This window comes from Bos taurus, chromosome 2, assembly GCF_002263795.3.
Source record: "Bos taurus isolate L1 Dominette 01449 registration number 42190680 breed Hereford chromosome 2, ARS-UCD2.0, whole genome shotgun sequence".
NCBI lineage: Eukaryota > Metazoa > Chordata > Mammalia > Artiodactyla > Bovidae > Bos > Bos taurus.
In genome coordinates, this window is record NC_037329.1 from 130,664,374 (window position 1) to 130,734,820 (window position 70,447).

The 70,447-nt window shown below is 53.7% G+C and overlaps 2 protein-coding genes and 1 non-coding gene across 5 annotated transcripts in view; 1 reads left to right on the forward strand and 2 right to left on the reverse strand.

The window, feature by feature from the left end:
• Positions 1 to 19,187: 19,187 nt before the first annotated feature.
• WNT4 (Wnt family member 4) lies at positions 19,188 to 47,304 on the forward strand. Of its 3 annotated transcripts, none has more exons than XM_024982757.2 (5): positions 19,188 to 19,320; positions 33,795 to 34,030; positions 43,334 to 43,465; positions 43,584 to 43,726; positions 44,455 to 47,304. In XM_024982757.2, the coding sequence occupies exons 1-5, from the start codon at positions 19,244 to 19,246 to the stop codon at positions 44,821 to 44,823; spliced, it is 957 nt and encodes a 318-aa protein (XP_024838525.1). In that variant the 5' UTR covers positions 19,188 to 19,243; the 3' UTR covers positions 44,824 to 47,304. The 3 variants fall into 3 exon arrangements, with proteins under 3 accessions (XP_024838525.1, XP_024838523.1, XP_024838518.1); XM_024982755.2 differs by having other exon boundaries at positions 19,189 to 19,320; positions 43,376 to 43,465; positions 44,356 to 47,304; XM_024982750.2 differs by having other exon boundaries at positions 19,190 to 19,320; positions 44,356 to 47,304.
• Positions 47,305 to 63,500: 16,196 nt separating this feature from the next.
• Positions 63,501 to 63,607, reverse strand: LOC112443703 (U6 spliceosomal RNA). The gene has a single exon (XR_003032112.1). It is a non-coding gene; the product is annotated as a U6 spliceosomal RNA (small nuclear RNA).
• Positions 63,608 to 69,264: 5,657 nt separating this feature from the next.
• Positions 69,265 to 70,447, reverse strand: part of CDC42 (cell division cycle 42) — a gene marked incomplete at its 5' end in the record, with an annotated part of 20,964 nt that continues 19,781 nt past the window's right edge. Inside the window, 1 exon segment of the mRNA NM_001046332.1 lies at positions 69,265 to 70,447. This exon segment is cut by the window's right edge and continues 328 nt beyond it.

Sequence of the window (70,447 nt, forward strand, 5' to 3'; positions counted from 1 at the left end):
CTTGCCACCAGGAGCCCAAAACGGCTGAACAAACTTCAAGCTTCACATGGGGCCTGCCCCTGATGAGTTCAAGGCCAGAGCATTTATCCAAAGTCAAAACCACAACAGGAAGACACAGAAACGGGCTTCTGAGGAGGCCCGGCCTGGCTCACGGGCTCTGCTCAGGTTTCCCGAATGCCGCATGGAGTTAGAAAGAGGGCAGCTAGAAATGTCCCCTCTAAAATCTCTGCCCTGCCCACGTGTGCCACCTTGCCTGAAATCTCACCACGAGAAGCTGGGGATGTGGGTTAAGCATTGCTCTGCACTCTGACTCCTGGAAGAAGCCGTGCATTTAGCCCCTGAGAGTGGAGGGGGTGGGGGGCAGGGGGGGTTACCATGCAAGAGGAGAGGCTCCAGGGTTTAGTTGTGCTGACTCGTGTCTCAGATTTTCCGTGATTATTCTGATGTCAGATCATTTGTTCCCGTTTCCCATGGGAACTAGCTTGTGACTTGTTTGGACGGTAGGGTCTTCCTGGGGCTTCCCAAGTGCCACAGTGGTAAAGCATCTGCCTACCGATGCAGGAGGCACAAGAGATGCAGTTTCGATCCCTGGGTCAGGAAGATTCCCCTGGGGAAGGAAAAGTATTCTTGCTTGGAGAATCCCGGGGGGCTGGGGGTGGGGCAGTTCCATAGGACAAGGGGCCCTGGGCGGGGCTCCTGGAGCCCACATTCTCTTAACTCTGCCTCTGCCACTGGGGTTAGTCTCTCTTCCTGTCCCTGAGCCTCAGTTTGCTCACGGTGGGGGCCGTGACCTGAATCAAGTGCGGGGGCCCCAGGCGGACTCTCCTCTGACCAGGGGGAGGGACGTGGGCTCCGGAATGCAGGTGGTGGTGGCCCTGAGCAGAGGGAAGGACCCTGGGAGCGAAGTGTCGGGAAGCGCGGACTGCCCAGCACCACAGCACCTGCTGCCCAGCCGCCCACTTCCTGCCCCCTTCCTGCCCACAGGCCCCTGGGGAGCTTGACCCAGAGCAGAGCTGAGCCCACATTCCCACCAGGGTGGCCGCCAAAGCCAAGCCCCAGGACACGGCGGCCTCCTGCGGGGATAATGAGAGGTTTAGGCAAAGCTGCCGGGGCCATTACACGACCTTGACCGGCAGTGGACAGAGGGACCAGCCCAGAGGCCTGGGTACTACTGTTTATGCGAGAAGGAGCGCGGACGGGACTGGGGCTGGAATCGTCCGCCATCTTCTATTCACTCTGTGGCCATGACCAGATCTTTGGCCTCGGAGCCTCAGTTGCATCATCTGTAGAGTGGGTCTGAAGTGAAGTGAAGTCGCTCAGTTGTGTCTGACTCTTTGCGACCCCATGGACTGTAGCCTACCAGGCTCCGCTGTCCATGGGATTTTCCAGGCAAGAGTGCTGGAGTGGGTTGCCATTTCCTTCTCCAGGGGATCTTCCCCACCCAGGGATCGAACCCAGGCCTCCTGCATTGCACGCAGATGCTTTACCGTCTGAGCCACCAGGGAAGCCTAGAGTGGGTCTAGTCCCCCTTACGCACTAGAGTGGGTCTAGTCCCCCTTAAAGCCCATGCAAGTCTCCCAAGAAGCCAGGCACCTGCTCTGCTTGCCTGGGCACCCAGCACGCAGGGCGCCTTATTTTTTGGCTGGCTGTGTCGCTCCAGGCGGCTTTCTCCAGTTGCGCCAAGCGGGGCTGCCCCTAGTTGCGGTGCTCGGGCGTCTCACTGCAGCGCTTCGCTTGCGGAGCTCAGGTCCCAGGCTCTCAGGCTTCAGTAGTTGCAGCTCGCAGACGGTCAAGTGCCAACTCAGTAGCTGTGGTCCCTCGGCCCAGGTGCCCTGTGGGATGTGGAATCCTCCTGGCCCAGGGATTGAACTCACATCCCCTGCATTGGTAGGCGGATTCTTAACCACTGGCTCACCAGGGAAGTCCAGCAGGAGTTTTAGAAAAGAAACATTCCCTTCTTTTTATAAATAGACGTTGAATTGTGCCCATGATCCTGGTTCTTAACATTTAACCCCAGGGACTAAGCTTCCTCCACAAGAGAAACTGGACTTCGTTCAAAAATACATCACCACCATCAGCCTCATTTCTGCCAGCAAGGCTCTGCACATTTGTCACCGAGTAAGGCCCTCTCCAGGCACCATCATCAATAGTGGCTACCATTCATGGCCCACCTACTATGCGGCAGGCACTTCCGTCACTGTCCCATCATTTTCAGAATGACCCTTCCTCAAGCCAAGGAAAAGCCCATTTTACAGATGTGACAGCCCATTTTATATCTGTTGGATCATAGAAAAAGCAAGCGAATTCAAGAAAAACATCTATTTCTGCTTCATTGACTACACTAAAGCCTTTGTGTGGATCACAACAAACTGTGGAAAATTCTTAAAGAGATGGGAATACCAGACCACCTGACCTGCCTCCTGAGAAATCAGTAAGCAGGTCAAGAAGCAACAGTTAGACCCAAACGTGGAACAACAGACCGGTTCCAAATTGGGAAAGGAGTCCATTAAGGGTGTATATTGTCACCCTGTGTATTTAACTTACATGCAGAGTACATCATGAGAAATGCCAAGCTGGATGAATCACAAGCTGGAATCAAGACAGCCAGGAGAAGTATCAATAACCTCAGATATGCCGATGACATCACCCTTATGGCAGAAAGTGAAGAGGAACTTAAGAGCCTCTTAATGAAGGTGAAAGAGGAGAGTGAAAAAGTTGGCTTAAAATTCAACATTCAAAAAACTAAGATCATGGCATCTGGTCCCATCACTTTATGGCGTATAGATGGGGAAACAATGGAAACAAAGACTTTATTTTCTTGGGCTCCAAAATCACTGCAGATGGTGACTGCAGCCATGAAATTTAAAAACGCTCGCTCCTTGGAAGGAAAGCTATGACAAACCTAGATAGCGAATTAAAAAGCAGAGACATCACTTTGTCAACACAGGTCTGCAAAGTTGGAGCTATGGTTTTTCCAGTAGTCATGTATGGATGTGAGAGTTGGACCATAAAGAAGGCTGAGCAAAAAGAATTGATGCTTTTGAACTGTGGTGTTGGAGAAGACTATTGAGAGTCCTTTGGACTGCAAGAAGATCCAATCAGTCCATCCCAAAGGAGATCAGTCCTGAATATTCACTGAAAGGACTGATGCTGAAACTGAAACTCCAATACTTTGGCCACCTGATGTGAAGAGCTGACTCATTTGAAAAGACCCTGATGCTGGGAAAGATTGAAGGCAGAAGGAGAAGGGGACAATTGAGGATGAGATGTTGGATGGCATCACCAACCCGATGAACAGGAGTTCGAGCAAGTTCCAGGAGATGGTGAAGGACAGGGCAGCCTGGCGAGCTGCAGTCCGTGTCGTCACAAAGAGTCGGATACGACTGAGCGGCTGAACGACAGATGTGAAAACCGAGGCTCAGAGATGTGAACTTTCTTCTCAGGGACCACAAGGAGATGGAAAGGAACTCAAATCCCACTCAAAATCCACCTGCAAAGCCCAGGCCTCTACTGCTAGGCTACCCTGGCTTCCAGGTGGAGGGAAGCCTCCTCTCTCTGATTGCTGCAGCAGGAGCTGGGGAAACTCCTCAGGAGATTGCAAGGCCTGAGTGTTTCCCCTAACAAATCAGCGTGTGACAGTTTCACTAAAAGTCAATTTCCCTCCATCAAGGACTACCCCTTACATATTTTTTTTTCCTTAAAAAAAAAAAGACCTATGTTTCAAGGTGGATCCCGAGCCCACTCTGAAGCCTGGAGGGGCTGAGAATAGAGCTGTCATGGGGGGCACATTTCTAGAGTGATCACATTTGCCAAATCCAAAATGGACACATGAAGCCTGCTGAGGACGGGGGTCCCCCTTCATTCAGGGCCATTGTGGCTCTTGGGGTCCTGGGGCCACTATAGCCAACTTCCTGGGATGCTTCAGCCCTCTCTGGGAAAATGTAGTTATGCCTCCAGGCTGTGATTCAGTTGACATGTGTGGGCCAGTCATGGTAATCAAGGCCATGTGGTCGCTCCAGCCCCCTGGACACGCTGGCTGGGCCTGGGAGCAGGTCGGGGAAGGCTTATTGGACGAGGGAGGGTGGACAGAGAGGATTGGGGCAGGTAGAGAGAAGGGCACGTCTCCTCCAAAGGGGCACCCTAGCCCGAAGGACAAGATCAGTCTTCACGGCCAAGCAGACCTAAGTCTGAATCCTTAGACGGACAGATCCTTAGATGGATGGATCCTTAAATGGATGGATCCTTAGACGGATGGATCCTTAGATGGATGGCTGAGGGGAGGATGGACCAGATAGACACATGGGTGGGTGGATGGGTCCGTGAGTGAACGGACGGACAGAGGAAGGGCTAGAGAAATAAAAGAAGGAAGGAAGAAGGATCAATCAGTTCATCTCAAGGCTGCAGTCCCTCTTGCTGTCCCATCGCTTCCCCGCTCCAGAATCCATCCAGTGAGATACACGGGTTATGTCATGGCAGCAAACAACTCCAAAACCTTAGTGACTCCAAACAACGAAGGTTTAGCTCCTGTTCACACTACATGCTTGTGGGCCCGTGGGAGCTCTGCTCCTTGCGGTCCTCACGCGGGTCGCAAGCCATTACCGTCCTGCTGGCCGCTGGGGGCTGGCCCATCTCATTGGCCAAAGCCTGTCACATCATTATGCCTCACTTTAAAGGAATGGGCGGGGCATTCCCACCACAGATCTAGAAAGAGGGAACCCTGGGGGTTTGTGAATAGCCCTAAGGCCACCACACGTGCCGTGCCCTGCTCCAGCTGCCTAGGAACACTGTCCCCAGGGTTAGTGGGATGGTGACCAGGTAGGGCAGGGGAAAGAGAACAAGGGCCCTGGCGGCACCTCCCTGAGCATCTTCATTCCCCAGCCCCTCGGCCCTGCCTACTGCAGGGGGAGACTTCAGAATCAGCTGTGAGCCCATGCCTGCTTTAGAGGCTGGAGTATAAATCCTTCCTGGTCCAGTTTCAAACGAATGTCCTGGGACCTTCATTCCCAATTATGCCCTTGTGGGGGCCATGGGGCTCCTGGGAGAGGAGTACAGGGCATCCAAGGTGAAGTTTCAATATTTTGGCTGCCTGATTCAAAGAGCCGACTCATTGGAAAAGACCCTGATGCTGGGAAAGATAGAAGGTGGGAGGAGAAGGGCACGACAGAGGACAAGATGGTTGGATGGCATCACTGACTCAATGGACATGAGTTTTAGCAAGCTCCCAGGGATGGTGAAGGACAGGGAAACTTGGCGTGCTGCCAGGTCACAAAGAGTCAGACACAACTTAGTTGGACACAGTCAGACACGACTGAACAACCACCACAAGCTGAAATGTTCCCTGAAAATGAAAGTCAAAGTCACTCAGTCGTGTCCGACCCTTTGTGACCCCATGGACTATACAGTCCACGAAATTCTCCAGGCCAGAATGCTGGAGTGGGTTGCCGTTCCCTTCTCCGGGGGATCTTCCCAATCCAGGTATCAAACCCAGGTCTCCCACATTGCAGGCGGATTCTTTACCAGCTGAGCCATCAGGGAAGCCCAAGAATACTGGAGTGGGTAGCCTTTCCCTTCTCCAGCAGATCATCCCAACCCAGGAACTGAACCGGGGTCTCCTGCATTGCAGGCAGATTCTTTACCAACTGAGCTACTAGGGAAGCCCTCATGTTCCTGGAGGTTATCTAGTCCAACACTTTCATTCACAGAGAGAAACTGAGGCTGAGGGAAGGTGAGCTGGATTCTCACGGCCCAGCATGTAAAGAGCAAAGCTAGGTCTCCAGACACTCTCTCCAGAGTTCTTTCCTGCCTCCACCTGCAGGCAGGCATCTTCAAAATGGGATGCAAGGAGCAAGGGTGAAATGCCTGCCCTTCCCCAGGTCGGAGTCCCGCTGCTGAACTTGCACGCAAACAGGGAGTTCAGGCCTGGGAGGCCCTTGAGCCCCTTCCCATCTGCAAGGGAAGGACACTGGACTTGAAGCTGGACAGCCCTGGGTTCCAGGCCCTGTGGCCATATCTCAAATGAAGGTCCTTGGGCGGGTCCCTTTACCTCCCTGAACCTTCTTTTCCTACTTTGTGAAATGAGGAACAGCCCTGCCTAACTCCCCGAGCTCTCAGAAGTATGGAAATGTTTCTTTCATCGTGACATGTCACACAGATGTGTACAAGGCATTGCTTTCACCCTCGCCCTCTCCCCAAATGGCCCGTCATTCCTGGACCCCCAGCTGTCAGCACAAGTCCTGCCCAGAATAGTGTTCAGGCAAAGTTTGCGTGAACTGAATCGATTTGTTCTTGGTTCGTTTCAGCAGGTACCTGCCGACTCCAGGGCCAGCACTCTGGGTGACTGGATGACAAAGCCCCTCGGTCCTGGGAGGAGTCCAAACACACCCGCTAAAGATGCAGGAGAACAGGAGGTCCCAGGTCATCTCAGATGCTGGAGACTTATCTGTGCGTCACTTATTCACTGATTCATAGCCCCTCTCCCCCTCCAGGCTCTGAGCTCCATGGACACGCAGACCCTCTACATCTCTAGCACCTTGCATGTGGTTTATCTTCACTGCGACCAAATAGAGAGGACCTTATGGATCCCAGATCTGTTCCTCCTGGCGGTCCCTTCTCTTGCGCCCCAGGTTCCTCATCTGTAAGATGGGAGTTTGGGGAAACAAACTCAGGAAACATAGACCTTAGTCTGCAAAGTTCCTGCATATCACAAGCCTGCAGTGGGCACGGCTGTTGGCATCACCGCTATGATTTTCACCAAGGGCTTTCCTATGGTAGAGATGAGAGCGATCGCCCCGGGGCTTGGAGGGCGGGGGGGTGCTCCAGCCCCGCCCACGGTTGGCCCTGAGAGACCAGAGGGCAGTCTGCTGCTGCACTCACAAGTCCATTTCCACCTCCCAGACCGTGGTTCTTCTCATCTTTTCAGTGAGACGACTGAGGGTCAGCTCAGTGAGAGAATTCTCCTAGGTCACGTAGTGCCTAAAGAGATCTGGCCCTGGGAGAGGGCATTTCTGAGGGTCTGCAGGATCGCCACCAGGAGCAACACTTGCCTTTGCCACATTTTCTCACCCCGTCTTAACAGGGAGGAAACACAGAGGCCCACAGCCAGTGAGCAGCGCCTCCCGCCCCGGCGGAGGGCCTCAGCCTCAGCCCTCCACCCGCCCCCTAGGGCACTCGGATCCGAGCCGGGCCCTGGCCACCCTCTGCTGCTCCCGGAAGTGCCCTGTGTCTGCACCTTGATCTCCGCACCCACGATGCCAGGAAACCCCAGTGGGGCGGCCGAGCTGCCGGGTATTTATAGCGGACATGCAGCAAAGCTGCCACCCCCATCTGTTTACCCAACAACGCTCTGCTAGCTGGACACTTTCAGCCCCGCCGGCCACAGACAGACCCTCACCGCCGCCTCATCTATTTTTTGCTCCCCACTTAATTTTGCATCATCCCAGCTTCCAAAATAAACTTCCCCCAAACCAGCCGGGCTCACTCTGGCCCAGAATCCCTCATGGAGAGCCCCCTGCCTCCCCAGCCCCCACATCAGCCCTCAGGGCAGAGCCAACCAGACCCAGCCCGGCCCCTCGGCTGCCTCTCTGGCCTTGATTTAGAAGCAGCTGCTCCTGCCCCGGCGGGTTTCCGACGCTCCAGTGCCGGGGTGTCTGCATTTGCAGGGGATGCTGACTGGGCATCTGCGTGCAGGGATCCTGGCTAGAGGTCATGGGGGCTGCCCCGGCCCCCCTCAACTGCCCCCTTGCAGACTCACACACATACACACACGCGGGTGCCCACAGGCACACGCTCACACACACATAGCATGTCCTGCAAGCTGCCGTTGCCTCCAGGGCATCCCTCACATGTTGGGGGGGGATCTCCTCTTTCAGCTCTCACCCTGACCCGCGCTGACCACTTCCACATTCCTCACGGGACCCACTCCTCCACCTCTGCCCACGCACCACGCTGAGCTGCTTCCATTCTTCAGGCACGTCATGCCCTCTCCCCTCCAGACTTCTGCATCCGCTATCCCCTCAGTCGAGAATAGTCATCCTCTCACCCTTGGCTGAGCTAACCCTCCTCACCCTTCAAGCCTGAACTTAGACATCGTCTCGGCCAGGAGGAGAGCAGCGCAGGGAAGCACACACAGGCAAACCAGCTCTCTCATCCCCCGGAGAGAAAGTTCCTTCACCTCAGGATCCAAGAGAGTCATTTCATCCAAGCCCTGTGGCAGAAACCAGAGATGCCCCAGTCATTACAGAGTTACCATCCAGGGAGTTTTCTGGTGGTCCAGTGGTTCGGACTCCACACTTTGACTGCCATGGCCTGGGTTCAATTCCTAGTCGAGGAAGTAAAGCCCCACAAGCTGCACAGTGGTGGTGAAGTCACTCAGTCATGTCTGACCCTTTGCAACCACGTGGACTGTATGTAACCCACCGGGCTCCTCCATCCATGGGATTTTCCAGACAAGAGAACTGGAGTGGGTTGTCATTTCCTTCTCCATGAGATCTTCCTGACCCAGGGATCGAACCCAGGTCTATTGCATTGCAGAAAGACTCTACCATCTGTGCCACCAAGGAATCCTAAGCTGAATAGGAAAGCCAAAAAAAAAGACTACAGAATTACAGTTCCAAGTTTATGAAACTTAAGCTGTGGGTTTTTCAGGCAAACAATTTAAAAGATCATTTACTTCTTCTGAGTTTTTTTTTTTTTTTTTTCTTGCATGCCATGAGAATAGAAAATGAACTGATGTTTGTCTGGTATATCTATTCTCATTTAAAGGGCTTCCCTGGTAGCTCAGCTGGTAAAGAATCTGCCTGCCATGCAGGAGACCCTGGTTTGATTCCTGGGTCTGAAAGATCCACTGGAGAAGGGATAAGCTACCCACTCCAGTATTCTTGGGCTTCCCTGGTGGCTCAGATGGTAAAGAATCTGCCTGCAGGAGACCTGGGTTTCCCATTTAAAAGAAAGATAGGGACTTCGCTGGTGGTCCAGTGGTTGAGAATCCACCTTGCAATGCAGGGGATGTGGGTTTGTAAAGTAAATAAATAAAAGATATTCATTGGCCCATTTTTTTTGAATGAAGAAACTGAGCCTTGGGGACGTGCACTTCATTTATTCATTCAGCACTTATTGACTGAGCTCTCACCATGCGCCAGGCATACAGTGGCACTGGGAACATGGCAGGCGTGCTCCCCATCCTCTTGGAGATCATAATCCGCTGTGAGACACATTACACAGATAATCTTACACAAATCTATTTAATAACCATTGTGATTAGATGGATAGGGCTTCAAAGGAAAAGTCCAAAGGGCTGAGAGAAAATATGTAACCAGGAGACCAAGGAAGCCTTCTCGGACATGACATGTAAGCCGAGACCTGAAAGGAATGAGCCCAGTAAAAGCCAAGTTGAGGAGCATTCCAGCTACCAAAATGGCACACGCAAAGGCCTGGAGGGGAGACGGAGGGACAAAATTGATGGTTTGCTGGAAGCCACACAGCCAGCGAGGGACAGGCCTAGGTCAGATCCCAAGGTGAGTCAGCCCCAGGGCCTTTGCTAATGTCTCCCCGAGCACGAGGGCAGATTGCTGCTGAAGGAAAACAGCACAGGGGCTGCCTCCACTACCACCTCCTTGTCCAGAACGTCAGATTTCGGAGAGAAACAGGACAAACAGATTACTATCATTTCTACTACTAGAGACATTTCTCAGGTGGCTCGCTGGTAAAGAATCCTGCGATGCAGGAATCTCAGGTTCCATCCCTGGACTGGGAAGATCCCTTGGAGGAGAAAATGGCACCCCATTCGCAGTATTCTTACCTAGAAAATTCCACGGACAGAGGAGCCTGGCAGGCTACCGTCAATAGGGGTGCAAAGAACCAGACACGACTGAGCGACTGCACACACACACCTTTTACTAGAGAAGGTTTGAGAAAATTAAGTCCTTGGTGAAGACATCTTAGCCATCCATTTCAGTCCTAGTAAAAACAAGCCAGGAAAAGTCAACGTTCAAGAGCAACTTGGCACCCCATGAAATCATCCTTAGCTGTCGGTGACACCCCCTGTTACTGTGACCCTAACAGAATGGCTCTTCTAACTTACCTTGGATAATTCTCTACAAATCAGACCTCTTTTTTTCTAAGACTCTAGGATTACAGGTGTCAAAGGACTCGTTGGTAATGTGAATTGAGAAAAAGTCAAGTTCATATTGCCCACCCCCAAGTTCCCTTCAGGCCAATGAACTGCTTTGAAATTCCACAAAGTGGAAGGGAGGGGTCAGACACGGCTGTCCCACCCCGGAAGGGGTTGTTTCTTGGGTTGAGTTCTTGCTCATGCCATCTTCCAGAGTCTAACAGAAGGCTCAGCCACAAGAAGAGTCTTCACCCCAGCCCTGCTTCTGGAAAGAAACAGCAAGCTCCCTGCTGACTCAGTAAGGTGGGGTTGGGGCCCGAAGGAGCAGACCAGAGGATGAAGGTGATGAGGAATCAGCTTCCATCAGTCCAAATGGGAAGAGCAGACCAGAACAAGAGCCCTGTTGGGGACCGGAAATACAATCTAAGGCTGGGTGGGTGGACAGGATCTAAGGTCTGCCAGCCAGAGAGTGCAAGCGGACCCCAGACTGATGGGCAAAGGAAAACATCCCCTGTCCTGACCTCTGAGGACCCCTCCTGCAGGTGAGTGGAGAAGGTATGCACAGCTTCTCCTGGGCAGGGGCAAAGGGCACAGCAAACTTAGAACCGCTCCAGGGTGAAACAACTACCGCTTCAGGCATAGGATTTAGATTCCTGGAATCACATGGTATTTGGGGTTTGTTTTTCTCCTCAGCTTTCAAGAAGACACTTGAGAGCAGAGATTAAGAAATTCCAGGGTTCCAAGTAGAGAAAATGAGCTTGACCTAAAGCAGGAGAGACCGCAGTTAGATGTGAGATAGGAATGGCTGACCATCCGAGTGACAGCATCCTGGAATGAACTCCCGACGGCAGTTCTTCACCCCTGAGAGAGGAATGTAGAAAGACCTGCCCAGACTCGTGAGGCCCAATCAGAGGGGCCCAGCTTTCCTGAGTCTGACGACCCCTCCTTCAGAGCCGAAGATTCCATAGTGGGTGTGCTCGTCATTTAATTGATGGAGGCATAGCGAGAAGCTACCATGAATGTTTTAATGCTTTTCCATGACTTTACATTTCATTCATCACAGAATCATCTCTAAAGGATCCACCTGCAATACAGGAGCCACAGGAGATGCGGATTCAATCCCTACATCAGGAAGATCCCCTGGAGGAGGAAATGGCAACCCACTCCAGTATTCTTGCCTGGAGATTTCTATGGACAGAAGAGCTGGGCAGCAGACAGTCCTTAGGGTCACAAAGAGTCAGACACGACTGAAGCAACTTAGCACACACCATGAATGTTTTAATGCTCTTCCGTGACTTTGCATTTCATTCATCACAAACTTATCTATAAGCATTGAACAGTTTATCAAACAGCCCAGCACCGTCTATGAAGTCTTCTGGCTTCCTTCCCTCCAAAAAGACAAACGAACCAACCAAAAACTTGAGTTGAATCTCTTAGCACATGAACTGACAGGATATACAGCCAACACAGAATGGGGACCCTCTACAGGTCAATCAGCCTGATGTCTGTAACAATCAGGGCCATAAAACAAAACCAGGAAACTCAGGTGGGAAACAAAGCGGTGGGCTCTGGACTAAGGAAAATTAAGAAATGTAGCAACTAAATATTGTAGGTAGAACTTCACTGGTGGAGTACAGTGGCTAAGTACTCCATGCTCCCAACACAGGGTGCCCGGATTTGATCTCTGGTCAGAAAAACTAGATCCCACATGTTGCAACTAAGACCCAGTGCAGCCAAATAAATAAATACTTCTAAAAATAAAAATACAAAAAATAAACATCACAGGTAGATATTTGACCTTGTCTTGAGATGGTGACTGCAGCCATGAAATTAAAAGACGCTTACTCCTTGGAAGGAAAGTTATGACCAACCTAGATAGCATATTCAAAAGCAGACATCACTTTGCCAACAAAGGTCCATCTAGTCAAGGCTATGGTTTTTCCTGTGGTCATGTATGGATGTGAGAGTTGGACTGTGAAGAAAGCTGAGCGCCGAAGAATTGATGCTTTTCAACTGTGGTGTTGGAGAAGACTCTTGAGAGTCCCTTGGACTGCAAGGAGGGCCAACCAGTCCATTCTGAAGGAGGTCAGCCCTGGGTGTTCTTTGGAAGGAATGATGCTAAAGCTGAAACTCCAGTACTTTGGCCATCTCATGCGAAGAGTTGACTCATTGGAAAAGACTCTGATGCTGGGAGGGATTGGGGGCAGGAGGATAAGGGGACGACAGAGGATGAGATGGCTGGATGGCATCACTGACTCAATGGACATAAGTCTGAGTGAACTCCGGGAGTTGGTGATGGACAGGGAGGCCTGGCGTGCTGCGATTCATGGGGTCGCAAAGAGTCGGACACGACTGAGCGACTGAACTGAACTGAACTGAGTCCTCACCAGATGAACCATCTGTGAAAAGACATTTTTGAAACTACTGAGGACATGTGGTTAGGATGTGAGTGTTAATTTCATTAGGGAAGATAATAGCGTGGAGATTGTGTAAGAAAGCGTCTGCGTTGTATGTTTTCCATGGTGGTGTACTGGTACATGTTTAACAACCAACTCCCAGGGGTGGGGTGAAGGGAGCTGTGGTTTGTAGCGTCTGTCCATTTCCGTGGTGTAAAGACTCCCAGCCCAGCTGATTTCAAGCAACCAGCTTGACATCATGGAATGCCAAGCCCAGAAGAGGCCACACCATCAGCCAGCCCTCCGCAGCCAGGACCAGCTGGCCCCGATGCTCCACTGGTTTTAGGGATCTATGCTGAAGTTATGTGCAGCCTACACGACGAGATATCTGGACTGTGTGTCCAAACAATGCCCTAAAGAAAAAGAGAAACAGACACAGAAAAGAGGGGAAATGAAGCAAATGGAACAAAATGTTAACAATGACTGCATCTGGGTGATGGATACATGGGAGTTTATTAAACTACGACTTTCTTCTACCATGTATATTTGAATATCATCAAAATAAAACATGTAAAACGAAAGCATCATCTGATATGTATAAGCGAGAGAGCTTTATTCCAAGGCTAGTAGGTATGCACACTGATTCCTGGACTCCTACCCTAACTCCACAGCCCCCAGGGGTCTGAAGATAAAGAATGGGAACCACAGGCATTGACATCACATGCCTAAATCCATCTATCAATCCATCAACAGGTCATAACCAAGATGTCTCCATGGACCCTCGGCCAGGCTGAGGGTGGAAGGAGAGCCCCCAGAAGAGAGGAGCAACAGGGGGTCTGATTGGAAGTCCAATCTGTACCATCTGCTGACAGTGGGCAACTCATCCCAACTCTCTGAGCTCCTGTTTCCTCGTTGGCAAAACAAGGGTAGGAATGGCCCACGGTGAGAATTAAATTGCAATTCATAGGCCCAGCTCCTGACACACAGTAGGATGCTCAGGAAATCCTGGCTTCCTCCCTTCCCCCAGGGCTCTGCGGGGCTGCTGCAGGGACACGTGCGAGCCGTTAAAGATGTGTAGAGGTCACTTTCTTTGCCAGAGAATGTGGGTGCCCTATTGCCAAATCTTCCCATTTTTCAAGAGAAGCTGGGGATCCCGCTTCTTATGTGAAATCTCCCGATCTTGAAATGCTGTCAACAAATTCATATATTTAAAAACACTGGGCGGGCCAAGCAAAACACACCTGCAGACCACTGGAGTGTGACTGCTGATTTAAACCATAGAACAAGTGAAGAGCTAACCTGCATCGACGCTGAGCCCTGTGTGTAGAAGAAGGTTTTACACAGAGAACAGCACTGATTGCTCACAGTCTCCCTTACGATCCCCACTGCACAGATGAGGACACTGAGGCTCGGATTGGCCAAGAGATCTGGCAGGGCTGGAAGCAAATATAGATCTTCTTGAGAACTCAAAGTTCTACTCTATCTCCCTCTCCAGATTCCTAGAAGAGTCTTTTGGGAACAAATGGCAGACCTAGAGAGAGGCAGGGCACTGCCTGTGGCCACCAAACACACTGGGCTGGCAGAGACCCAGCAGGTTTCCTGTGGCCTTCTGGAACAGACCCCAGAGTGCACTGCCCTGGAGAAGGTGACTGTGAGATCCAGCCAGCCAAGCCTGCGATGGTGGCAGAGGAAAGGCACCTTCCACGTTTTATCTCCTTCAACAATGTATGGATAGGCTTAAGAATGTTCTAGACCACAAGCCTAAGCCCTCGGTTTCTCCATCTCAAAAATCTGGGAAGTTGGACAGGAGAGCCCGCTCACCAGCTGAGCACATGCTCTGTTACTCGGTGTGTCTAAGACTGGGCTGGAGACGCAGCCAACCACATTGCTTTGAGTTTGTCATGAGTTGGTGATAATTTAGACACACAGCCTGTGATTCTTTCTGATTAAAAACCTGGCCATGTTTCCCATCCTTGGTGAATTTTCATTGTTGTAGCAGTAAAGGAGAACTCACTATAGAAAGGGGAGCCGCTCCAGGAGAAAAGGGAACCCTCCTACACTCTCGGTGGGATTGTAAATCGGTCCAGCCACTATGGAAGACAGGATGGAGGTTCCTTTAAAAACTAAAACTAGAGCTACCATATGATCCGGCAATCCCACTCCTGGGCATGTATCTGGAGAAAACTATAATTCGAAAAGATACTCCAGTGTTCATAGCAACACTGTGTATAATAGCCAAGACATGGGGGCAACCTAAGTGCCCATCAATAGATGAATGGATGAAGAATGGTACATACATACAGTGGAATACTACTCAGCCATAAAAAAGAATGAGCTTGTGCCATTTGCTGCAACGTGGATGGACCTAGAGATTATCATGCTCAAGTGAAGGAAGTCAGAGAGAGGAAGACAAATACCATAAGAGATGACTCTGTGCAGAACCTAAAATAAGCCACAAATGAACTCATTTACAAAGTAGAAACAGACTCCCGGACTCAGAGAACAAACTTACAGTCACCAAAGGGGAAAGAGGGTGGAGGCGGGATGAGTCGGCAGTTTGGGTTTAGCAGACACACACTACTGTGTGCAAAGCAGAGACAACAAGGTCCTAACGCACAGCACAGGCAACTACACTCAACACGCTACAACAACCATCGTCAGAAAACGTGGAAGAAGACCACGCGCAACTACACACATCTGAGTCCCTTTGTCGTGCTGCAGGAACTCACACAACATTTTAAATCAACTGTGCTTCAATCAAAAGAAGAAAAGAGGACACTCCAAGAGCTAAGGAATTGTTTCCTTCAACCAAGGATCAGGAAACAACTAATACTTGCTCAGACTCCATCTGTGTGGGGCGCTCAACACAGTAGGCACAGAGAGGAGAGACGGAGGGGAGACCCCACCTCAGTCCGGGGAGGTTTCTAGTAACCGCCAGGAGGAGCCTAGACAAACCCCATAACCTTCCTCTTCTGGGCCCGGATTTAATCCTTACATGCGGAGGACTCTTGTCTACTAAACAGTGTAGTGGGTGACTCAGCACCCAGAACATCTGCGTGCAAACCTTGGCTGTGCTACTTACCTGCAGCGTGAGTTTAAGCAAGCACTCTGTGCCTCAGTTTCTCAGTATGTAAAATGGAGTAACAACAGTACCAGTGCCAGAGGTTCATGGATCTATCTCACAGCACATTAGAGCAGCACCTGGGTTTCACCACCTCTAAATGGGAATAACAACAGCATCTATGTACTCCCTGGGCTGCCTTAGTGGTTCAGACGGTAAAGAATCCATCTGCAATGCAGGTGACCTGGGTTTGATCCTGGGGTCAGGAAGACTCCCCTGAAGAAGGGAATGGCCACCCACTCCAGTATTTTTGCCTGGAGAATTTCACGGACAGAGGAGCTTGGCGGGTTACAATCCATGGGGTCACAAAGAGTCAGATACGACTCAACAGCTAACACACACACACACACACACACACACACACACACACACACACTTCCCAGGGCCGTGGCCAGGATGAAATAAGTTCACGTAAGCAAATCATCTGGACCCGTGGCTGGCACATAGAAAGCCAGTCGCGACACAGTTGCCATCACTGTATGTGATTAGAGATGAGAGAGCTATTGAAGACTGAACTGTTGATTCACTCCTATTTATATCTTCACAACTGAATCTTGAGAGGTAGAAGAGCATTTTCTCAAAGAGACTTTCGCATGAAGACTTCCCACTGACCCAGAGTGGAGGGCTCCTCCCCCGCCCTTATCGCGGCTGGGTGGGCCTTTCTGGCTGGGCCTCTCCCTCCCTCTGTCCTCCTGCCCAGCTCACAGGACTCACACCACCGCTCCATGTGTGTCTCCAACAGCCCCAGAAGATGGGCCGGGTAACACTGTTCCACTTGACGGTCCAGGGGCCCCCCAGATGTCAGGGCCATGTGCCTCAGGGCAGGAGCCCAAACCCCAGAGCCCAGGCCCTGGGCAGCAGCAGCAGGCACCAAGGCTATGGCTCTGCCGTCCCAGGACCACCACTTCCTTCGGCAAGTCACGCCTCTAACCCTCATGGCCTCATCTGTCAAAGGAGAGAAAAGACCTTCCCAGGTCTCTTGTGCAGAGAAGGCAATGGCACCCCACTCCAGTACTCTTGCCTGGAAAATCCCATGGATGGAGGAGCCTGGAAGGCTGCAGTCCATGGGGTCGCACAGAGTCGGACACGACTGAAGCGACTTAGCAGCAGCAGCAGCAGGTCTCTTGTGAGGACTGAATGCGTGACAATCCTGAGAACAACACCTAGCACGTGCGGGCTCAATACTTTAGCAAAAGGAGAGATGCTACTTTGCCTGGCAGAGTCCTGCTTTATGCCTGACTCCTGGCAAATCTTCCAGTTGGAGACCCTGGTCACTCTCAAAAATGTCTCGGTTTGGAAAAACATTATATGGACACTCTAAAATAATTGCCTGTAGCTGTTTAAATTATTATTATTATTACTATTATTGTTTTCCACCCTACCACACTGAGACTGTAAGAATCATATACGTTGACTCAGAACAGTTTAGTAATTCAGTACCTCCCTTGGGTGAACGTGAGCCCTGCCCTGGGGACTTCAAACTCTAGTCCTCCAGCTAAGCTCTCACCACAGGGAGACGAGACCCTGGGGCCAAGGTGATGTGCCACCTGAAGTCTGTGCCCCCTCTAGATCACTCTGGATGCCCAGGTGGCCCCAAGCCCAATACCAGGAGGACCTGGGAGGGTCTCTTCTGCAGATCCAAGCTTGGAGGTCAGATGGCGCCACTGACATGCCCAGCTCGGCGGCGGAGGGGTGGCCGGGGGCGGCTCTCTCGGGAGCAGGGCAGTGTGCGCCTAGCTGGCATGTGCGGGCTGAGGTGTCCACACACGTGTACACAGGGGCCCCTGCCCCACCAAGCTCCAGTGCGGGCTCTGAGGAGTCCGAGGAGTCTGCATTCAGAGCTGGCCTTCCAGGTTGCTATGAAAGTGTGCTTGTCAAGGTAGGAGAATAGAACATATTTTAGTTCACATTTTGTTAGCTTGATTTATAACTTGCAAATATTTAGACATATGGTATGTGAGCCTCCATCTGCACTCTCCCTGGGCCCCGCAAATCCCTGCCACCTCCTGCCCACTCTCAACGCCAAATGTTTACTGAGCCCCTCCTCCGCGCTGAGCCCAGGGCACGCCATGGGGTGAAGGGCGCCCTCCCGGCACCCAAATGTGACCATCTATGTGGGAGCACACCTGGTGCTCCTAAACCAGTGAAGAGCCCGGTGGGGGTAGGGGTGGCGTGGACCTGGTCTATGGCTCTGCCCCAACCCTAGTGAGGCAGGCGGCTTCTCAGTCTCCCTGTTTAGACAACAGATTCCATTCGCCCTAAGAGGCCCTGGTACCCAGGCTGAAGCAGGGTGAGGTAGGGCACAATTAGGTCCGGGACCTGGGGAGGGCGTGACCTGGCGATGGGCCGCGAACTCTCGGGTTACCAAGGTGTGGAACTGAGCACTTTGCACTAGCAGGTCATCTCGTCCATTCATTCCACAAACACTGCAGCCACCCACGCTGTGCCAGCTAGGGGCTGATCTGCCGGACCTGGGAGGATCAAACAGGCACGCAGAAAACCGAAAGGCAAGGCAAAGACTGGCGAGGGTGCTCAAAAGAGACCTCCTCTAATCTCCTTCCATCCTCGCAACCCTCCAGTCTCCTGTCCATTTCTCAGATGAGAAAACGGAGGACCGGAGAGGTAAGGGGCTAGGTCAACACCCTGCCGCTTAGGGCGTGCCCAGATCTTGTGGCCAGCCAGAAGCGAGGTTTCAGATTCCGGCAGTCTCCGGCCACTGTCCCAAGCTGCCCGAAGCATGGGGAGGCCCCGTCCAGCTCCCGGAAGGCTGAAGGGAGGTGAGGGCAGGGAGGGGCCGGGCCAGAGGACGCGCCGGCCGGGAGGCAGGGAGGGGCCTGGCGGCGGGTGTCGGGGGACGGGAGTAGGGGGAGTCGGGTGGCACCCACCTCCCGGGTGCGCAGCCTGGGTGCTCGGCCCGGGCGCCCGGAGCGCCAGCGGCTTAGGTGCGCGCGAGCGACAGCCGCGCTCGGGCCGGGGTAGGGCTCCCAAGCTCCGGCAGAGGGGTGCGGCGGGGGGCGGCGCTGCAGTGCCCGCAGCGGCGGGCTGGGGGAGCTGTGCCCGTCTGTCCCCCAGGCTTGGTCGGGGACCTGGCAGCCGGGACGCCGCTCCCTCGCCCGGCCAAGCCAGGCGACGCGCAGCCAGGCGTGCCTAGAGCGGGCTCCGGCCCCAAGGACTCCCGGGCACCCGGCCGGGGAGGGCCCGGGAGAAGCCAGTCCCGCGGGCCAGGGCGTCCACGGGCGCCGCCGCTCTGGCCCGCCCCCGGGGGTTGGGGTGGGGGGGGTGTCCCGGGCCGCTGGGCCCGCCCAGGTAACCCCATCCTCGGCCCGCCCCCGGCCCGCCCCCCCCGGCCGCCCGCCTCCGTCGCCGCCGCCGCTGCCGCCGCATCCCGGCTCTGGGGCGGCGCTGACAGTCTGGTCCGCGCCGGGCAGCGGGCGCAGCAGCGGGCAGGGCTGCCGGCAGGCACGGAGGCAGAGCCTCGCCGCGCGCGCCCCGGCCCGCGCCCGGCGCCGCGCCCCAGCCCGCCTGCGGGGCGCCCACCTGCCGCCCGGACGGGAGGTCCCCCCACACCCGCCCCCGCGGCCGCAGCCGCTGCCCGGGGCCGGCGCCCGCGGCGGCACCATGAGTCCCCGCTGGTGCCTGCGTTCACTGCGCCTCCTGGTCTTCGCCGTCTTCTCGGCCGCCGCGAGCAACTGGCTGTAAGTCTGGACCCGGCGGGGCCGGGTGGGTGCCGGGGCGGGGCGGGCCCCGGGGGCCGCGGCCGGTGCCAGGCGGCGCGGGGGGCAGCGGGCGCGGGGGCGCCCGGCAGGTGTCTTGGCCGCGGGACGCGAGGCTCGACCGCCCTGTGCGCCACCGCCGCCGCCACTGCCCCGGCCTCCCTCTGAACACCCCTCTGCCCGCGTCCGGCTCCCAGCTCAGGGGCGGCAGGGGTGGTGGCGACCGCCCGCACCCCGAGGCGGCGTGGGGAGCCCGGGAGCGCAAGGGGCGCGAGCGCGGGACGGCGGCAGGGGCGGGGTGCCGGGTGCTGGGCGCAGCCCGGGCTGGGCTGACAGGTCGCCGAGCAAGCGCATGACGGGCGAGGACCCTGGCTGCTAATAGCAGGTTAATCCCCGCCGAAGTCCAGGAGTGAGCTCCCCGCGCCTAGCTGCCCGCGCGGCGCTGCCGTTTGGGCCGGAGGCGTGCAGGGACCTGTCCTGCTTGGGGGCCCAGGAGCCGGGATAGAAGCAGGGAAGAGACCGGCCGGCTGGCCTCCGGCAGCTGGCGCTGGCCGGCCTCGGTTCTCCCTGGAGCAGGAAGAAACTCCGTCCAGAGCTTTAAGAGGCAGCAGCCCCCGGCTCCCTAAGTCTCACCTAAGAAGAGGGGGCAGTGACCGCTTGTGACCTGTTTCTCCCTTATTGGGCTGGGGCTGAAGGTTTGCTGGGGGCAGTGGGGGATTCTAAACGGATGAGCTTCCATGAGTGGGTAGCAAGGAAGCAAGAGGGCCCTGGACCCGTTCTTCATCCCCCTTAGTGATGGTTTTCACCCCTGCCCCAGGCTTCACCCTGGTCCCCATTGCTTCTGCCCAGAACTCTGCCCCCATCGGCCGCTGTGGCCAGTGGGGAGCCAAGCTCCAATATTGATCTGAAAAGCATGAGGTGGGAAGGGGGATAGCCAACAGTGTAGCTGGGGTTTCCATGGAGACAGCGGGAGAGGAAAAAATTCTCTCTGCATCAAGACCAAAGAACAAATATCTCCCATGAAATTGCCCCGAGTGTCCAATGGCTGTTGCTATGAGGTCATTGCGGCCGCTGGGGCCCTGCAGGCTGGAAGGAGTGCGTTTGCTGGGGTCAGAGCCACCCAGGGCTTGGGGGACGGAGGTGATGTGGAATTCTCCCAGCTGTTCTGAGAGCGAGAGTGAGCGACTCCAAGGCAGCCCAAAGTGGCTGTGGAGGTTTTGTTTTTCTTGGAGACTTAATTTGATTAACACTTCAGGGGCAGTGGCAAAGTGTACAGAGACCAGGGTACCACCACCTCCTCCTGCTACCCCTCGGCAGGCCACCCCCCTCCCCGCTCCGAGTGGGGCCTGGGGGTCACAGAGCCAAGGAGAGGGGCTGAGTGGGACTTGGGGAAGTTCATGGTCCCTGGAAAGCATGGGTTCAGAGCCAGGGTCTCCAAAGCCAGCAGGAGCAAGAACTGGTATGACTGGCCCAGGGCTGAGGGCTACAAAAAGGCAGAGGAGGAAGCGACAATTCAAGGGTCTGACCCAGGCCTTCCGGGAAGAGCGAGACATCCACAGTGGAGTTCTTCAAGAGCATCTAGTGTTTGGGCTCATTTTACAGATGAGGACACCGAGGCCCCAGGAGGGGCAGCTACTTGCTCATCTCAGAGCAGAGAACTGATCCCAGATGCTCTGACTTCCAGGCAGTGACATACCTCCTTCCCTGAAGCCGTCCCAAACTTAAGCCAGAGTGGCCCAGGTAGTGTCACTACCCACCTTCAGCCACATCCAAGCCCCAAATCCCAACCAGGGAGGCTGCTCCAGCTTTGGGTCATGCAAACCGTGGGGAATTCCAAGTGGGGTGGGGTGAAGAGGGGCGGCCTAGAAGGAGAAGAGAGGTTGGCAAACCTGTTCTCTGCAGCCGCGATGGTTCAGGTTGCCATGCAGCAGGTCTCCAGATGACCCAGCTCGCTCCTGCTCCAGCCCGGGCTTCAAGCCAAGGGTCTCTGTTCGGCCCAAGGCAGGAGAAACAAGGGGCTTCCCAGGACCCCCGCCAATCCAGAAAGGCTGTGATGGAGAAGAGATCTCTGGGCATATTCCAAGACTGGGTCCATCCCCAGATGAGGGACTGGGCCAGCTCTGGGGGAAATAGATGTCACAGCCGGGCCTCCAAGGAGCTTGGAGGAAGACAAGGTAAAAGCAGACCACGGATGCATGAGACCGTGAACATGCGGTAGCTGTCGGAGGAGGGAGATGAGTGTGAGCTGGAGCGGTCACGGAGGGGACTTGGCCTGAAGGTTGTAGAATCCTGACAGTAATCATTAGAATAGATCCTCTGAATCTGAATCCCATTTTACAGATAAGAAAATTGAGGATCACGGAGGTGATGGCCCGAGTCACCTGGCTGGTAAATGGCAGAGGCGTCTAACCCAAAAGCTGCCTGTAGAAGGAAAAGTTTCTGGCAGGCAGATGTCCGTCCAGGCATGATGGCTGGCACTGTGTCTTTTCCAGCCATGCTGGAGGTCTGGCCCCAAGAGGATGGCTGGCAGCACTCTCAGAGGGGCAAGGCCGGGGTGTCCACTCCCCTTCCAGTACCTGGAATCAGGCTTCCGGCCAGGGCCGGCTGGCTGTCCGGTTGCAAGAGCTGATGCTGTCTGTTGTCTCCGTAGGGCGGGTGGCCTGGCGGAGAGGCCAGGTGTCCCGCTGCGTGCAGCTGTTGGGCAGGATGGAGCTTGGAGCTGGGAGGGCTCTGTAGCCTGAGGCCTGGGCAAGCCCAGAGAAGCTAGAAGCTGTTGATTAGACTTGTGTCTGGCACCAGGAGTGAGTTGACAGCTTGTGGCAGCTCCCACCACTGAGGGAGGGAGAGAGGGAGGGATGGATGAAACAGTCCATCAGTGGAAAGCCTGGATCTTCCACAGACCTGGGCTTGTAAAAGTCTCTGCGTGTTTCCCCCGGCACGGGGGCCATGCTGGAAGTCAGGAGACTTGGTCCTCAGAGCTGGGTGGCCTGGGATGGCCTCTTTCTCCCTCTGGGCCACAATCCTCAGCAGATTGTTCTGAACCCCAGATAGAAGTACTGGAAGAGTTAGACAGATAAACTAAGATAGAATAGATAAACTAATATTTTATCATGGTGGATTTCCTGAAGAAAGGCGATGATGTGCTGAGCTGGGGCCCCCTTGGAGGCCCAGTAGGCACAGCCAGGGGGCCTGTGCTACATTCACAGGTCGTCCAGCAGAGTGGCAAGGGCAGATGGCATACAGTTCCATCCCAGGTCTGCCCCTGACCAGAGGGGTGACCTCGGACAAGGTACTTACCCTCTCTGAGCCTCGGGTTCTTCATCTGTAAAATGGGAGAGACACGTGAGGGTGCTGAGGCTACAGAGAGAGCCCACAAGCAGAGTAACGCCTGGCGTGCTGGGCCCGTGCAGCCAGAGCCAGCCAAGACATGCAATGCCGGCCCCGCAGCTAAAGGCATGGTCTGTCTGCCCCAGGAAGTGTCCCCCTAGTCTCTGGCTGAAACCCCCGCTCCCTTCTAAAGAGCAAAAGCGCACCCCCGTGGGTCCCCTCCTACGGCCCTGGGCGTTGAATTACAATCGCTGGCACGCCCGTGGCTCTTTACAGTTTGCACTGGGATTTCTCTCCGTTGGTACTTGGTGCCTGTGCTGTGCGTTGTTGAATGTTTAGCAGCATCCCTGGCCTCTCTACCCATCAGACACCTGTAGCGCCCTGCCGCCCAAGCCCCCCCCCAACCCCCGCCAGCCAGGGAACCACCAGAAATGTCCCCAGACGTTGTCAAATGTCCCTGGAGGGCAGAATCACCCCTGGTTGAGACTCAATGGCTTACGAAGCATTTTCACACCCATTTCCTTATAAGAACCATATAACCTCTGCCCCTTCCCCTTCAGAGGAGGGAGTCCATATTCAACCCCACTTCAAAGGCCCAGAGGTGCAGTGACTTCCCCAAGGGACATCCTGCATGGCAGAGGCAGTACTTGACCTGCTCTCAGATGTCCAGACCTCGTGGGTTTCCATCCTCTCCTTAGAGAACTGTTTCCCGTCACATGTTGCTGTTTAGCCTTCCAGTCGTGTCCCACTCTTTGCGACCCCCCATGGACTGTATGTAGCCCACCAGGCTCCTCTGTCCGCGGAATTCTCCAGGCAAGGATACGGGAGTGGGCTGCCATTTCCAAATAATGCGGCTCCTCTGCAAGGTGAGAAACCTCCGGAGGCCAAGGCTGTGGCATGAACACCTCCCAGCAGCCTCAGTGCCTGGCACATGCCAGGCCTGTAGTAGCTTCTCAGTCAACATTTCACGAACAAAGGAAGGACAGGCCTGTTCGCTCCTGAGGCTTGTAAGTTGCTGTCACATCAGGCCCCATCAGATTGGGCCCTCCCGCTTTGAGTGGGAGGGAAGCTCTGCCTTACTGCCCCGAGCCACGGGTGATGCTCAGATGTGCCAAAGTGGGTGTCAGGATGCGTGGCTGTCACCCAGCAGATGCGCGGCTCTGGCCCACAGCTCTGGGCCAGGGCACCCACTCAGAGCCAAGCTGAGAGCACTTTCTCCCCTTACCCTCCTCTCGGGGCCCCGGGACCAGGCCTGCCTGAGGGGTTTGTTCAAGCAGCAATCATGGCCCAGCTGTCTGCCGTGGCTTGACTTTCTTCCCTCAACCCTGGATTAGCAATTGAGCAACTCAGCATCTGACAAGACAGTGCTCCCCAAACCTGTTGAAACTCGCCCAGCTTGGGCCCTGTGGGTGCCTTGGGAGAGCTGAGCATTTGCACCAAGCCTCATCCTCTCGTCCCCCGCTCTGGGAAGAAGGGCTTGGTCTGAGCCAACAGGGCATGGAGTTGGCCAGGGAGCCACCGATGACGGGGGTGTGGAGGGTGACAGTTGCCCACCCCATCACCCCCACTACAAACAAGCCTGCAAGAACCACTCAGCGGACTCAGCTGGGAGGCGGGGCTGTGACCCCATGGTTGCTGTCCAGATTTCCACAGGAGTTGCCAGGTTTTATCTCTGAGTCCTGAGCTGCATCTTCTGTGATCCAGCCAAAGCCGGGAGAAGGCTCGCTCCCTGCCGTGACCCCCAGCTCCCCCTCTCCCCCTCCCAACCCCTCTCTGCCTCCCCCGTCTCCTGGCAAACTCGAAACCAAACTCTGTTAGTTCCCTGGCCAAGTCAGAACCCCCGCAGCAGAGGGGACCTGGTCTGAGAAAAGAGGCGAAGGGCGGGGGGTGGCGGGGAGTATAAGGAGGGAAGGAACCACCCCGACAGCTCTCGGCTCACAAGAGAACTTGGAGAGGCCCCTTAGAAGCATCATGACACCGCCGATGAGACCAGAGGGGCCTCTTTGCCGCTGTGACTCCGAACAGTCCTCTGGGACCGTTTCTCACTGTGTTCACACACAAGTCACTGCAGAACTGGATCTCAGGAACTCCTCTCCAAGGACTGGAGACTGCAGGGTACTCTCCTTGAGTCAGGGATGCCCAGCTGTCCTGGCACCCCAGGGCTGAGAGGATGGAATCTCAGCCATCAGAGTCAGAGGTTCTTGGAAGTGCTCAAGTCAGCCTCCTCCAGGGACACCGAGCCTCCAAGCAGGAGGGCGAGTGCCTGGCGAGCCCTGTTTGATGACAGCGAGCACTTCCTCGTCCAGACAGCTTCTCCATCAGGTGCCGTGCTAGGCACCTGGGGGTCACAGGGCACAGCAGTGGTACAGCTGGAACCCAACTCGAGGTCTCTGACTGCTTTCCAGACCTTTCCCTGCGGCAGGTAAAGCAGGCCTGCAGCCCACCCCCCTTGCCCGGCATCCCTGCTGAGGTGACAGGCGACAAGGGAGGAGCCCAGGTTTTCCCGCCAGCCCTGTTGGGGTGCGAGTGTGGGCTTAGCCACTGGCTCCCCCAGGCCTGGGCCTTGAGCAAGGGTGTACCAAGGCCGAGGAACTCGCTAGAAACCCAGAGACACAGGGCATGAGCCTCCCTCCAGGGAGCCCACACTGCCCCCTGGACAGCTCAAGCGGCTTCCCCATCTCTCCTGGCATCCCTCCCCCAGGACCCCCCAGCCCAGCTGGGGAGAACCACTCAACAGTGTGATGGCTCCAAGGCAGGCAAGGCACTCCAGGGAGGAGGCTCGGATGGGTCTTTGCAAGGGAGACGCTCTCTGCTGGCAAATTCGGGGGTGAGCCACGGTCAGGAAGTGCCTTAAATTCAACGCCCACTGGGCCCACAGCCACACCTTCCCCTAGAGAGAGAAGGAAACTTCTCCCCGCCTGGCGCAGCTCGGGAACCAGCCAGGTTCAGGTCTGAGCTGCTATTTGCTGGCCCTGAGTCAGCCACCAGCTCCCCCGGGAACAAATCCTGTGAGATGGGAAATAAGAAATGGGGAGGGGGGCGGGATGCCAGGAATGGCAGGTAGGGAAGTGGGGGAAACATGGGGGTGGGAGTAAGACGTCGAAACGGAGGAAGAGACAGACAATTCTGGGACTGTAACACTGCAACGATAACCCATCTTTTTTTCATTGAGGTAGAGATGAAGAAACATGCAAAATACTTCAATGCTGATTCGTCACACATGTTCAGCTAGACCACCCTGTTCTGTGTGCTTGCTCTGACCCCTTGCTCAATAGATGTTTCTTGAATACATTTAAAAAAATAAAGAGAGAGAAGATCGGGGTGCTGAAGCTTCTGAGGATGGGGAGTAAAGGGAGCCAGGGATCCCAGGAGATGGGGGGGCGCAGACAGCACCCTAAGGCACAGGAGCAGGGACTTGGGCTGCAGGGAGGCTGTCATTCCGCTCGCAACTGAGGCAAAGCGCTTGGGGCAAAGAGAGCTTGACGTGGGCACTGAGAGCTCTATGGAGCTAAACTCCGTCTGGGGAAAGAGTGGCATGGAGGTAGCGCCCACCACCCCACGGCCCCTGCGGGCATCTCCAGGGCCAGCCCCTCCTCACTGGCTACCCCTGAAGGGCTTTCAGGCCAATGGCCGCAACTCCTTCCGCCACCTGAGAAGCTGCAGAGGTCACAGACCCAGACACTGTCCAGGCGGCCACGTAACCTCCAAGGCATCATCCTCTCCAGCACCCCTCGCCCCTGAAAGACGCCTTCACGGTCAGGCAGGAAAGACACAGGGTCTCTAGAAAGACCCATCAATGGAAGAATAAGACTGCCTTCCTCAGACCGGTGCCCACTGATGCCAAACCACCAAGTCCTTTGTGCCCTGGGCCGTCGCTGGAGCCTGATGAGCCAGCCCAAGTTTAGAAGCCGAAGGACCTGTTTTCAAGTCTTGACCACCCCTGAATGGCTGCACAGCCTTGAACATGCACCTCTCTGAACCTTGGTTTCCTCATCTGTAAAACGGAAGGGATGATACCCACCTGGAGAATCCTGCATGAATTTACCCGGTGGCTCAGTGGTAAAGAATCCACCTGCAACGCAGGAGCCACAGGAGACGCAGGCTTGATCCCTGCATCAGGCAGATCCCCTGGAGGAGGGCATGGTAACCCTCTGCAGTGTTCTTGCCTGGAGAATCCCATGGACAGAGGAGCCTGGTGGGCTATGGTCCATGGGGTCACAAAGAGTCGGACATGACCGAAGTGAGTTAGCACACACGTGTCCATGTAAGGATATAGTGGAGCACATGACTGTTGTTTGAGGAGCAAAGTGACAAGGGGTGTAAGGTCCCTCTTCCTGTCATCTAGTCCCAAGAATGGTTCCCAGGTGCCCTGGGCACACCACTATCTCTGCCATCCTCATGCCTGGGTCCCCAGTTCCAAATCTCTTAACAGCACCATCCCCCGAGTCCTCAGACCGCCCGTTCCTAAAGGACCCACCTGACGGGCCAGAACCACTGAAGACTCCATCGGGAGACTCCGTTAACCATCCACAGTTGGGATCAAGGCTGAGGTGATCCACTGTCCCCAAAGGGCACGTGTCCTGCCCTCTGGGAGGCTCAGTTGAAAGAAGGGCTGGGAACCCAGGTGGGAGGGGGCGGACGGAGCCAAGCCAAAGAAGACAAATGAGCCGAACCAGCCTGGGGTCCCCCGGAAGAGTCCACAGCTCAAGGGACTAAGGAGAGGCTTTGGGAGGGCACGGATGCTGACGCTGCTGATGAGCATACCAATGATAAGGAATAAAGATAATATATAATCGTGTTGCCAACAGGACAGGAGTGCCTGCTGTGTGCCTGTTTAACCCACCTCAGCCTCTGGAGATCTGAATGCTTCTTCTCCCCACCCTAGAGGGGAAGACACGGAGGCTCACAGCCCCTCTCTTGCAGCCAGTAACATGGAGACAGGATGCTGACCCAGTCTGCCCATCTCTCTTGGGCAGTGCCTAGCGCTGCCTGCCACGGGAAGGGATGAGAGTCTCGGGACAGGGCTACTACGGCGACTGAGACTGCGGGTACAGAAGCCCTCCAAGGCCTGAAAACAGCTGGGGATGTGGACGGCTCCTGGGAAACCAGGGACTCCCCACCTGCCAGGAGTGCCGGGGGTGCCCAGACGGGTCGCAGACCCTCTGTCCCTCACCCGGCTGCGTCTCCCCGGGCGGGCAGCTCTCTGATCAGCAGGCACCCGGTTCCCTCGGGCTCCTCCTCCCAGTCTCTTGGCCTCCTTCCTTCCTGGTGTCGCCCGGCAGGCACAACCGCTCCTCGGGAGGCTCTAAATGCGGCCTGGGCAGCAGGGAGGCCCGAGGGAGGAGGGGGTAGAGAGAGGCCCGGGCCGACCTCCCAGCCCCCACCTGCCCCCCCGGGGGCCGGGACCCAGGGCACTGACCTGCCCGGCCTCCCAAACGCTCCAGCAATTTCCCATCCCCGGTCCTCATGACTGTGCAGATCAGAGCCGGGGCAGGAGGCAGAGAGGTGCAGATTTTCCTTTAGGAATTTTTATATATATATATATATATATATTTTTTTTTTTTTTTTAAAAAGCCAGCAAACCTGGAAAAGCTTGGGACAAGCCCAGCTAATTTTAGTTTCTAATGAAAACAGCAGGTGGCTGAGAGGATCTGATCTCCCTGGCAGGGCCAAGGGCCCTCCGGCCTCGCAGGCAGCAGGCACGGGCCGCAGGGAGGGCCTCCTGGGAGGAGCCTGGCCGACCCCGAGCCCCTGCGAGAGGAGACGGGCACGCGCTGGCTGGCAGCGGGGCGGCCTGGGGTGGGGGGGGTGGGGGGGTAACCTGATCGATGGCACGGCTGTGGCTGGAGTCCTGGGTGGCCCTGGGCAGCAGGTGGCAAATGGCTAAGACTGTGCTCAGCAGCGGCCGGAAGCAGCCTAAACAGGGGCGATGCAACCCCAACGAGGGAAGAGGCAGGGGTGGCCCCATGCTCCGTGTCTCCCCCAGGAATGGCCTGTGCACTTGACATCTGAGCCAGGCCCAGCCCCAGGTCAGAGAGCAGCACGCGTGTTTCTGGGGGAAAGGTTGAGCCACCTGAGGGTGTGGGGAGGGCATTCCTGAGGCCCCTGGGGCCAGCTTGGCCTTGCCCCCTGGGCTCTCTAAGTCCTCCGCAGGCCCAACAGCCAAGGAGCCCCCAGGTTCTTCGGTCACCCCCGCCCTCCCCTCTCCTGAGCACTTTGCAGGAGGGGAGCTGAAGGGACCTCATGAGCACAGGGCCCTCCATCTATGCTGCAAGCATTCACTGAGCACCTTCTACGGTCACAGCCTGTGCTGGACGTCGGGGAGGCCACAGGCTGGACACACACCGAGCGGGGCGTGACGCCCTGCAGCTGTCGAGCGAGGCAGATCCACAGCCGGGGTGCAGGGGAGAAAAGGGCCCAGTGTGAGCTGGGTTTGCATTCCAGCGTTGCTGCTCACTAGCTGTGTGACTCTGGGGTGTCACGCCCCCTCTCTGGGCCCCAGTTTGCTCATCTGTAAAACGAAGCCAGGCATCCTAACTGAAGAAGCAGTGCGGGCCAGGGCCCATGAGGCTTGGGGTCCTAAGCCCCCCGCCCCTTCTCCAGTCCCAGTCCCATTTCAGTTCTGACGTCCCGCCCTTTCCAGGCAAGAGAGAATTGGAGGGTTTAGGGTTGTGCTGCTCTTACCATGGAAGGGGTCAGCTGAGGGGCCAGACGAAAGCAGGGGCTGGGGGTGGTGGGCATTGGTGCCAGCCTTGGGGGGCAGGGACACTCCTCAACAGAAGAGCTTTCTCAGCTTCTTTCTGGAAGCCATCCCGGTGACTCACGGCCGTGGCAGGCCAGCAGCTCACCCCTAAATCCCTTCTACTGTTATTTCAGCCTGTGTCCCTCGTTGAGTTCTGAGCGGCGGCAGGGGTAGGCGGGGGGCGGGCGGAGGGTAGAGGGCTCCTCTGGTCCGTTTCCCCCGTCTTCAACGGCAGGGGCTCCCTCTATCAGCCTGCGTGGGATGGGGCCAGAGGCCTCTGCGGCTTAAACCCCTCCATCCTGCGGGCTCTGACCCTTTCGTCTGCAGTAGTACCCTGAAGAGACAGGCTCCAACAGGGCAGGGACTGGTCCGAGGTCGCACCGTAGGCGGGTGGCTCCGCCAGGCCTCCCCAGCTTGCTCACCCTGCCCGGAGAACCCCCACCTTGGAACAGAGGCCAAGCTTCTGCACCACCTGCCCTCCCCTTCCCCCAGCCCCTCGGCAAGACACGAGAGGGGGGCAGAGCGGAGGTGGGGGCCGGCCAGCTCTGTGCCCCCGTGTCACCGCCCCCCCACCTTCTCCTAGAAGCCAGCCCTGGCATCTGAGCAGAAAAGGATCCAACTTGTAGGCCCAACTCCTAGTCCCCCATCACCCTGCGGCCTCCCAACGTGGACCTGGCCCATGGCCAGTAGCCAGGCTCTTGGCGCCCCCTGCAGGCCAGGAGCGCCAAGTGGTGCCAGCCCCACAGCTGGGCTGGGGGTACCGTGGACCCAGATAGGGCCCCCTCCCCTTGCAGAGGCACCCTCCCGCGGACCCTCAGCCATCTTTCCACCCCCGTCTCCCTTCTGAGGAGGCCTTGCCCAGGCCTCACAGGGATGCTACCAAGCCTCTGTGCCTCCTCTGGGCAAAGACTGGGAGCCTCCTGGGAGGCAGGCAATGGGGGGAGAGTGAGGGGGGGTGCTGCCTCTCCCCAAGATCACCCATCTCCACCTCCCGAGTTGCTAGGGAAGGGCGAGAGCCTCAGCATCACGGCGCACCCAAAAATCAGCTGAGAGCAAGATGCAACAGCCATGCCACAGCAGGTTAACTTCTCCCAGCGGCCTGGGGGTCAAAATCACTACCTCCACTTCCCGGATCAGGAAAGCCAGATGCAGGGAGGCCCAGCAAGCAGGGCACCGGTGCAGCCGTGAGGAGGAGACAGCGCGCCAGAATCAGCTTCCCGGGGGACTGGGGAGGGAACACCACCTGTGGTCACCCTGGGCTTCCCCTAAAGCTGCCTCCAGGTGGGTGCCAGCCTGGCTTCACAGCTGCTGCGGGGAATGTGTTCAAAAGCCCATACACCCACCAAGCTCCGCCTGGAGTGGGGCCCAGACACCCGCGCTCTCGGCAAACCCCCGCAAATATTTTCCTGCACAGTTAGGTTTGAGAACCATCACTCTAGTCCAGCCCCCATGCCCGACAAAAAGAATCCAGCTGCTGGTGGTATGCTGCCAGTGGGGAGAGCTCGGCAACCCACAGGTAGCCCACCATCTATCTACACCTTGGCCCGTGTCCTTAGGTCCAACGAACCCAGCTCCCAGCAGCCTCTGCCCACCGGTGACATTCAAGTCCTTGAGCCACTTAAAAGAATATTGTCTCTACCAAAGGCTTTTAAGTCAGGCAAAACCAGGGTCAAGTCCTGGCTCTGCCTCTTACTTGCCGTGTGACATGGCATACAAGGCAAAGTATCTGTGCCTCAGTTTTAACCTCTGTAAAATGGGAGTTCATTGGCTTGCTGAGGATTAAATGCAATCACGTAAGTAAAGTGTTAGGCTTTACTGATTAAGGGCCGTTGCTGTTGTTGTTTAGTCGCTAAGTCGTGTCTCTTTGCGACCCCAGCATGTTAGGCTTCCCTATCCTTCACTATCTCCCAGAGCTTGCTCAAACTCAAGTCCATCGAGTCAGTGATGCCATCCAACCATCTCATCCTCTTTCGTCCCCTTCTCTTCCTTCCCTCAATCTTTCCCAGCATCAGGGTCTTTTCCAACAAGTCGGCTCTTCATATCAGGTGGCCAAAGTATTGGAGCTTCAGCTTCAGCATCAGTCCTTCCAATGAATATTCAGGGTTGATTTTCTTTAGGATTGACTGGTTTGATCTTCTTGCAGTCCAAGAGACTCTCAAGAGTCTTCTCCAGCACCACAATTCAAAAATCATCCATTCTTCGGCATTCAGCCTTCAAATTAGTTATTCTTATTGCCATTGTCATAAAAATCTCCCTTGTCTTACTAGGATTTCTGTGTGATTTTCTATCTGGGTACCGTGCATTTATTCATTCCTTCACTTGGCAAACAGATGTCACACTCACACCCCATCGTCTGAGGCCCTAGCTCAGACCATCTTTCACATACAGGATCTCTGTAATGGCCTGACAACGGTTCCTTGACTTGGCCACAACTGGTGGTCACCCCCTCACATTACAGGTGGGAAAACTGAGTCCCAGAGCGGTGACCTTCCCCCTTTATCCTTTTTCTGATAGAAATCTGTGCAGCTTCCCTTGTGAGACGCACCAGCATCTTCACCTCCACCCCGGGAAAACCACTGCTCCCGAATCAAGGAGACCTGGGTTGCTGGGTTGGTTCACTGTGGAGTGTGGTGCAGCAGGACACCTCCTCTCTTTATATTCAGAGCCCCTGATCTGTGAGGTTGGGGCTGAGCCTGAGGGTAGGTAGAGCTGGGGTCTGAGTCTCCTGTGGGAAGTTGGTGGGACGGTCCCTTTCCTTCTCTGAGCTTACCAGTAACATAAGGAGTCTGGACCAGACCATCTGTCTCATTCCTGAAGGCTGTGATTCTGTGCACTCTGCTGTATCTCCAAGAACCTGGGAGGCAGCACCTGGCAGCCCTGCCCTAAGAGGTGGCAGGTGCACCTCCCAGTGAAGAGATAGAAAGGGAGGCCTTCCAGAGTCCCCACTCAGCTCTCCTTCCACCATCAGACTGCTACTTGCGTGCCTACTATGTGCACTGGCCTTGGCCAAGGATGCTCGGCTGGGTGGGTGGGGACAGGCTGAGGGGCCGAGTTTGGAGCACAAGCCTCGGGGTCATCCAGACCCAGACGCAATGCAGGCCTGCTCTCCCTTACACATCGGGTGACTCCGATGGCCACCTCCCTGCTTTGAAATATGACCTGACACTTAGTAGGTGCTCACTCTTCCCTTGCGAGGGAAACTGCTCTTCTTCCTCACAGGGTCTTTCCCCAGCTTTGCTCCCACCCCAGTGAGCGTCCTTGTATCTTGCTCCAGGGCCCCTTGCATCCTGGCCCAGATCACAAAATCATCGTCATCAGACAGGGTAGAGCCCTCTGGAGCCCTTACGGAGGAGGACAGGCAGGGGAAAGGCCCATGGGGTTGGAGGGGTCTGAAGCTTGGCTCTGTCACTCGCTGCCTGGATCCCCTTGGGCGTGTCATCCTCTTAGCCTTTATGTTGGAGTCCATGAAATGGGCACAATAATTGTCAACTCATAGATTGGGGGTGAAGTGGGTTTGATCCCTGGCTGGGGAACTAAGGTCCTACGTCCCATGTGGTGTGGTCAAAAGATTACAAAGTCAAAACAGTCATGCTCTGTCCTCCGCTGAAATGGGTGCAATGAAGCCCCCTCTCACATGTACCTGGTCGCAGAGTGCCTTGACAGAAAGCTGTGTTATCTGGCCTGGGATCCCCTTCCAACCCTGTGAGGTGGGGCAAGTGCTGATGCCTCATCCCCGGGCGGTGAAGAATCCAGAGGCTGAGCAGGGAGCCTGGCACACTTTGTTTTCAAAGCTCACACGCCCTCATTGCCGTCCCCAGCCCCCAGTCCTCACTGCACACATTGTCCTGAGTGCCACCGCTGTGATTCTGGTCTCTGCCTGGGGGCCTGGGAAATGGCTGGCAATGAGGATCGCGGCCTTTGTTAGCCAGAAGGTGGGCTTAGGTCACGGGGGTCCCTGCCTGGGGATGAGGGAAGGAGACACAGCAGACCAGACGGCGGCTCCAAGGCTCCCAGACAGAGGGCATCTCGACATGCAGGGCTTGGAGTGGACAAGGTCTGGCGTAACATCGGGGCTGAGATGCCGGTGGCCCAGGGGCCCCCCAGGCGGGGAGGGATCCCACGGAGGCTCTGTCAGCGGCTCTCCTAGGGCTTCCTTTAACTCCAGCCGAGATCGAGGCCTTGTACAAGACAGCCCTTCCCCACTTCTGCCCTCCACCGCCCAGGCAGGAGGGCTGTCCCTGGATCCAGAGAGAAGCCAGGGGCTCATTGCTGGGACACCTGGCTCCCAGAGCCCTGGACATGGAGGGGGGTCTCCGCCTGGGCGTGGAAGGAGGAGGGGAGGCGCTCTGCCTGGCATCCCACCCCCACCCAACCCCGCTCTCCCCAGGTACCTGGCCAAGCTGTCGTCGGTGGGAAGCATCTCCGAGGAGGAGACCTGCGAGAAGCTCAAGGGCCTGATCCAGAGGCAGGTACAGATGTGCAAGCGAAACCTGGAGGTGATGGACTCGGTGCGCCGCGGCGCCCAGCTCGCCATCGAGGAGTGCCAGTACCAGTTCCGGAACCGGCGCTGGAACTGCTCCACGCTCGACTCGCTGCCGGTCTTTGGCAAGGTGGTGACGCAAGGTGAGGGCGGGGCTCGTGGGGGTGCCGTCTCCTCGGGGGGCGGGAAGGGGAGTCATGTGCTTAGGAGTGGCTTGACTGGTCCATCACTCATCACAGGAGGCCCGGGAGTGAGCAGGACGCAGCGGAGGCGGGGGTTGGAGGCAGGAGGGCCTTCATTCACTGACACTGTAGTGCAATATTCCCGGCAGCATCTTCAGTCCTGGGGTCATCATCCTGTTTCACTCAGAATCCAAGACTCAGGCAGGGGAAAGAATGGAGCTGCCTGGAGCTCCTCAGAGGGTGAACAGCAGAATCAGAAATCAGATCCGGGGCCTCCAGCCCTCCAGCCCACCCTGTTCTTACCTTAGCTCTCAGCCTGCCGTAGGCAAGACCTCCTCCTTTGTCCGTACCTTTGACAAACCCTATTGGGAACCTGACCATGCCCGGCTCGGAGACCCCGGGAGGAACACCACCTGGATCCTGTCCTCCCAGGCTCACGGTCAAGGTCAGTGCTGACAGTCCAGCTGGGGCAGTGGCCGTCACACCCATAGCACCGGCAAGGAACCAAACTGTTGAAGTGTTTTAAGTGATACAAACTCATCTGGCCCCTTGAGATAGGCTTCTGTCTTGCAAATGAAGCAACTGCAGCACCCAGAGACTAAGTCACTTGCTTACGGTCACAGAACTAAAAGCGGCTGAGCCAGGCCTTGAGCCCACAAGGTCCAGCTCCAGGTAGTATTCTGTCTTACCCACGGTGAGGGGACACAGGAGCCTCAGGAGCCCGGGGTGGACCTTGCCCCAGCCAGGGCAGGTGCTCAGGGGGAAAGCTTCCCCGAGGAGGTGGGCCCTCAGCTGACACCAGGAGTATGAGAAGGCCTTCAAGCCAGAGGAAGGTGGGCCAGGGCATAGAGGACACTCCAGGCAACTGGAAGGCTCCCCAGGAGGGCACCAGGTCAAGCTGCTGTCCTCCAGGGCGCGCTGTGAACCAGCTTCCTCTTCTACTACTTCCTGAGCGTGAAACTGACACTCCAGGCCACCGACTGTCCACGGGCCCCGTGATGTGCCCGGGCAGCAGGAGGGCGATCCTGGGCCAACCTTTGTCTTGGCACCTGTGATCCTGGAAGGCTGGGGCTGCCGGGCTTGTGGCAAACCATTTAGATGTTGTTGGAAACCGACTGCGATAGAAATTTGGAAGCCTTTCTCCCCAGAGCTGGCAGTGGCCAAAGAAGGCACGATCGTGCTTGGCCCAGCTAAAAGTTGCTGCTTCGTGGAAGCAGCAGAGCCCCAGGGTGCAGCTGGGGAGCCGAGGCCCTCCCGGGACCAGGGTGTCTGTCTGTCTGCTGAGGCCCAGATCCTAGGCTCAGCAGCAGACCCTGGGCCTGCGAGGCCCCTGGCACACAACAGGTGTTCTGGGTTTCGGGTGGGTTGGTGAATAGATGGGCAGGGTCTCACACGCCAGGCACTCTCATACCCCCGTGCCTTGCACGTGCTGTTTCCTCCACCCAGGCACCCAGCCCTCCTTCTCCGCCAGTCTTTCTCTTTCCCCCTCCTCCAGTCTTCTCAGCTCCTGCAGGCAGGGGGCTTGCTTTGTTCCTCGGGGCTCCAGAGCTCTTTGTTCATGCTGGGGGTTTTTTTCCCCCTTTTTTGGTAATTGTTTTTTTATATCATTTCGAACTTAGAGAAAATTTGCAACAATAGTACAAGGAATTCTCATACGCTCTTCTTTTTTTTTAACGACTTTTTTCTGACATGGGCCATTTTTTAAGTCTTCATTGAATTTGTTACCATATTGCTTCTGTTTTGGATCTTGGGCTGCCCTGAGGCATGTGGGATCTTAGCTCTCCGATCAAGGATCGAACCCACGACCCTTGAGTCTTAATCACTGGACCACCAGGGAAGCCCCACCATGTACTCTTTATAAAAAGGTTTCTACGTGATGGGTTTATTCAGTCAGCTTTCATCTTCCTATTTTTTTTAAACTGAGGAATAATTGACATGCATTATGTTAGTTTCAGGGTATAATATAATGATTCAATAACGTGTATATATTATAAAGTGATCACTACAGAAAGTCTAGTTAACATCCATCACTACACAGATGTAGACATTTTCTTCTTGTGGTGAGAACCTCTAAGATCTCCTTTCTTATCCACTTTTAAACGTGAAGTACAGCATTACTATCTATAGTCACCACACTGGACATCACGTCCTCACGATGCACTTATTGTTATAACTAGAAGTTGGTACTTTTGGACCCCCTTCACCCGTTTTGCCCACCTCCACCCCTGCTTCTGCCTCTGCACCACCAATTTGTTCTCTGAATGTATGAGTTCTATTTTTCCTATGAAGAATTGCCATAGGCTCTTTACCTAGATTCACCAGCTATTTACATTTTAACCCACCTGACTCATCAATTTCTCTCTCTCTCACTCTCGCACTCCCTTAATACACACACACGCACACACACACACACACACTCTTGTCTCAACCTCGTGTGCCCACATGGCTCTCAGTACACCTTTCACACTGACCTGTGCTGGCCTTCTCCCCCACCCCACCCCCACCCCCATCCCTAAACCGTGAACTCTTTCAAGGCAAGACAGATGTCTCATTTACCGGCTTCCCAGCACACGGCCGAGCCTGGCATGGAGGATACAGTCGATGGATGCCATCCAATGGCAGAGAGCAAGTCAGGGCACAGACTCAAGGGGCAGAGGAGGGGAGGCGCGGATCGGTGCAGCCTGAGGCCGGTGAGGGACCCTGCTGAGAAGTGCTTTCCTCGCCTGTGTCTGTGCCAGGAACCAGGGAGGGGGCCCAGCCCTCCCAAGCAAGCTCAGGGAGACGCCGAGACTCCAACCAGGTTTGGCTGGAACCTGCTCGGGACTAAAAGTCCAGGTGACTTGGTCAAGCGTCCAGTCTCCTTGGGGCTGAGTCAGGGCGGGCACTCACCAGGCAGCCACACCAGAGCATCACACCAGGCAGCCATACCAGGTCATCATACCGGGCCATCACACCGGGCAGCCACACCAGGCCATCACACCAGGGCAGCCACACCAGGCCATCACACCGGGCCATCACACCGGACAGCCACACCAGCCCATCACACCAGGCCATCACACCGGGCAGTCACACCACAGCATCACACCAGGCAGCCATACCAGGTCATCACACCAGGCCATCACACTGGGCAGCCACACCAGGCCATCACACCAGGCCATCACACCAGGCAGCCACACCAGGCCATCACACCGGGCAGCCACACCAGGGCATTACACCGGGCAGCCACACCAGGCCAGGGCCATCATGTTTTGGAGGAGTCTGAGCTCTTCCCACCCGTCCATCTCATCACTGTTGCATTTTCCGTTTTCTTCCCTAGTAAAATGCCCCCTGGGAAAGCCTTACTCTATCCCCACTGAACAAGAGAAGGGACTCGTCCCTCCCAGGGTGGCTAAGACGCTGGGGAAAGAGCGTGGGCGGTGTGGCCTTGGGGAGGGACGGCCCTCCGAGCCTCGGCGTCCTCACCTGCCAGTGGGCCCCTCCCCTGCGCTCACTCGTAGGGCGTCACCATCTAGGGTGGACCTCTGCCCCAGAAAAGCCACCCATCGTCATCAGATGCTGAGATTTGGGGCAGCAACTGGCCTGGGCAGGCCTCTCTCGCAGCTCCCAGGCTTTGGGGTCAGGGGGCTTGGCCGGTTCCCAGATTCATGAGCTGCCTGGCTGGGGTTATGACCTCAGACCTGGAAAGGTAATAGGTCACAGATCCCTCCAAGAGCCAGGCCATTCTTGGAGGAGAAAAGAGCCCCATTTGTGGAGGGCACTGCCTTACATCCAACCACCCTCACGACAACTGCAAGCATGTAGTGTTATTCCCACGTCATAGCTGAGAAAAGTGGTGCAGCAGGCAGAGGGTGTAACCCACCCAGAACCAGACCTGATGCAGGCAGGAGACCCTGGGCAAAGTCCATCCCCTGTCCAAGCTTCAGCGGCATATCCCTTGGAAAGGCAGCTAGGGGGCAATCCTTGCCCCCCCGTCAGGATTCAGAGATGATGTCTCCAAATGCCTGAATGACTCCCAGGGGCAGGGACGGCTCTCTTACCGCCAGCGCTGCCCGAGGCAGCGTGGCTCTAATCCTGCACCCCCTCCACCCCCGGGCAGTGGACCCCCTCTGCTCCTGGCCTACAGAGGCAAGACAGATGGTGACCCTGTGTAAGTCAGGGCCAAGCCATGTGCTCTGGGCTGAGACTATGCCAGAAGTTTGGTGAAGTTGGCAGGCGGTGGGGGGCAGCAGGAATGGGGCAGGCAGAGGTTCTTGGTGGGGCAGGCACTCGGGGCCAGATGTGGGATGGCCTCTGTGCGGTCTGGTCACTGCTGGATCCCTGCGCCTGGGGCAGCATCTGCGCATGTAACTGATAAACATTTGTGGAAGGAATGACGAATGACCAGGGCTTGAGCAGGGAAGGAAAGGCCGTGCGGTCCGGTGAAAGTTCAGGGTTACCCTGAACAGGATGGGCGGGGGTCTCCGAGCGGGGCTAGCCCGAGCAGGATGCGGAAAGGTGGGGAAGACGCCAACTCCTTGGCTCCCGGCTCCTTCCTCTGTGGAGGATGCCGGGGACCCCCCTGCCTCTTCACACCCTGCTCTGTGAGCTCCACCGCACCCTGGTCCCGAGAGAGCAGACTCCCTGAGCTCTGAGGCCCTGTCAGGCCCTGGCTGCTACCTGGACAGGACAGGTGATAAGTCACAGCCAAGTGAAGATTCAGCCCAGGCTCTCTTTCTAGTCCCCGAGTTCGAACATCAGGGCATCTTTTTTTTTTTTTTTTTAAATATTTATTTGGCTGTGCTGGGTCTTAGCTGCATCATGTGGGATCTAGTTCCCTGACCAGGGGTCAAACCCACGTTCCCTGCATGGGGAGCTCAGAGTCTTAGCCATGGAACCACCAGGGCAGTGCCGGTGCCGCTTCCTGGCGGCAGCATCAGGCTGGAGGTGGGAGCAGACGCTTCTCTGGGCTGCGACTCACTGACACCTGTGCTCTCACCTCTCCTCGGTGTTGACATCACGTTGGACCAGAGAAGGGGACCTCTCGAGACAGCATTTGGTGCCATCAGATAAGTCACAGGAGGCCTAGGGAGGGGGCACCCCGGAGACACTCCACATTCGGGGTTCCTTGAGGACAGGTTCCTCTGCGCCTCCCTGGCGCTGGCACAGGGCCTGGCTCACAGCAGGTAACTGTCTGGTGAAGGAGGAGGTGCCTCCACCCTAAGGAAGCTTTTGGCCCAATGGCCAATATGCGGACAAGCGGCCCTCAGGGTGTGACTGCCCTCCCAATATTTGTTAGGGAATGAATAAAACGGCATTACTTTCACCCAGCAGAAACATTCACGGTAGTTATTGTCTCAAGCTCCTACTCTGGGCCAGTGACTAAGCATTTCCTGTGTTTGACGTCAGTAGATTTCCAGACCCACCTGAAGAGGTCAGGACGATGTCAGCCCTGTTCTTTGGACACGAAAACCAAAATCTCACATCTCACATCTAGGAAGTGACCAAGCCGGGATGAGACTTCAGGCCTGCCTGGCTGAGCATCCATGCTCCTCCCGATAACCCCTTTCCATTTCCAGGGAGCTGGGAAAGGCCTGTCACTGCCAGCTCTGTCCTGGGAGGAGGTGAGGGATAGCATGGCCCCTGGAGCTTCCCGTATGGCTGCAGACAAGCCACACAAGACGCTTAGAAGACGAAACAGAGTGGACAGCCAGCCAGCGAGGGCACCCAGGGTCCCGGGAATCCGTGATGGTGGGTGGGAGGAAGTGTCAGGGCCTGGCCTCCCGGGGCAGCATTATCTTCCCCACGTTAGAACTGGAAAAGGGCACGACACGGCTTTGTCCAGCTCCAGCGCCTTCACTCCTTCCCTGTCCCACATTGTGCTGTAAATCCAAAGAGGCCTCCTGGAGGAGGTTTCAAGGAAAACAAACAAACAAACAGCTTTTGCCAACAAGATAGCAAAGGAAATTGGACAGGCAGGCGAGGGGCAGGGGTGGGGAGAAACCAAGGTCAGGACTCTCTCAGAGGCCAGGCTGTCCTGCCCCTCCTCCCAGGACTCCCGCTGGGCCCGCTTTGGAAACGTGAGTTATGCTCGGAATGCCAGTGCCACCAGGACACCTGCCTGGTGCCCCGGGGCATCCCCGTGCCCTCGGTCTCCTTTCCAGCCCAACCAGCCTCTTTTCCAAACCCTCCCTCCTGCTCAAACGCCCTTCCTTCCAACATCTGGGGAAACAGTGCGTGTGATGTGCTCGGGACAGCACAGGCCCCGGTTCCTGCTTGTCCACTGGCTGAGGGACCCCAGACAGCCACCCAGCCTCACTTTTCCCTCCAGGGGCAGAGCTGGAGAGAGCTGGGTGGCTCAGGTCATCATGAGCACAGGGACAGGCCCTGGCATGTGGGAGGCCCTCAGAAAGGGTAGTTATCCCTGGATCCCGAGGACAACTCTGAACTTCCCAGCTGCAGGCAGCCTTCGCACCTTGGAAAAGAGGGCAGTGAGGTGGGACCCAGAGGACGCTCAGGATTTAGACCCTTGGAGCCAGGGAAGGAGGTACAGGAAAGAGCAGGAAGGGGCTGGATGTGGAATGGAGCAAACTGCGCTATGGAAACGGCAGGAGCTGCGAGCAGCTGCTAGCACTCTCGAGAGCTCTGCCTTCCCCTCGCTGGAGGACAAAGCCAGGACTGTCCTCCCCTTGCAGCTGGCACGCGCTAACCCTCAGACCAGGGAGCAGTTATCTACCAGGCTGCTGGGGAACTCCCCTCCACAGCCCTCACCGCTGCACTGCAGTCCTTTTTCTGGGTCTCAGCGGTCTCTGCCCGGTGTCCCACTGGTGAGCAAGGCTCCAGCCAGGACACAGGGGAGAAGCTGGGAGGAGCCACAGCGCTGGAGTCAAGGGACGGGGACTCAGGACTTCTCAGAAAAGGCGGCCGCCGCTGCCATCAGCTCTCAGGACACAGGGGCTTGGTCACATTCTCCAGGCCTGGGGGCGGGGGCGGGGTGGGGTACTCCTGTGCTGAGCACTGCTCACCATCCCCCCAGAAAGAACCCATAAAAGGAACTGGACAGGTCCCACAGCTCAGGGCTTCGTACACGGAGGTGAGAAGAGATGGGCTGCTTATTCCTGGGGACTCTGGGCCCCAGGGGGCAGGACCATGTCAAGGTTGAAATGCTGGAGCCAGGCTGACCGAGTCTGAATTCTGCCTCCCCTGCTTCCTGGCTGGGTGTCCTTGGGCCAGTCGCTTCACCCTTCGGTGCCTCAGTTACCTCATCTGTAAAATGGGGAGTAAAAGTCTCTACTTCATAGGGATGTTGTGTTCAGACACTGCATGCACAGACTGAGCTCTCTCTAAGCTTCAGCTCACGCTATTATCTTCATTCCAGAACCTCTTCATTCCACCCAGGCAGAGAGAACCATAGTGCCCTTGCTCCCGAGGCCAGAACAAGGGGGCCTGAAGTTCTGGCAGACGGGTGTTGGTTGGGGATGAGGCGGGGGTCTCCCTGAGCACCTCACGGGGCGCCCTGCACCCAAGGCGACTAGCACACAGGGGAGGAGGTAGGCCCAGAGCTTGGGGCGGGCTGGGGGCTGCCTGAGGGCCCAGAGAAGTGGAGGAGCCAGGACCGTGCCTGGCCAGGAGCTGGGGCCACCCTGCCAGTCCCTTCTACCCTATCTCCTGTCGTCCCTTCCCCCTTGGTCTTTGGGGCAAAGATTTGTGCTGGTTCAGGCCTGGAAATACCAGAAATACCAGAAACTAAAGTCGTCTCTCTTTGGGCGGCCACAGCACAAAACCAACCAACATGATCCTGCTATTAACCTCGATTAACTTGGAGAGGATTCCGTCTCAGGCTGTCAAGGCCCCCGTGGCTCTGGCCAAGCCCCCTCATGCCGGCCCAGAGTGGCCAGACCACGGTAAAGGACAGGCCATGGGGAGTGGGCGGCGGGCAGGATCCCTCACTCGAGGGCCGGACTGAGAACAGGGCGTCTTGAGCCACGGGGGCCAGGGCTGCCCCTCACCCCTGCCCACAGACGCGGGCACACAGGAGGTGATTGTTTCCGCCTGACCACGGCGACTGCTCCCGGGGCAGCCGGGAGCACAGGCCTGGGTGTCGCAGAGGTAATTGCCAACCGCGAGGCCAAAGCCTGCCCCCTCCACTCCTGCGGACACGGACACTCCAGCAAGAGACAGAGGGACAGTCACGGGCACACAGAGGCCCTCACAGGGCCCAGGAGAGGTGCAGGGCCTGTCCAGTCACACACCCAGCCAGCCGTGCACACACGCACCACACACACAGACACACACACACACACACACACAAATACACCCCCCTCCCACCACCCACACCCCCAGAAAGAGCCTACACAGCAGCTACACCCCCTGAGGCACAGTTCCTAGGAGGATAAAAACACCCATTCAGGCGAGAGACCAGGCAGACACCAAAATAGAACCACCAAGAAGTCAGGGGGCGGAAGGGAAGAGATGGGGAGCAGAGGCGTACTGACCGGGGCTTGGGTCCTGGTTCTGGCACTTCCTGACCGGCGACTGGGACCCACTTCCCCTCCCCAAACCCGCGCTGGCCGCCTGTGAGATGGTCAGCTCTCCGGAGGTAGAGGGCGCCCCCTCGCCGGCAGTGGTCCTACCCGGTAAGCGGTGGGGCCATCGCCACTGCCATTTACCCTGAAAGGTCTAAGCAACCAAGGTGGTCTCAGAAATGGGCCCAGCCTCAGCGGGAGGGGCTAGGGCAGCTTCACAGGGCGGGGGACCCCCTCGGAGACTTTAGAAGAGGCAAGAAGAGCCAGGAGGACAGGCCCTGCCTGGGACTCCTGCAGTCTCGGTACGTTAATGCACCTCTCCCTGCCTGCCTTGTCGCTCACAAAAGGACGCTAGCATCATCATCTCCCGGAGAGGCCGTGAGAGCAGGATCTGGGGGGAGCTCAGAGCACTGAAGCTGGACCGGCACCACTCAACCAGGAGCCGCGTGGCCTGGGACGAGTTGGCTCATCTCTCTGAAAATGGGGGTGACAGTTGTACTTACCTGACGGGTGTGGGGCGGACAAATGCCTGGCATGTGTGAAGACCACAGAGCAGTGCCTGGCGGGTGTCACTGTGTCCCGTCGTTGGTGTGCTGAGACTGTCAGCTCAGCATGACTCGTGGCTCCACAGAGTCGCTGCTTCGCTGTCTCTCTCCCTGGCCGCCATCGTCCAGGAGGGTACCATCTACCCCCACCCCATAAAGGAGGGTGCCAAGGGGGAGAAGCGCTGGGACCCAGCCCTGCCCACCTCTGCCTCCCACAGGGACTCGGGAGGCGGCCTTCGTGTACGCCATCTCTTCGGCAGGTGTGGCCTTTGCGGTGACGCGGGCGTGCAGCAGCGGGGAGCTGGAGAAGTGCGGCTGTGACCGGACCGTGCACGGGGTCAGCCCGCAGGGTGAGTCGGGGCGCTGGGGAGGGCATGAGTGGGTGGCCAGGGGTGCGTGGGTGGGGCGCCTGGGCCAGGCCCTCACTCACCCGTGGTCTCGGGTGCCCCCCACCCGCCGCCCACCCAGGCTTCCAGTGGTCAGGATGCTCAGATAACATCGCCTATGGGGTGGCCTTCTCCCAGTCATTCGTGGACGTCCGCGAGAGGAGCAAGGGGGCCTCGTCCAGCCGGGCCCTCATGAACCTCCACAACAACGAGGCTGGCAGGAAGGTAGCGTGGGCCCCCCTCCCCGCCGGGAAAGGGCAGGCTCGGCAATGGCCCCAGACACTCCCTGCCAGGCCCCTCCTGTGGGGTGGGGGGCGCGCCGAGAGGGCAGACCGGTGAGCAGGCCTCATGGAGCTGTGCATGGCCATCCACACGCGTATGTGCACACAGGTGTGTGTCTCCATCCCTCCGTCACACACACACCACCCACCCCTTGCTCTGCGTCCCTGCCAGGACCGTGGCCTTGACTGTGACACCGTCTGCCGTCTCAGTACCCACTCCTCAAGGGTCCTTGAGTAGAAGGTGCAACGCAGCCTGTCCTTCCCCCCACACCAGCTGTCACTGTTTCCAATGACACTGCCCTTTGAAAGGTCCCTCCTCCATCAACCCCGTGCGGCCCCGACGCCAAGGACAGTATCTTGGACTGTTCCCCACATAGCTGAGCAGCTCCTGTGGCATACAGAAGGGGCTTAAGACCGAGGAAGCTCCACCCTTTCTCCCATCCTGCAGCATCCCAACCTCGCCTGCCCCCTTCCGCGGTCCACCCCCAACCCCGGCGGCCCCTCCCCAGCTCCGCCCCCAGCCCACCCCCCGACAGCTCCTGACAGCCCCTCTCCCCTCCCGCTCCCCCGCAGGCTATCCTGACACACATGCGGGTGGAGTGCAAGTGCCACGGGGTGTCGGGCTCCTGCGAGGTAAAGACGTGCTGGCGAGCCGTGCCGCCCTTCCGCCAGGTGGGCCACGCCCTGAAGGAGAAGTTCGACGGCGCCACGGAGGTGGAGCCCCGCCGCGTGGGCTCCTCCAGGGCCCTGGTGCCGCGCAACGCGCAGTTCAAGCCGCACACGGATGAGGACCTGGTGTACCTGGAACCCAGCCCGGACTTCTGCGAGCAGGACGTGCGCAGCGGCGTGCTGGGCACGCGGGGCCGCACGTGCAACAAGACGTCCAAGGCCATCGACGGCTGCGAGCTGCTGTGCTGCGGCCGTGGCTTCCACACGGCGCAGGTGGAGCTGGCCGAGCGCTGCAGCTGCAAGTTCCACTGGTGCTGCTTTGTCAAATGCCGGCAGTGCCAGCGGCTGGTGGAGCTACACACGTGCCGGTGACCGCCGCCCGGCCCAGCACCCAGCGACCGCCTCGTGGCCCCGGGGAAGGCCGATAATTTAAACAGTCCCCCCGCCGCCAGCCACCACCGCCCCAAAAGATACTGGTTGTTATTTTTTGTTTTGGTTTGGTTTTTGGGTCCCTTGTGTTATTTATTGCCCGAAGCGGGCGGGCGGCCCCAAGGGCACCAACCCCGGGGCCACCCTGAAGCTGGGGCCTTTGTGGCTGCCACTGACCAAAGGGACTTTGCTCGCGCCTCCGGCTGTCCACATGTGGCCACTGCTGACCACTCACTTGTTATCTGTACCCGTTTTTCTACTTGCGGACTTCAGGTGGGTAACAAAGAGTGTCCCAGCCACCCGTGCCGACTGACCCTGCCGTCCAGGGAGAGGGGTGGCAAGGGAACAGTGCCGTCTTGATGGCAGCCACACCCCCATACTTACGCGGGGGCCCCTGGCAGCTTTGGCCTCATCATCTTTCAAGCCCCCTGGAAAAGGAGTGGGTAGACATACCAGGTCTCCATGGGCAGCCGGCAGTTCAATCTCTGCAGGACCCTCTAGGCAAGAGCAGCAGATAAGGCCAGGACCAGTGCAGGCTGCAGCACCCCGACCCTCAGAGAGGGTGACGCCCCCCTTCCCCCCAGTTCCCAGTCCCTCCCAGGCAGGAATGCGGCTGCAGCCTGGATCAGAGACCCCAGCTCGGCCTTCACAGTGACTCTTCACGGGGCTGCTCCTCCATGAAACTGAGAACATTAATGTCATACACGGGAAGGGCAATGTGCAAAAGCCCGCACCCAACTTCCATTTCACTCTCTCAACCATGTCTGTTGAGCAAACACTGTCCTAGGCCCTGTCCTGGGCCGTCTCACTGGATGACCGCGGCAGTCCTGGGAGGCCAACCAGACAGGGACACACACTTGTGCTCGTTTCACAGGACACAGGGCAAAGCTCCTGGGTCTAGGACCCGTAGGTGCCGACACAGAGCAAAAAGAGCCCTCCAGCCAAGCCTCCTCCTGGGAGCCTGTTCCCAAAGTCCCAGAGACTGTAGGGCCCCCTTGGGTCGGAGCCTCAGGGACGGGACTCCAGCAGCGGGAGCCGCAGACCACAGGCCGAGCTGGAGCCCATGTGGTTCCCCAAGGAGGGCAGAGCCGGCTCAGAGGGAAGCGGGGGCCAGCAGCCAGGCCGACAAAGCGAGGTCTCAACACGGAGGCACCCCTGCCCCCAGGTACCGCAGGGCCTTAAGCAGCACCCCCAGAGCCAGCCCCACGGCCTAGGCCTGGCCCTGTGCACCCGTCAGACCATCAGGAGTCCAGCCTAGACTTCTGTGGGCAGGACTTGTACACAGCAAGCCTCGGCCTGACCCAGCTGCTTCTCAGGTGGGCTCCTGAGCCCCCGGGGACCTCACTCCCAGCCTGCTCTCCAAGCTGCTCCAACATTGAGGCTTTCTGCTCCTGGTTTGAGGTCTTGAGGTTCGGGATTCCCCGTTGCAGGTTCTCAGACTCCCAGCTGTTGGCTCCAAGGTTCAGTATCTGAATTCAAAGCCCCAGATCCACAACACAGGCTCTGGCCTGTTAGACTCGCTTCTCCGGGCCTTGAGGTTTGTGCCTCCTGGTGTTGGCTCCCTCACGAAGACAGGGTCAACACCCTTGGCCCCTAGCCAAGCTCTCCGCTCAGTGTCCATCCGAGAAGAAGGCCAAAACCAAGTGAGATGCTAGACCCACATTCAAACGTAGAGATAATCTTGGGGCAGGCAGGCTCTGATGTGGATGAAAGCTGAGCCGATTTGAGTATCCCCACGGTGAGCTGCCCAGCTGGGCTCACTGCTCCTCTGGCGGGCTCTGTTCAGCTGTCTGCTCAGCGCCAGGGAAAAACACTATCCCTCACTGGCATGGGCCAGACCCACACAAAGGAAGCGGTGGAGACCCCTCCCCCACCCCAGGTCCTGTCCCCAGAGGCAGGGGAATAGTCGATTCCGGCTGGATGCTGGTATGATGGGCACTGCCCCAGGGAGAAGTCAGAGGGTCTGCTTCACCTTTCCACCTACCAGGGGGTTCCTCAAAGCTGATCCTCCTGTGGCTCTGGAAGGGTGTCGCCTCAGTGAAGCAGACAGATTCTAGCAACTTCTGCCCAGCCCTACCACTGCTGCCACCAGCACCTCAAAGGGCTCCATGGCTGCAGGAAAACGGAGCTTCCTTGGACACATCCAGCTCCAAATTGTCCAAATAAAGAGGAACCAGCTGACACAGTCACCCACTCTGGAAGCTGGCCAGAGGGCCCAAGCCCTGCCCGAAGCCCCCCCCACTAGTCTGATCACAAGGCAAGGTGTCCTCTGAGGCCTCGGGCTGGACTAGTCCCAGCTCTGGATGCTGCTACCCGCTGCTGCCCCACCCCATGCCCCAACTTTTATACTAGGCTCCTTGCCTTTGTGACATCCTCATGAAATAGTCTGGTGCACGATAAAATGATTATTTCTTTATCTTGCAATTGTGGCAGTGACTTTTTTTTTTTTTGTAGAAGAGGGAGCAGAGAGACTTGGGGAAAGACGTGGGAAAAGCGGATACACAGTAGCCAATTCTAGATATGGGGACCCTCTTTGCTCCCTCTCCTGGGTAAGTGGTTGGATGGCTCTAAGGACCTACCTGCCTGCTATCTGGAATTCACCTTTAACACCCAGAGGCTGTATCTGCATTTCACTGAGCCACTCTCAACTGTTCAAACCTTGGCCTGATCCAAGGTCTCAGAACCCTTCTTGGGCACTGATGTGAAAAGGAGGGACAGATACGAGGGTCAGAGGAGGGTTTGGTGAAGTGGTGGGGATTGAGGAGGTGGGGGACAAATGGAAAAGAAGTTAGCTCCCGCCTAAGGACACAAGTATTCAAGGCCTGTGGCTAAAAGTAAATTCCAAGATTGGAGCCCAGTCAGGATGAGGAGTCTGGACGGAAAACCCCACAGAACTCTGTCACAGCTGTGGGCGAGGCCCCAGGCGGCCTCTCAGGAACCCACGTCCAGTGGATGAAATCCTCATCCTTACCAAGGGGGCCATGGTCCTCCACCCCCATCCCCACCCTGGTGTGGATTTGTGCAGCGAATCCACACCAGCCTGGAGAACAGTGAGGCCACGATGTGCTTGGCTTTCCAAAACTTCAGTGGGTATAAGAGGGCCGAAGCAAAGTGCTTTCAGGATAGCAGGGCTACACACAAACTGGTGAAGGACTGGGGGAAGGGACTGGGTCCAGAACAGGACACATGCTCACATCAGGGTCAAGTCCTTGGTGATAGAGGGTCCAAGATGGTGGAGCAAAGCAGTGGAGATGTCCCTGCCCAAGCACTCTCTAGAAGCGGGAAAAGGACCCAGGCCTTGCCATCCAAGTGACCTGGGTTGGAATCCCAGCACTGCCACTTTTTCACTACATGGAGCCTTGAGCAACGCACTGCCCCTCTCTGGAACTCATTTCCTTTGTTTGTGATATGGGGCTGTTCCCCCTGCCCCAGCTTCATTCATCATACAGGACGAAATAATGATAGAATCTATTTCTTGGGGATGTCAAATAAACCATGTAAAGTTCAACAAATGGCAGTGACTACTATAAATATTACTCCCTTTTCAGGAATGCCATGGGCAGTTAAGGTAGCTCTGAGACTGACGGGGTCAGACAGAGGATGAGCCGAGGAGGAGCGCAGACTGTGGATCAGGCCAAGCACTGAAGGCAGGTGTCCCAGGGTCCTGGTCCTGCTTCAGCCCTGCCCCTCAGAGCTCAGATGCCGGCGGCCGGCTCAGGTTGGAGATTCCCAGGCAGGAAAGCGGGATCGAGACAGCCTGGAGCAGTCAAGCAGTGGTAAAACTGCCCCTGGGCCCCAGGAGAAGAGGCTAGATCGAGGTCCCAACAAGGGTGAGAAGCGGGACTAGAACAGGGAGGACGGTGAAGGAGGGCAGTCAGGAGTGGAGGGGAGCATGTCGGAGCTGCAGGAAGCTTAGGCAGTGGGGCCCAGCAGCTCCGCCTCTGAGGATGGAAGGTTTCCAGGAATCCTAGGCCCGGTCAGCTCACAGAGGCCATGTCCAGATCCATCCTTGACGATGTCCTCAGACTCAGGCCTGAAGCGTTCTGGAAAGCTTGTGATTAAAGCAGACTTCCTTCTCAGCTCTTTCTGGACGGCCAGTGGCCCAAGGAAGTCTTGGGGAGACCAGAGGCAGGGTTTAAGAGCCATAGAACACAGGAAAATGAAGAGAAGGAAGTATACAGTTCTGAGCAACTGAGAGGAGCCGAGAAAGGCTGAGTGAGGAAAAGGCAGAGGGTAGGAGGGCAGACACAGTAACAGAAGACACCAGGAGAGAGGAAGGTGCTGAGGGACCAGAAGGCATCTCGGCAGAGGACTCCAGCAGCTTCCTAGTAAGACGAGAAAATGCTGAGCTTCAGGAGAAGGCGTCTGACTCAAGAAGGTCTATGGGATGTGGGGGAGGGGGGCAGGGTGGCCTGGCCTGGCCCAGGCGATGACTTCATAGGCATCTCCCCCCATCCCTTCCTGAGCCGCCAGCCCTGCTGACCCCCTGCCCGCCTCTCAAGGGTCCAGGCCAAGCAGGCGCTGACAGGGGAGAGAAGGGGGCCCTTCTGGGCCAGGCCCCCAGGCCTGGCATCGTGCCTGCTGGGGAGGAGGGGCCTGGAGGCCCAGCCCTTGTCAGCATCCCGGCCGGCACTTCGGAGGCAATTAGCAGCCCAGCTGAGCTAATCCCCCGCCTGGCGAGGCCAACACAAACAGGCCCAGGCCGGGTGCACACTCGCCTCCCTGTTTGCTGAGGGGCCCGGTGGTCCGCCAAGAACAACACCAATAACCCGGGGCCTTCTCTAGGTTAAGAGGAGGACCGGGGCTTGCTGAAGAGCTGACAGTGCCCGACAGAGCATACTCTGGCCAGGTGCCCCAGCTGCCCCAGAAAGGCAGCCACTGTTCCCAAGCCTTGGGCCAGCCAGGAAGAGGAAGCTGGACACAAGGAGCCATATACTCTGATTCGGTGCCCACCCCCACTCCCACCCATGCCACCTGTGAGGGAGGAGGGCCAACTCTGCCAGCCCAACAACCGAGGCCAGCAGGGGCTGAGCCCTCTGGTCGGGATGCAGGGATTACAGGCTCCGCGATGGACATGGGAGACCAGAGACAATTCACACCTGGACCCTGCCCTCAGGAGACTCCCAGTCTAGTGAGAACCGACTGCATGTGACCTTAGAGCAGGGCCAGCCTCCAGCCCCATCGGCCACTCCCCCAGCCTAGCAAGGCCATGGCAAAACCCCACAACTGAAAAGGCAAATGGGGACCCAGAAGAAGCCACCTGAGGCCCAGAGATTGATAGATGGGGAGATGGCGCCAAGAGAGGCAGGAGGGATCCAGACCAAGCTTTGGCACAGACTGGTCCTGGTTCAAGCCAGCAGCCACTGGGTGAGCCCGGAGACAAGGCCCTACTCCTGCAGCCTTGCTTCTTTCCAGCCCAGCTCCACCTTCACCAGCCTGCGGCCTGGGAGCGTCTCCTCTCTGAGCTAACCCCTCTATCCTCAGTTTGATTCTGCATCCCCCAGGTACCCAGGGACGTTGTAGCATCAGGAAAGCACAGCCTCCTCGGAGCTTGGGGAGTGACATGGCCTGGCCAGGCCCCTTGGGACGCTCTGCGTATCACCAATACCCCACACGATCGCCACCGACTGAACACTGCCTGGCTGCAGTCAGGCCCCACTAATACAGCCTACCAGTGCTCCCATGTGTCACGGTCACAAGCGAATAACGCAACAGAATACCTCCTGTCGGATAAACCAGCTGGGAGGCAAGTGCAGGATTTATCCCCACTTTACAAACAAGGTCACTGAGGCCCACAGAAGGGAAGACGTGCCCACAGCCAGAGACCAGACCTCCAGGCTCCCAGGCAGGATATACTGTGTCACCGGGCACCCCTCCGGTTCCACCCGCAAGCCTCTTCATCTTTCCTCATCCCCATTGCTGGCCTAGACCCACCTTTGGTGCTTTCTGTGCCAATGAGCCTCAGTCTTGGGCCGACCCTTCCCCACAAAACAGCACTATCTGTCTCTAGCTAGGCTCAGCTCAACTCTGCCCCTCTGCCGGGAAGCTACACTTTGCTCTGTAGACAGCTTTCTCTGGGGCAGAGAATGAGGAAGGTGTCACTCTGAGAACAGAATGGTGTCACTCTGCTAGGGCTGACAAAGCCACGGCTGGAAACAGCAGCCTGGCCCACTACCCCCTGCCCTGGCTAGCATGGCTGAAGACTTTAGGCCTGGCTCCAAGCCTGCCAGAGAGCCTGTCAGCATCCTGCCCACCACAAACAGCGCTGAACTCAATGGGTTGCTCCAACACCTGGCTCTAGAGCTTCTATCTGGACCAAGGTATAGATGAGTCCTTTTCCCCTTTTCAGCCAAAAAGGGAGGTATTTTTCAGGAAGATCTTTTACTAGGAAACGGAAGGAAAATAAACAGATTACAAGTACACAGAAACAAGCAGATTCCTAGACAGGACTTTAACCAGCACTGAACCAGAGTCCTGTGGATGCTGCTTCTCCCTTCTGGTCTCGTGAGGCCTCCTTCTAGACCCCGGGACATGGAGCTCTCATTCCAGCTCCACAGCTGGCTGCCTGTGGCATCTGAAGCAGGTTAGTCACCTCTCTGTCTCACCTGTAGCAGAGAGCAAGACTCATGGCTAACTCCAAAGCCTCTTTCCTGTACAGCCTCCCGCCCCGTGCCCCCACCACCGTGGCCCTCGGGAAGCAGTGAGTGGGGAAGCGCTTTGTGGATTGGGAAGGGCAACAAAGGATGCTGAGGGTCTTCCTCGGCCAGCACCCTGGCTGTTTCTTCAAGAATGAGGAAGGGCGTTTGCTGGGGTGCAGGGGATGGCACTGTGGGTTCCCGGTGCCATCAGGTTCGGACGACACAAGAATCCCCTGGGTGTCTCCTCATCCCTCCTCCTCCCACCTTTCAGCACCTCCTGCAGCCCGGGCCTCCTCCTCTTCCTTCTTGGGACTGCGGCTGGAGCCACCTGGGAAGTTTCAGGAATAGCTGATGGCTGTAACAGCCAGGACAGGGTGCGCTGCTGCACCTCTGATTCATCACAGAACTGGACGGGGTCCAGAGAAGTGACCAGGAGGACGCAGGGCTGCTGCGATGAACTGAGGCTGCTTCAGTCCAGGAGGCGGGGGGCAGAGCACTCATTCGACTCAGAAGGGGGTAAGTAAGGGTGACTTCAGAATCATGCTTCGAGAGAACAGGTACCGCGCGGTGGACAGGGCCTGAGCTGGAGCCGCACGGGCCTGGGACTGATCATCTTCAAGCCCTCTCGCTAGCTGGCCGGCCTCAGAGACGCTAGCCCCAGAATCTCAGCTTCCCCATCGGTGCCGTCTCAGAGCCTACTGAACTGGACCGTGATGGAGGTTGGGGTCCAGTGAGTGAGCTCTGTGCCACACTCCCTTCAGTGTGACCTGGGATGCTTGTTCTCCCCTTCCCATCTGGCCAGGTACCAAAGCCACCCCCCACCCCCGCCATACACACACACACACTCAGCCCTCTCTCAGCACCAGGGGAAGCTCAGTACAGAACATGATTCCTGGGCTCCAGGCTGCTCAGGCACCTGTCTGCAAGCCTGACAGGCTTCACCTGATAGCAGGAGCCCAGCATGGCGAGGGGAAAGGCAGGTGACTCCCCTCCAACTTGCCCTCAAGGGTAAGAGCTCTGTCCAGTTCACCCAGGAGAGGGCTCAGATCATTAGCAAGAAAGGGGTTCCCAACCTTTAACCTATGCCCCCTGCCTTTGAGCAACAAAACACCCTTGCTTTGTTAGTTCTATCTGACATTTCAAAATAAATCTTGTGACTTAAATAAGCACTTCACATTACATACACCACTTGTCCCCTGGCTATTCTAATACTTCCTCTCCAGGGAAGTCTAATGGTCAAAAGCTCTGGAGTCAAATAAATCCCAGCTACACCGTGTCCCAGCTGTGTCCCTGGCGTAAGTCGTTTCACCTGCTTCCTCAGGGATCCACTGAGCCGCTGTGAAGGTAAAGCACGTAGGCACTTAGTATGTTGCCTGCCACACAACACAGCGGGTGCTCAGCCAGGAGCCATCACGACTGCTGCTAACAGCAGAGAATGCTCGCCAGGCGGAGACTCGCTGGGCGGGGTGCATCAGGGTGCACACCCCAGACTGCAGCTGGCAGGGGACACGCTGCAGTAGAGAACGGGTGGGTGCCCCTTGTGCAGATCCACTGTGTCACACACGCTGTTGCTTCTAATGCTCACATTCTCCCCCTCAGACTGTGAGCTCCTGATTCAGGCAGAGATCTGGATCTTCTATTTTATGTGGCATGGGGCAGGAGGGTTTCAGAAAGCACTGAATAAATGTCAAGTGACCCGAGGCATGCATTCTAGAAGAAAATGCAACGCAGACATCTGCCAAGCCCTAGACGGCCGCACAGTGGGCTGCTGGCCTGATAAAGGACAGCAGAGCAGTGGGTTCGAACCCTTGGAAGCTCTGAAAAGCTACAGATTTATGGCTGTTCCTCTCGGTTCCTTCTCCAGCACAAAGGAGTTAAGAGAGTAGATTAAAGCATCTCCATCCACCAGTACCCAGGACTGCAGGAGCCCATTCCCCTTTCAGGGCCCCCAAGAAAAGCCCCGGCCTGGCCCTCCAAGCCCTGGTTCTTGCACAAGGCCTCCCAAAGGGCCAACCCACGTGGCTTTGTTATAAATGATGCCCTGACGGCCATCTGACCCACTGTCTCCTGGTCTCCTCATCTCCAAGTTCCCGAAGCCTCAGCCAAACACAACACTGAGGACTCTTTCTTCAGGGCCCAGAGTGCAAGGCTCCCCAACACCTGGGAGCAGCTGGAAGCTGGAACTCAAGGACTCATCACTGCTGGTCTCCCCAGCCCGTGCCAAATGCATCTGTAAACAAGCCTTCTCAGTGGCTCCCTACAGCTGCTCCCCAGGGGTCAAAAGGGAGAGAAGTGGGCTAGAATCAGGGCAGCCCAGAGCTTCCAAATGAGGACTGAGCCAGGCGGGGCCTGGCCTGAAAGACTGTCCCTGGGTATGGCCAGGCCTGCACTGCTGGCCCTGTGCCCAGAGTCTTAGATGGGTTCACCATTGCCCAGGACTGCTGCCCTGTACCAGGCTGCTGGGACCCCAAGAGGCATGGGGCCTGTGTCACACTGCTGTAGGTCCCACTGTTTTACAAGCTGGCAGAGAGAAAGAACTTGCTGGGGCGGAGATGCCTGGATGCTGGGCTGTTGTGCGTGATCTTGTTTGCTATAAAACAGCCAGACATTCCGAGAACCTGGAATCGCGCCGAGGCCATGCAGCTAGCCTTCCTGGCCATATATCTCCAGGCGGGGGACAGGCCTGAGACATCTGAGATAATAAAGACATGATTGTCTCAGCCCTGGGGCTTGTCTCCCCTTTGTCCCAGGGCCCAGCAGCCAGCAAGAAGTTTAAAGACATCCTCCCCCTTCTCCTGGGAAAGGACAAATGCAACAGATTCTATACCTCTGGGGTGAGCTTCCCAAGAACCAGGCCTGGGATTCCTGCTCCCAGCTTCCCAGAGCAGAAGACAACCCAGGATCTGTCCTGGGGAAGCACACAGGCCGTTCCCCATGCCCCATCTCCGATCCTCCCCAGCCCTCTAACAAGGGCGTTGGTCAATTTTAAGAGGAAACTGAAGCTGAGAGTGGCCTAATGGGCTTGTCCAAAGTCACAGGTATTCAATAGCAGATGGTTTGAAACCTAGATGTGTTTTACTCCAACGCCTACAGCCTCCATGCTAATTTTAAAACCACCCTGCAACCCTTTTAATGCTCCTTCTTTCCTATCGTCCAGTTTCCCAGTCTCAAAACAAGGTTGTTTACCCTTTAACATCTGAAGGGAAAAAACTCATGAAGGAAGCAAAACCCAGACTGCTGAATCTGGAAGCCAAAACAGCAGTTGCCAGCCTGGTTTCCCCTGAGTCATTTCTACTTCAGTCTGACCAAGCGACAACCACCACCTATCCCAGGGGAAGGCGGCTTCACGAGGGAAAAGGGACGTGAGCGGTGCTGAGGATGAGCCCCACCCACTGCGTACATCAGTGGAACGCCGGCCCTAGCTTTCCTGACCGCAGGAGCCGCCGAGTGGAAAGGGGGTATCGTCTATGCGGACGTGGGGCCTTGAGGAGAGGGCGCACCGGACTCAGAGCCAGAAGACTCTGACTCGGTCTGTCAATCTCACAGAAGCCCAACCCTACGCCAGTTTTCTCCTTTTGTAAAATAAATACCTGGTCTACTTGCCTCACAGGCTTTTCTGAAGATGAACATGAAAGTGTTTTATCAACAGCTTTACAAACAGATGATATTATGACCCCATACATGTTTCTTCCCCTGTTGGTTTCTTTTGCATTCCTGGCTCCCTCTTCCTCTTCCTGACTTTCTTCTGTTCAAATATCTGAACTCACTATGTGCTTGACACCATGCTGGATACAAGGAGAGGTTCACACACAGGTTAAGAAAAGGTGACAGAGACATAAGATTGGACACAGAGCCAACTGGCTTCCAGTGAACCAAAGGGCCAGGCCTGATGAGAAATGGCCAGGATCTGGTTAAGCCTCAGGCCTGCCCAAGACCCTCTCACTCTGGCTGTAGGGGCCCCAGGACTAGTTCAGCTTCCTTCTAATTCAGACATTCATAAGCCCGTATGCAAGGTTATGTATATAACCTTTCAAGACTACTTCCAGCCCCAGGATCCCACCAACCTGCCACTAACTCCTTGATTTTTCCATCTTCTACTCGTGAGCGCTGCCAAAATGAAGAGCCTCAACTCCGCTAGATATAAACTTCCTTCCTTGGGAGGAAAAGGTCACTAGGAGAAAACAAGCAGTAGGAAATCTTTCTGAATGCCCCAGGGAAAAGTTGAAAACTCCCATTACCCACCCATTCCGGCCATCTAGGCTCAGAACCCGAAGAGGATGTGGAGGTCATCTCATTTAATAGTCTCAGTACACAGCCTTAAGGAGTTCTCTGCTTACACATATTCCTGCCAAGCCCCAAAGGCCTGAAATAAACCAGTTCCCTCCAGCTCCCATGCCCCACACAGATGTTTCACTCCTCTCTGGCAGACCAAATCCGATGCTGCTGTAGGTACAGACAGAGCACGTCTACACAGAACATATCTATCTACACACGTCTGCAAGGTCCCCAAAGACAGAGCCTGCATAAAGGCTCGGTTCATGATCCAATTTTAAGAAAGAAAAAAAAGGAGTGGGTGGGTGGAGAAGACTGATGCTTGGGTGAAGGTTAACTGAAAGATACTCAGTTATTTTGAGATATGAGAAGCAAGATCACTGGCTCTGGAGGGCAGTACGGGGTCTTAGAATTGAAGCACTGACTGCAGGTACAAGTGGCAAGACACTGTGGGCAGTGGGCTCTGTTTTCAGCAGCTCGAGACTTTGTACTCTTTCCACTCAAGACACCTTGCGAAGTCTCAGCTGCGTCACCAACCAAACTTTTCTTGCTGTTTCTCTGCCATCTAGTGGCTGCTCTGGAGCACTACAGGTCCCCCTTGTGGCCATTTTCCTTAGCCCCTCCAGTATCTTCCCAAATAATGGTACCACTTAAGACACCCAGGAATTATGCTGATACTTTATCTATACTGCTGTTCTTAACACGGCAAGGTGGGAATTGATTCTACTTTTCAAACAGGAAAACGCAGGCTTACAGAAGTCAAGTCATTTGCCCAGAGTTACGCTAAGGGTCAGTGGAAAGTATCATGCCACTTTATAGTCCACCTGAAAGGAGGAACAGAAGGCCCTAAAACTAAAAATAATCTCAATTCTTCCATAAATCCCTATATGCTCCAGTTCAGTTCAGTCGCTCAGTCGTGTCCGACTCTTTGCAACCCCATGAATCGCAGCACGCCAGGCCTCCCTGTCCATCACCAACTCCCAGAGTTCACTCAAACTCATCTCCATCGAGTCAGTGATGCCATCCAGCCATCTCATCCTCTGTCGTCCCCTTCTCCTCCTGCCCCCAATCTCTCCCAGCATCAGGGTCTTTTCCAATGAGTCAACTCTTTGCATGAAGTGGCTGAAGTATTGGAGTTTCAGCTTCAGCATCAGTCATTCCAATGAATATTTAGGACTGATTTCCTTTAGGATGGACTGCTTGGATCTCCTTGCAGTCCAAGGGACTCTCAAGAGTCTTCTCCAACACCACAGTTCAAAAGCATCGATTCTTCGGCACTCAGCCAACTCTCACAGTCCAACTCTCACATCCATGCATGACCACTGGAAAAACCATAGCCTTGACTAGACGGACTTTTTCCTCACAATTAATTACCATCCTGGTCAAGTGGATGGTACAGCAGCCTCCTCCAGCCACAGAACACATTGGGCAAAGCACTGGGAATGGAGAAAATCACCCTACTCAATCTCTCTGCCTGAAAATCGAGAAGCCACACAAAACATCTACACAAACACAAAATCATTATATATAATAGCCAAAAGGTGGAAACAAGAGTCCATCAAGTGATGGATGAATTATACAAAATGTCCATACAGCGGAATATTAGCCATAAAAGGGAATGAATTTCTGATATATGCTAAAATACGGGTGAACCTTGGAAACATTACATTAAACTGATGAAACCAATCAAATAAGAGCACACAGAACTGTACGATTCCATTTATATGAAATGTCCAGAATAGGCAAATCTATAGGAAGAGAAGTGATATCAGTGGTTGCTTAGAAATGGAGGCACTGGGGGCAGGAGGAGGGCTCAGGCGGCGATAGCAAGAGTTCAGGGTTTCTTTCTGAGGCAAAGAAAACGTCCTCGGGACCTCCCTGATAGTCCAGTTAAAGACTCCACTCTTCCACTGAAGGGGATGTGGGTTTGATTCCTGATAAGGGAACTAAGATCCCACATGCCGTGTAGAACAACCAAATAAAAAGGTCACAGTAGCACAACTGAACAAATATATAAAAATCATTGAAATTTTCAGTTATAAGTACTAGGGATGTAATGTACAGCATGACAAATAAAACTACCACCACCGTACGTTATATATGAAAGTTAGGAGAGTACATCCTGAGTTCCCATCACAAAGGATAAAATGTTTTCTATCTGTATGAGGTGATGTTCACTGAACTTACTGCGATCATTTCATGTTGCATGTAAGTCAAGGCAATACACTGCACACCTAATTTATACAGGGCCATATGTTAATTCTATCTCAAAATAAGGTGGAAAAAAAAACCACCGAATTTGTACACCTTAAACTGTATAGTATGTGAATTATCTCTCAATTGTTGCATTTACACACACATGCACACACACAATGAGAGGGTTGGTCTAAATAATCTCTAAAGGCCCTTCCAGTTGTCATTTAGGGGACAGGGTCATCTATCACTATCAGCCCAGCACTGATCACCTGACCTGAACAGATGCAACCTGGTATTAAGACCAGTCCCATCAAAAGCCACCTGAAGAACTCTGCTCCACCCTCGGGAGCAGCCTCTGCGTCCGAATGGTAGATGCACTCTCTTCCTACCTTGAGGAACCCACACGGTGGACATCTACACACCCACTCACTCTAGGGGGAAAAACAGGGCAATGCAGCATGCCTCAGGCTCTGGAACTTTCTCTTTTTACAGAGGTCCTCCAAAGGTGTGGCTCCAACTGGAGCTCAACCCTCCTGAGAATGTTCATTCTCACTTGAAGTGGGCAAGCATGTCTTGTAGGAAACACATTGGCTTTTGGAATCAGACAGCTCTGGAGCTGAAACATGGTTTCATTATTTTGAAGCTGCAGAATCTTGGGCAACTGACTTAGCTACTCTGAGCCTAAATTTCCAGTCAGATGAGTAAGTTCCCACTTCTGGTAAGGTAGTAGCATGTGTATCATTTGAGAATACCATTCCATCAGCCACGCACACTGCACATCAGAAATCCCCTCCCTTGTGAGCCCTGGCTCAAAAACTCTGACCACTTGAGTTCTGTGTGACAGTTCCACCTCACTTTCAGTCTTTTAAGCACGTAAGAGAATCTAATGGCCCACAACCTCTGGGGGAAAACCCCATACCCCCAGACTTCCTGTTTCCCTGTAATTTATTAAATACTATGTTTTGTTACTTTTCATTAATAAGAACTGTTTATCTGGTCTTTCTAAAAAGTGAGTCCTTTGTTGTGTAACAGGGACAAAGTCCTGAATGATGTATAGGATCCAAGTTGGTTCTGCCACCACATATGCTATGGCTTGTTAGTGAAGCTTATATCCTCCCCTGCTCCATATGTAAAATGAGGGACTAATTTCCTATTTCTTCTAGGTATACAAGACCCTCGCCCAAACCTGCGCCTGCTAACATTTATTTAAAAAACAACTGAACATCGCTTCTCGGCCTTTTGGCTAAGATCAAGTGTAAAAAACAACTGAACAAACACACAGCACGTTTGAATGAGGCAGAAAAGATTTCTACAACCAGAATGCAGAAATACGCTACTGGGGACAGACGAGCCACCTGCTAAATTTTGAGCTATTATCACTGGTGCTACACACCAGACTCTCCCTCCAACCTGTGCTCTAACGTTTCTCTTTCCACAGGACTGGACAGGAATTTGTCACCATAGTTTAAAAAACAAAAACAAAACTCCTGAGGAGGTAGGCATTATTATCCCCACAAGAAAATATCAAATAACTTGCCCAAGATTACACAGCAGGTAAACAGTAGAGGCAAGCTTCAAACCCAGGCAGGCTGGCTCTAGAGTCTCTATAATGGCCTCCTGCAAAATGAACAATATATAAACAAGTGTTTCCTGAAGTGAACAAATGCCTAAGCTCAAGAATAAATCACAGTGGGTGACTTACCATTTGAACCCACGAATAATATAAAATTGGCTGCTCTTCTATGAGAGTAATTCGGTAACAGACCAATCTTTGTCCTTCTGTCTGACAGAACATTCACTGGGGGATGAAGATACATTATTCTTGATCTTTATGACAATTCTGCTAAAAACTCAGCAGGTATTATTGGCTCAACTTACAAATGTGTAATTATTGAAAAACTGAAGTCTTAGTTTGCTCTAACACTGCTAGTTACTGACACAGTCAAACTCATACTTAGGTTCCCTCTACTCCAAAGTATATGTATTTTTCTTTTTATTCCATACTGTTTCTCTTTAAAATTACTTGCTTAAGTCACAGCAGCTCTGTTCCCCATGATACATTTTCGGTCTCTGTAACACGGCTCTATGCAAGATTTTACTTGGAATAAAAGAGGCCTACTGCTAAAAAGATACAAACCAAAAAGGAGTTGAACATCATTTTATCTACACATGGAGAAACTGAGGCTCAAAAAAGGTACAGCAACTTGTCCAAGGAAATTCTGATGCCTCAGCTAGAACCTGCACTTCCAACTCCCAATCCAGAGCTTTTCCCAGTAGAGATATCACCTACCATGGGAGAAACGAAGAGGTAAGATCAAACACCATAATGCAAGCTAGAAGCAAAACATTACATTTATCAGGGTTCAAGAATCTTACAGGTTAAGGAAAGATTGATCTTAAAAGAAATTGGCCTTTAAGACAGAGGAATTTTACAGGAGCAGACAAGAGAACTATCAATGGCGTCCCAGGGTGAAGTCATTCTCACATGAGGCAAGTGAGCTCGCAGGTGCCTGCCCACCTCACAAGCTGCCAAGGGATCCACCGAACTCCCTGACACCAGTAACAGCTGTGAAATACTCAAGCAATAGACAAGAGGTGGCAGTTCTTAAATGAGTAAGAGACTCAGAATCAAGCCAAACATCCCTCCCCCATTAGACCAGTGCAGATCTTATAGAGCTTTTACAAAGGAGGTCCAGGAAGCTGCACTAAGGCTCCACTGTGGACCTGGCACCGAGGACAGCCAGCCAGCCCTGCCCCAGAGCAGGTCAGGTGTGAGGTGGGGGGGACAACACGCCCGAGCTCCCTGCAAGGATTTCCTATTCCTGGCAGTGGGGCTGAAGCCCCCTCTTTCACAGCAGCCCAAGACCCAGAAGCCAAGAGGGTTCCCTGGCCCTGGTTCAAAGTGAGCCAATGGTGATGAGAGCTTCAATTCATCCCATTTACTCCTGAGTATCTACTACTTGCCCAGGACCATGCTAAGTGCTTCACATATAGCATTTTATTTAACCCTCACATCTTTCAGGTAACAGAATACTTTTATTTCACAGAGGAGCATGCAAAGCTCAGAAGGCTTATGGTACTTGTCTAAGGCCAAAGGTCAAGTCAGTGACAGAGCCGAAGCTGTGTACTTCAGTCCTGCCATCTGGCAAGTGATGTCATCTATCTTCCCTCCCTTAGGGGGTCCCATTAAAGACCAAGTAAAAGCACTAATACAAACACAGACCAAGTCTATGCTCACTACGTAAACTCAGGACAGAGTGAGGAACTCTGGAGAGATGCAGCCCCAGAATTCCAATCGCTTTTCCTTTATTTGGGTCAAGCTAATGAGAATTTTGTAATCTAGTAATAGAGTTCCTTTCTCCTAATCAGGCCCATGCTAGATATATGGAAAACAATGGTGTGATTCTAAAGGTCATTCTCTGAGTTAGTTTAAAAAAAAAAAAGAGCATGGGCTTCCCATGTGGCACTAATGGTTAACAACCTGCCTGTCAATGCAGGAGATGTAAGAGATATGGGTTTGATTCCTGGGTCAGGAAGATCCCCTGAAGGAGGGCTCAGCAACCCACTCCAGTATTCTTGCCTGGAGAATGCCATGGACAGAGGAGCCTGGTGGGTTATAGTCTATATGGTTGCAAAGTCAAACACGACCGAAGTGGCTTAGCACAGCACGGCACCAGGTCTCATGGTACCCCCATCACCTCCCTGGCCTTGGTTACTCTCTAAAGTCCAGCTTTCTCATCAACAGACCCTGCTCTGTCAACCCACAGGGCTGCTATGATGAAAAAAAAAAAAAAAAAAACACATCTCTACAGTTGAGCAGGGACTACAGGCAGACTATACAAAATCGAAGGCACCTTAAGATCCTCTAAATCTATGCAAAGGAAAAGGGAATCATTCTGTCAAGCCAGAACTGTTCCTAAAGTCACCTTCCCCAGAAGGTCCTACCCAATAACCTGCCATTACAGATAAAGCCTTTTATACTGCCATGCTTGCCCTCCGCATTACACGATGCTTGAACTACAGTTTTTCAGCTTTGTAATTGGTCACATACATTTTATTTTCACAATGTATGTGTGGTTAAGCACACAGGTTCCAGAATCAGATAGACCTGAGTTCTAATTCTGGTTGGAGATGTTAATACTGAAGTCTCAGAGTCCTTATCTTTAAAACAAAGTTGCATGTGTGCTCAGCCACAGGCTGTAGTCCATCAGGTTCTTCTGCCCATTAAGTCTTCCAGGCAAGAAGACTAGAGTGGGTTGCCATTTCTTACTCCAGGGGCTCTTCCTGACCCAGGGATTGAACCTATCTGCCCTGTGTCTCCTGCTTGGCAGGCAGATTCTTTACTACTGAGCCACCTGGGAAGCCCCATAAAGCAGTTACTTGCAGCACAGATCTCACAGGGCTGTTCTGAGCATTAAATATGATAATACTGTGGGTTCAACACAGTGCAAGCACACAGTAGTAGTAAACATCGCTACTTGTAGTCAGTAAACATCGCTATTCTTTTACCAAAAAGTATGTTCCATTTCTTTTATGAACCTCAATAACTAGAGCCCTCCTGGAGTGATTAGTGCTCCCTCTCTAACACTCAGATGTTTGTGGGGGCCCCTAAGAGCTACCTCTCTTCATACTACACCCATCCCTAACCTGGGCTCCTGTCTACTCCAACATGCCAGGTGCCTCTCTTCTTTGTCTCCTTTCCTTCCTCTCAGAAATCCACACTCATCCACCTGACCCCTCCAGCCTTGTGTATCTCTGCATGTCCAAATCAGACCCATCTTTCACCTTTTTCAAGAAGCCTTTCCTGATTTACTTTTACCTCCTACCTTTCCTCTCCCCAACAACACACCCACACAGCTCAATGTAATTTCTCTTCTTCTTGGTGTGTTCAGTTCCCCTCCCTGACTTTCATTCTTATTAGAACCATCCGTATCCATCCCACTAACAGAGGGCCTCTTAGTACTAAATGAACATGTAAAACTGACATCACACAAAACAAAAGTATGGGGGAGATTTGAGTTCTTAATTATGTTCCTGAATAGTTCTTGCTGCTGCTGCTAAGTCGCTTCAGTCGTGTCCGACTCTGTGCGACCCCATAGATGGCAGCCCACCAGGCTCCCCCGTCCCTGGGATTCTCCAGGCAAGAACACTGGAGTGGGTTGCCATTTTCCTATCCCTTGATATTCACAAAATGGCTTGGACCAGCAAAATCTTCACGCTTAGCTTCAGGGATCTGGCCAACCTGGGACAAGAGTCCTGGTAATTCTGGGGCACGGAGGGAAGCTGCATGGCTGACCTGATCTTCAGAGGGGGTTTTTAACGTGTTCTTGCCTCCCGAGTGTCTGAGAAGGAAAGCAACTTCAGAGACGAAGCATATCTAGCTCCTGGGATACACGCCCTATGAACATGAAGTATTTCTATGAAATTGAGAAGCTTGGATCTTAGATTCTTTTTTTTTTTGGCGATTCGTTTCATATATGATATTATACGTTTCAATGCCATTCTCCCAAATCAAAAAATATGGAACGCGTCACGAATTTGCATGTCATCCTTGCGCAGGGGCCATGCTAATCTTTTCTGTATTGTTCCAATTTTAGTGTATGTGCTGCCGAAGCGAGCACTTAGATTCTTCTTAAAGAAAGCTCTAAACTACCTGGAGCTCTACCGCCTTAGCTCTATATAAACAGTGAATCTGTACTCCTATAATTACTCAAACACAAACTCTCCAATATACACCCAGGAGCAATGTCACAATGGTGTTAGTAAGTACTCCCTCACATAAACCTAAATTCTCCCCAGTGCAAAGCAAATCTGGTAGCTGTTAATATTTGCATTGCACTTATGTGTTTACAGAACACAGTCACATATATGACATAATTTAATTCTCACACTCACCACCTGATATGTAGAATTTATCATTATTCCTATTTACAGATGAAGCAAATGGAGCCAACAGACATTCACTGACAAAATCACACAGCTAGTACAGTCTTATAATTTGGGGCAATTATTTCCCACCAGCACACACCACCTTAGATTTTTACATTCTGACTGGTACAAATTCTGACTCCTAACTTCTCCTAGATAATTCAGAAATTTCCCTCATCCACCAGGGAACTGGCTCAGTCACTATTCCTTTCTACCTCACCGCCTTCTCCCCACCTTCTGCCATCAAGACCCTACACTGGAGGTCCCTGGCGGTCCAGAGGAGCCTGGGAGGGTTACAGTTCACAGGGCCGCGAAGAATTGGACATGACTTAGCAACTAAACAACATCAAAACCAGTGGTGAGGGCCCCACACTTCCACTGCAGGGGATATGGGTACGATCCCTCATTGGGAAACGAAGATCCCACAGGCCCAGGAGCCAGAGGAAAAAAATACACCCACATACAGTGACAACTAGAGTCACTGTCAGTTTTAACTTAAATTCACCACGAGGCGGAGTTAATCTCAACAATCCAAGAAATCCATGGGCTACAGAAGAGAGGGTCCAGAGTTAAAAATAGCTCAACAAATTGTTTAAAAGAAAGAGATAGCTGGATACTGGCACAAGTTTTCCCACTTACATGAGGCTATACCCCAAATAGCCAATGGCCCATTACCAGGTAGTTAAGAATTTTCAGTTCGGACTTAATGGCTCAAAAGCAATGAACGTCTGTAAACCCACCCAGGTAACTCCACTCCAGTTGCTGCCTCTGAGAGGACTGGTCACATGGGCTTTGCATCAACTTACACCTAAACCACAAACCAAGAAACTAAGACCCCATACAACCAAATATTAATGTATCAGAATAAGGCTAATACAAAGGAAACCATTACCTATTTAACCACTCAAAAAAATAAATAAATAAAATAAAATCAACCCATTTGCAACTATACTCACTGACAAAAGAGGAAATAAAAGCCAAGTGACACTGCCCAAAGGTCTGACAAATAACCAGGATCGGTGTGGGTGTGGGGTTGGGGTGGAGTTGCAGCAGAGGAAACAAGTGACCATGAGTTAACAAGAGATTTTATCTCCTACAAGTCCAATGTACTCTGTTGGAATAACTTCAATTTATACTCATAGCACTACCTTATATTTTTGAATCTGGACCTGTGTACTCTCTGCAGATGAATCAGAATATTCCTGGAAGAGTGAAAAAGATCTCCATCTTCAATGAAATCTGTACAGTACACTTGTCTTGAAGTTACCAGGGAAATACAGCCTTCCTCTACATTCTAGCTTAGAAAACCTTAGCTGAACTCTACATCTCAAATACCTGCCCCCTTCTCAAACTGCTGCCTAAGTAACCTAACCACTGAGACAACGGCCTAAACTATCTCAGTGTCAGTCCACCAGTAAGACCACGACTACGCACTTTCTAAGACTAAGGCTTACGAAGAACTGAATGCTAGCTTGGGACCACAAGTATGGAGAGCCTCTTCCTCAAAGGAGAAAAAAGCTGTAAAGACTGTAGTCCGAAATTACTCTCAAACTCAGGTCAGATATAAATGAAACCTTAAAGAGACAATCTAATGCCACAGTTCCGAAACCTGGGGCATATTAAAATAGCAAATGACCTTTAAAGCCATGATGTTCCTACAAAAAATAACTTGAAAAAAAATTGTGATACCCAGACCCTATTTCCAGGGATTGCCTAAAATTGCTGCAGGCATTATTTTCTTTTAAATAAGCTCCAAAGGTGCCATTCACACAGTCAGAGTTAAGAACCACTGAGGCACACACTGGTCCCCAAACATAACGAATCCAAGGTCTATCTTCAGTTCAGTCGCTCAGTCGTGTCCAACTCTTTGTGACCCCATGAATCGCAGCACGCCAGGCCTCCCTGTCCATCACCATCTCCCAGAGTTCACCCAGACTCACATTCATTGAGTTGGTGATGCCATCCAGCCATCTCATCCTCTGTCGTCCCCTTCTCCTCCTGCCCCCAGTCCCTCCCAGCATCAGGGTCTTTTCCAATGAGTCAACTCTTCGCATGAGGTGGCCGAAGTACTGGAGTTTCAGCTTTAGCATCATTCCTTCCAAAGAAATCCCAGGGCTGATCTCCTTCAGAATGGACTGGTTGGATCTCCTTGCAGTCCAAGGGACTCTCAAGAGTCTTCTCCAACACCACAGTTCAAAAGCATCAATTGTTCGGCGCTTAGCTTTCTTCACAGTCCAACTCTCACATCCATACATGACCACTGGAAAAACCATAGCCTTGACTAGATGGACCTTTGTTGGCAAAGTAATGTCTCTGCTTTTCAATATGCTATCTAGGTTGGTCATAACTTTCCTTGGGAATATCTAAAAACTAGATTGATTCCCAGGTCCTACCCCACACCTATGTAGACTTGCACTTGAAACCTCAATGACAGTTAAGTACAGACTCATTTTATATACAAAGGGGCCAGGAGAGTGAAGCTGCCCGCACACGGAGTTAGGGCTGTCATTCTCCAATGGCTCCAGAGCCTAGTACAGAACAAGAGCTCTGACGAATGAATGTATGTCATGGGCATACACATGCAGAGCAGTTTTACTCTCTCAAATGGTTATTCAAAAAAAAGGCAGGTATCAAAACTTTATGTAAAGGAAAGAAAATTCCAAGCAGAAGTCAGGAACTCACATCTGTTTTATTCTCTGCTAATATCCTCAAGAGCCTTATTAAGAAGGAAAGAAAGAAAACCGTACTTTTTAATTACTAAATCTGAGGGAAATGAGCATCTGAGTGGCAGGCTTTTGGGCTTGGCTATGTGGAACCCTCTGGACAATGGAACGTGAGGGATTTTCAATGTGCTTGCTCCTGCACCCACTCTGGCTCACCACCTAATGTCCTCTCTGGAAGGCTCCAGAACAAGAAACATGAAGCCAACCTGAGCCCAATCTGAAGCTTGGAGGCAAAATCCAACTGACCCACAATCTAGAAAAATAAATGCTGTTGGATAAAGCCAGCTGAGAGTTAGAGTGGTTTGTAATGTACCATTATTGTAGGAATAGTTAATAAAAATTTTTTTAAAGGAGGAGGGGCTCTTCAGAAAAAAATAAAAGTAATATATAAACAAAATATTGTAACAGCCCTGGAAAGAAGAAAATATTACGGTGCACTCTTCTGTTGAGCTTTGTAAGTTAATCACCACGCTCTGACGTTAGGGCAAACTGGGTAACTCTTACAGAAAACACTGAGAGCTCAATCAGGAATGCGATTCAAAGGCACTCCCCTCACAGATTATTAGATATCCTAACCATGCAGAGCTCAGCCTTTCCTGAAAAATAATAGAGTTGCTACTTCTTGGTGAAAAACCATCCAAATTTTCAATGTATGTTAGCTGTACCCAGAGAAGACTAACCTCAAGAAGCAGGGTCCCTGTACACCAGTTCCTTAGCATTCAGCACCCTCCAATAACCACTAACAACATCAAAATGAGAGGAGGAAAACAAGAGAATAGTCCAAATCTAACAATGAAGAAAATGTAGTATCTTATCCATTCTATGAAGATATTGTGAAGATAATTAGAAGACACCAATGATCTAACGACAGCTTTTCAGAAAAAAGCACCACTACACTAAATGTATAACACAAAACTTTAAGAGGTATTCTGATTATATTCAATACTACGAAAATAAGCCCTGCCTCAGAAAAAGGAAATACAACATTTTAGAATAAAGGAAATATTGTAATCATTCCTTTGATTCCATGATCAACCTTCTATTCCCTTAAAATATATGAATATAGTCCTTCTATTGGCATAAAATCCAACTCAAAGGGAATTCCCTGGGGGTCCAGTGGTCAAAACTAGGTGCTCTCACCGCTGGGCCTGGGTTTGATCCCTGGTCAGGAACTAAGACCCTGCAAACCATGTGGTGCAGCCAGAGAGAAAACCCAGCTCCAAGGACGCCGACTGTAACAAAGCACAAAACCTACTTCCAAGATCTTCAGTGAAACATCAGTATTGTAGAAATACAGTGATGTATTTATTGGGTGTTGTATTAGGCTAAATGTTGTAAATTTTGCCATAAGCTAAGTCTGCTAAGGACTTTTTTAAATAGCCCTTTTCCAATCTCTATTATCACACACGCTGGGTAGTATCACTAAGCCAAAGATAACAGACAAGTTTGTTAAGTCAAATAGAAAAACAATATTTAAACAGAAAACAATGTCAGTTTCATCCATTTCTTCTGATATTGGAAATCAAATTGAAAATGCTTAACTAGAAAACAATGTTAGCTTTAAGCACCACTGTTCTTCTGATGTGTGAAAAATGCAACAATACCACCATGTAACCTGCTCTATTTCATTTATTCATTCTTGAAACCATGTACTCATCCAATGACTATTTTCAGAGCTATCTCTTATGTGTCAAACACTGCTCTAGACCAGGGATCCAGTGAGAATCAGGATGGACCCGTATGCCACTATACCAAGAACAAGGGATACGGAGTTCCTGCTCCCCAGTCTCATAACATGATCCATGTGTCTCTCCCAGGTACGGCCAACACGGAAGAAGACACATTGGTTAAAACAGTAAAGCCTAGATTTGCTTCTTCCTAACCTCTTCCCAACCAGCCCAGCTAAGTTCTAGCACAGAACAGAATCAAGTCAAACATGACTCCACATAGAAAACTATGAAAATGAGGCTACACACTGCATCAGCCTTATTAACTGAATTAACAGCCCTTAGTTTCTAAGATTCTCAGACAGATCAGTACAATGCTCTTAAAAATAAATGAATCATTCTTGGCACCTACAGAAAATGTGCCCTATATTCAGATACAAGGCACAGAATCTATAATTTGATAGAAGCAGTTTGTGGTTAACACCTTCAGAGCAGTGGTTCTCAAACTTGGCTGCGTAATGGAAGTACCTGAAAGCTTCTAAATAATCCCCTGCTCAAGCTGCACTCTACAAAGCAGCAAAGTTTGAAAACCACTGATACAGAAAACTTGGGAGAAAAAATGGCTGCTTTCCCACTAATCCATGGATTGGAGGTACGCTGTCATTTCAACAACATGAGCAGTGAGCTGCCAGAGCACTTCTCTATGGAACCCACTTGATATTAAAGAAAAGGAGTTTGTAGGCTACCTGTCAAACTTAGGGGAGAAGGCAGAAACCTGAATATGACGAGAGGAAAAAATATCTCAACCTGAATTCCAAAAAACAAAGTACATTAAATCTTTATGTTCTAAATTTTTATCCTGAAATCTGTTAGAAATTGATGTCAATGAGTCAAGTTCCCACTCCTAAATGTCTAAAGATTAAGAGGCGGAGGGAAAATAACAACCCCCAGGCTGACTTGTGAAGGGTTTTTTTGTTTGTTTAATACATCTGAAAAGAATGCATATACAAAGAATTGAGACATGAGAAAGCATTGGTTCAACACTAATGAAATCTACAAGAATTAGGATTTGGGGAAGGTGGGGAAGATAACCTAACATTTTTAAAACTTGAAAACTGCAACCAAAATAAGCTGATAAAATCCTTATTAACACTTACGAAGAGTCTTCCTAAGACTCTCTCTAGGATTTTTACTGAACTAGAGAGCCTCACCTGGCTGCTCTAGGGTTCCTTGTATGCAAAACAGAAACAAGGGGATTCCCCTGACTGGTCCCCATGTTGTTCAAGGTTCTCCCCACCCCCACCCCACCCTCAGCTTCTTAATGAAGCAGGTCTCCATCCTCAGACTTGGAAGAGGATGTGAATCATCCCACAGGCATCTGTCTTCTAGCACCACCCCTTGGATTTCCTCTATATACCAGGTCTTCAGCTGTGTTCTAGGAACACCATATCATACACTATTAAGCTGCATGTCTATCCTAAGCATATTAAGACAATGACTGACAGGGGAAAAAAAAATTTTTTTTAATTATGTACTCAATCCATTTGGTGTATTTCAAAAGGTGCAATACTTTTCTTCATTTATCAGTGAAAGAAGTTAGAAATTAACTTCAAAAAAAAAAATCAGCAAATGGCAAACAAATTTCCTTGAGAGTCACAGTCACATATATAGTGCATCCTAGAAAAGAGGAGGGGCGAGACAGGTTCCACCCACTTTCATGAGTTTCATCAAATACTGGACCTACTCAAGGGTGGAGAGAAAAGGCAACTTTCAAAAAGGAGTATATTATTAAATGAGGCGTTTACTATACTCCTTCCTAAGAGCACCAGGTGGGAACATGTTCTCTAAACTAGATCTAGGAAGTGGAACATGGAATCAATCCGTCCTCCTCCCCTAAGGGCTGTCCAATGGTTAATGGATTTAAAAAAAAAAAAGACTAAATATAAACAAATCCCACACACACTCCCCCGCCCAAACGAAAAAAAAAAGAAAGAAAAAAAAACACTAGATATCCCAGATTACTCGCCAGAGTGGAACCCGGGAACAGCTTCAACAGCCCAAATTAGTCTGTTACAGAGTCATCACAAGCATGCCTTGCTTTTAAACAAACAAAAAAAATAATAATAGTTTTTTTGAAACGACA

Bases quoted from the DNA above. Each gene is read 5' to 3' on its own strand.
- WNT4 (XM_024982750.2), top strand. From the start codon at position 19,244: ATGAGTCCCCGCTGGTGCCTGCGTTCACTGCGCCTCCTGGTCTTCGCC. The intron at 19,321-33,794 runs GTAAGTCTGGAC...CGCTCTCCCCAG, and splicing joins GCCGCCGCGAGCAACTGGCT to GTACCTGGCCAAGCTGTCGT. The intron at 34,031-43,333 runs GTGAGGGCGGGG...TGCCTCCCACAG, and splicing joins TGGCAAGGTGGTGACGCAAG to GGACTCGGGAGGCGGCCTTC.